Here is a 69,889-nt window from a genome sequence, read left to right on the forward strand (position 1 = left end):
AGGATGATCACTGTCCGACATCAACAGCAAGAAGCTCTTCCTTTTTATTTTGTATATTGACTAAAAAATACAAGCTTACTTAAATTTACTTTGGTACTTTCTGTGTCTTTATAGAACACACCAAGCGCCACAGACAAAGAAGCAGAAACCACACAAACACTTTGACAGACAGGATATCAACTCTAACTTTAGGACACCGGTGCTTTTAGAGGTCTGATGATACTGAAGATGTAAAATCATCTAAAACAGGGTAAAAATGTGCATGTTAAAACAGAGGAAACAACACAGGGTTACAGAAGAACAGACAGAAGCATGCAGCCACATCAAGCCCTTTTGAGTGTCACTGTTACTCACCGTCTGACGTCAGCAGCCGTCACTCACCAGTCACAGGGTCCTTGTCCGTCTCTTCCATGATGGTCAGTCTGCAATGAATCGGACACTACAGTGATCAATGGATTGTTATTGTGTCATAATGTGTGCATACAAACCTCGATGGCCATCTGAAGTTGATCGCTCTACTCACCTCCACAGGATGACCATGATCACCGTCTGACATCCACAGCAAGAAGCTCCTCCTCTCCGTTTTCTCTTCATTGTGATTATGTTCCTCATCCTGATGTTTTCATTTGGGTCTTGTTAACTGTGTGTTTAAAACCTACCTCCTATAAGCCTCCTCCTACCTCCTCAACTCTCAGAACTTTTTGCTACATTCAACTATAAACCACACCGTTAAGCTCCTTGTGCAGTTTTGTATGAATACATTGTTCTGTGCACCATTTCTCCAGACTTCCCACAGTGCATACAGTCAGTGCCTTCGTAGGTCTGTGACAAATATAATTGTCAGGGACACTGCGACCAACTGTAAATATTATGGTGCAACTTTATTATAATGTACTGACCAAAGTGCTACAACCCTTAATACTAATGCAGTTTTGTTTTTTAAAAGAAGGGATTTAAAATGGGTACAGGATGCCTGTTTAATGTGCAAAGGCAGGTCATGCCAGTTTGTGCTGCCCTCTGGTGGCCTGGGAAGAAATTCACTGCTTATTTGAAGCAACTGTTCAAAACAGCATTAAACACTCTGCAAGTCACTGCGCCCCTCTGCGCTAAAACAGTGACTGAAAAGAGTAAATTTAATTTGCCAATTTGTTGATGAAGATTCTCAGTCATCCAGGTCATCATACGTAGAGAAGATTGAAGCAAGGCGTCTGGACTTGTAGAGTTTTCTTGAAGACGTTTCACTGCTCATCCAAGCAGCTTCATCAGTTCTGTTTGGTGGGGAAACATGGTTTATGTGTGGTTACAGACCTCAGTGGGTGGGTCTGGGTAAAACTTAAATAAACGATAGCACTAAATGTTTCCAAAGCACTAAATGTTTGCCAATTTAATTAAAACACTGCAGTATAAAGGTATACACAGCAGGAACAGGCCACCACTCATGGCACACGGTTAAAATTAGCCCAACATGCTAATACACCTGACAACAATTAAGCAGTGCTGATGTAATTTTACGGTCTTTAAATGAGGAAATAATGGTTTTTGAAATCAGTTATAGACTGAAATAGTCCATTTTGACATCATGCTGATAGACGCTGCCTCCTAGTGGCAATAAGTTGGTGGTGCATCTCATAAAGCTATAAATCACATGAGCATTATGAACTTGTTACTCAGGTTTCTTAATAGGCATATTATCAAAGTAACAGCAACAATGAAAGAAAAGTCTGATTGCAAGAAAAAAATGTTTATTCCTCGTAAACCTCACAGAGCGAGAGCGCAGCCAAGGTCAGACCTGGGGAAAAACGGAACAGTGACTGTGGGCATAGAAAACAAAAAACACTTCTCTATACTTTCCACAATCAGTTGATCAAACAACTGACTAAACTGTAATTTTCACAACATTTTTCAAGAAGCCAATAACAGCAATCTGAGCGAGAAAAGCTCCATATACAGTAGGTGAAAACCACACGCACAATGACCATTTCAGATGATGGTGAAACCACGTCAGACTCAAGCAATTTTCTCCCTGCAGGAACAGAACAATAATACCAGAAACAGGAGAAAGGAAACTGCTTTAAAAACAGCCACTTGCTCAAAGTTGCAAATACTGTAACATTCACAAAAGAAATTACTTTCTAGTCCCTTACACTGACTACAGTCTACAACAAACAAGTGACCCACTTTCTCTACCTGCTTAACAGAAACTTCCATTAAGTGATAATCAACTGGATATTTGACAAATGTGTCAGCCAATGTATTTGCAGTACATTCTCAAACATATTACTTAGAGAAACAGCCATTCCAGTCTTGGCACACACACTCGAGTGGAAGATTAATTAAATTATTTTAACTACAACATTATAACGTTGGCATTTCCAAAGCTTTGTTTACATTGCACAGTCCATCTTAACAGTTTTCCCTTTCAAACACTGTGTGTTTTCTACAGTGCAACTTTAAAGTCAAAATCAGAGAGAAAAGAGGGGACAGCAGTTAAACCAAAGGATTTGGGGTTTAACAGCAGCAGAGATGAGCTTCTGTTAGGACACGTGACAAGCTGTACTCTCTGTGGTCGCTACCATCGTGTCAACACACTGACATATGTAAATTAAAAGTCTTGCTGTCCTGGTGAATGCGACTTGTGTAAAGAATGTGGCTTCCCTACCAAGGGGGAAATCAAAAACAAACCACTATTCCACCGTTCATTGGGCAGGATCATAGTTTTAGCCTTTGTCAGCTGTTTCACAACTAATGCAAAATGTTTGGTTGGTGTGTCATTATCAAACTCACTCTTATGTACTTAACTCAAGGCACTGTGATCATGAAAGTGATGAAAAATGATGCAGAGAAGCTTGTATGTACACACGTCTGTTTGTGCACTCTGTCAAGCAGTTCAAAACTAATTCAGAAAACACAAACAGGTTTAGGTTTGAGAAAATTTGCTTAGGTTGATTTCATTTGAAGGTTTTAGTTTCTGCTTCTTCCCCAACACATCCAGCTTGTTGAATTGAATGCATGTATGCAAAAACAAAAAACTGCACAATACAATTTAACCCCCCCCCCCCCCCAAAAAAAAGGTCAGCTGATAGCAGGGTCAATGTGTGTTGTCTGATTGAAGATAAAAATAAATAAAGGTGAGTCTGTGCCATTTTTGCACTACATTCCTCTGATTAGACAGATTTTGCCATACTATATTGGGTCATTTAGATTGGGATACAAGTCGGGCTGCCTGATAAAGTCTTTGTTTTCCAATTTTAAGGAGGGAATAATCAACTTAAAAAAATAAAGCATCTACTCCCAAAAACCCTAGAGCTGATAAGTGGTTGCAGTAGGAGAACACCCTTGAGATGAAAATACATACCCGAATCTGTGAGGTTTCACTAGACACTTAAGAGAAAAAAACTGGGGCTTCCTAGTTGACGTGAGATGTCCGTTTTTGTTTTTTTTGTCTTTTGTTTTAACTACAACAAATACAGTCACACAATACAACATCCTTCTGACCTGGCAAGGAGAAAAAAAAAACAAGAAACGAAAAGTTCTTAGCCGCAAGGTGGTGAGCCTGCAGGAAAAGTAAAAATGTCGGGAGGATGTGGGGAGGAGAGGCAGGGGCGGGATGAAGCGTTCACTTTTTGAGTGGCTGGTAAACAGAGGCGTTGGGGTCCAGGCCGGAGGGGTTGGTGTCCATAAACTTTGAAGAGTAGTGAGGTGCCACTGGGGTCATGCTGCTGGTGTCGGCTGTGTAGGAGATGCTAGGCATGACAGCCATCACCTCAGCTATCTTCTGCTTCAGGTCCTTGATCTCTTGGTCCTTCTGTAGGATTTGACCTGTAAACAGATAACATCATGTAAGACCAACCCTGAGGTCATGCCTTAAACATCAAGAACAGTTGTAGATGTGGTCACACTGCAAATATTTTAAAAAATACCTTGTGCAATCTCCAGCTGCCTCTTGGCATCTCCAAGTGCAGAGAAAAGGTCCAGTTTGATCCTGGTCTCTGCACTTAGGCTGTTCTCCAGGTGCTGGGTCTTGTCCTGCATGGCTGACAGCGCAGACATCAGCACCTCTGTGTCTTTTTCATTTTCCTTATACTTATGAAGCTCCTGAAAGATGGAGAAAGAAAACGGTTATAGTAACATCTGACACTGGGTGGTTTGTGTACTGATAATTGAATATTCTCAACAGTCATGTGACAAAAGTTCCTCTTAAAGACATCACGTTACATTTTCATTCTAACATGCAAGATGCTTTTCAGTCTCACTTCTGTCTTTTGTGAGAAGTCCAATTTCACAAATGCAGAACTGACAAAGCATACAGATACTAGAAAATATCTATAACATACCTGTACTTTTAATTCAAGCTCTCGGATCTGGTCCTCCTTTAGCTTGATGTCCATTGTTAATTTTTTACACTCTGTTTCTAAGTCGGTAATCCGCCGCCGCAGTGTGTCTGTACACTCCCCTCTAAGAAAAAAGAAAAAAAAGAAATCATGTAAAAAAAAAAAACCCACATGAGTCAGGAGTAGCAGACTCCATACTGGCCGCATGGTTATTAAAAACTAAGATGTCAAATGTGCACCTACCTGGATGCTGCTGCTAGTGCTACTGCTCTGGCGGCTGTGGCTTCCTCTAACTTCTTTCTCTTTTTTTCGTCTGCAAGCTGCTTCTCTACAGTAGCTCGAGCCTCCTGCTCTGCTTTGAGCCTCTTCTCCAGTTGGCCCACTGCCTGTTTATCCTTTTGCTTTGCCTGCACAGCATTATGGAGCCTAGTATGTACAGACACACACAACACAGAGCAGCATATTAGCAAACAGAAAATAACAGATGACGTGTGGTTAAAACACAGAACTGTTCTGGCAGAGCCTGAAACTCTCGACACCACTCACTTGGTCTGCAACAGCTCATTCTCCTGCCGCAGCTGGCCCAGCTCAGTGCGTATAGAGCGTTCAGCACTGCCCAGCGAGCCAATCTGGCTGCGCAAGTCCTGTTCCACCTGCCGGCTGGCCTGCAGGTCCGCCTTCAACTTCTTCACATCCTGCTCCAATCTATTTCAGAAATGTGAACATAGAGAAATTTTAAATGCTGCTTACATAACATTAAGCATGAAATATAATAAATGCATATTGATCAAAGAATGAGAATGAACATTGTTGTGGAACAGATAACACGTGATAAAAGAACATGCAATACAAAAACATTCACAATAATTCACAAAATTAAATGGAAAGCATGTGCAAAGAGACATGGCCATAATGAAAAGTGATGCGATACCAATATATCTGTGAACAGTCTATTGTCATATGCCCTTATCCGTTTGCTTTATGTACCGGTATTTGTTCAGTCAATGTTTTAAATGAGGCTTGAGAGACTGTAAAATGATGAACTGTGCTTTGATCACTCAGCCCACCTGCCAAAGACTACAAATATATTGTGGTGTATTGCATATCCCTTAGCTGTCCACTTGTGTTTAGGTCACTGAAATGCATTTTGTGCCAACAGGGTCAAACTAATCTAAAGAACAGTTCAGTGGGATTCTGTGGGCTATAAGAACACATAATCTGATCTACAGTTTGTTCCATCTACACTACTGTCGAACAGCAGCAGGCCTTAATTAACGATAAGTCATAGTATGGGATCAAGCAATGCAAGATAACCCCATCAACACGCACTTAAAAAAAAAAAAAACATACACAATGCTTTGAAAGTACTGCTATTCAACAAATATTTTTTGACTTTTGTTCACCCAACATAATAAGGGGCAAAAGCAAATTGGGAAAAACAAAATGAAATCGATGTTTTTCTGATGTAGAGGTATCAATCATCTGAATCAAAATATGATAGTGGAGAAAAATCCTCCTCAAAGTCAAAAAAGGTTGTCATTGCACAATTTGTTAGTGAAGCATTATCAAATTATAGTATATATTTTCTCAGTAATACTGAGAAGTCTTCTGCATGTCTGGACTGTGATCTTACCTAACAAGTGCCTCTGGCTTGCTCAGTTGGTTGTTGGGGATACAGTTATCTGTGGGGTCCCTGTGAGAGCCTCCCGATGTCCCCTTCCCCACTGTTAACTTGTGCTTCTTCTCATTCTTCCCTGTGGAAGAGGAGGATGCTGTAGAAGAGGGCACGCTGCCGTTGGTGGCACTGTGACCACGGGGTGAGGAATTGAGCATTGAGGCATTGCTGCTAACATTTTTGTAATTTTTGGAGGAGGAAGATGAGGAGGAGGAACAGGAAGAATTGTTGTCCTCTTTAAGCACCAGGTTCTCTGTGCTGCCCAGCTCTGTGGTCAGTCTCTTGTTGTTCATATGGTTCTCCATATACTCCATTTCTTGGAGTTTAGAGTCCACTGATGATGGCAGGATGCTGTTGCTGTTGTGTTGCTTTTTAGCGTCCCCGCCACCCTTTCCCTCTTTCCCTTTTTCTCTATATTCTAACTCCGGCAGTGGTGCCGAAGTCTTTTTATTAGCTGGGCCGCCATTCTGTGATACTGGAGGTGTGTCCACTTCGGATATTCCTTTAGCAGCAGCTGCTGCTGCAAAAGATGCATATAGCATAAGTTATTATTTTGTTATATTTAGGCAAGATATTTGAAACAATATTCACTTAAGATTGTTGAAAAAAAAAATATGGCTGAGGCTACCACTTCACCACAAAGCTGTGAGAGTTGATACTGTGTTAGTATCAAATATTTTGCTGCTTGCAACTGTGGCCATTTCCTGTTTACTTCTCATGCAAGACAAGACATTACACAAAACAAAGCTCATTTCACACCTTCTTGTAATTACATCCGGTTACTAGAGCTTCATGTTAACATTATATGGTGTGGATAAAAATGAACAAAATCTGAAAAATATTTCAAGTCCTGTTAAAAGCTTCTGTAAAAAGATGTCTAATGTGTCAATTAATGATATTTTTGATTGAGTTACCTGAATGAAGTGCTTTATGTATGCATATAGTATTCTGTGTATGGGTTTAACTTTTACCTTCTTCTGCTTCTCGCTCTTGCCTCTGAAGCATCTGTTGCTCTGGTGGCAGAGCCTGCTGTAAGAGCTGCATGTAAAACTCATTCTCCTTCTGCACCTCCTTCTGTTTTCGGAGGCGCATCTTATAGCTTACGTAGCTCTTGAAGCCAAAGCCCAGTGTGACCACAGGGTAGCCAATGCTACAGAGATGGACATAAATGTACACTCATAAGGTCACTGGTCACCAAAATCATAAAGCACTAATAAGAAGAAGGAAACAAAGAAATCAAACACACTTAAATTATCATGAAATAAATGTTTCATTATACTAGGTAAACTAAAATTACATGATATGGTCTGTAAGACTGCAAAGATCTTAGATTTATGTTGTACATCAGTATGCATTGTAGATGTGCTTCTTTAGCCATGGATACATACAAACTTTTTAAAATTAGTTTGCGTAATGTAGTATAATGTTGCCTATCTCTATTCTCTCACATCATTCTTCTGCAACAGATGGACACGTTCAGTTGGTAATAAACCTAGACACCCAGTCAGGCAGCTCACCAGTGTGCAGCAAAAGGACGACACAAGTCCACATGGAAGTTCTTCAGGTCTTTGAATCTGATGGCTGCCTCTATGTACACAAAGAGTATCCATAGAGAGACAGTGGGTAGACAGACCCCTCTTTCTGAAAAGACAAAGAAAGCAGAACAAAGATGACAGAATTGACACTTAATTTTTGTCCATCACGATAAACATCAGAAAATGAGGAAAAAACACTTCAGCATACTTGGATATTACAATCACTGGATTGGCATTGACTAAACTTGTAAAAATATGCCACCAGTGTAAACAGCTGGACTGATTAAAACAATGATTGAAAAACACACACACACATACTAGATATCACTGCATCTGAACTGAGAAAGCAAATACAGTTAGGAGCTTCTGAAGTTCATTTCCCCGTATAAGTGAGTCTTTTTTGTTCTTTGTATCTGGTATGTAATCAAACACAAAAACATTCCAGCTAGTGGATAAACGGTTACTTATCAGGTACTGCATGTTCTGTAATGGAGCAGCACCAGCAAATTAGATTAGAAGTAAGAAAACATAGTCAAGGCAGGTAGGCCGTGCATCTATACAAACACCTGCGCGTACAGACACTACCAATTGTCTTCTTGGCTGTGATACACTAACAAATTCAGCACCAGGAGATATTAATACTCCAATGACATGCAGTGGTTCTGAATGTCACTCATGAGTAAAGTTGGAAAGCTCAGAAAGCAACTGGGGACCCCTGTCTCCCTCCCCCAACGGGCACTAGGATTTGAATCTGACACCTGGCCTTTGGTCAACACATGGGGATGCCACTAAGTCAGACTGACAACTAATCCACAGAGTGCAGCACACTTGCACCCATGCTATGCAAAATTCTAAGAAATCAGCCAACTATGTGTAAATAAGCTAATACAACATGTATGTGCAATGCACAACGCTTTTCACATGTGTTTCTCCTGAGGCATCAAGTGGAAGTTGTTCTAACATTTAGTGCCAACAATGACTAAAAGGGCTTATTGATTTTAATGTTTAACAAAGTCAATTGACATACTGTAAATTAAATATGAAGAGGCTCAAACCCAGGAGGGTCTTACCTGTATGCCAAACATACTGCACCCACACATAGGTACTGGCAGCAAAGAATAGCCATTGCACTGGGATGAAGAGGAGGCAAATGATGTCCGAGGTAAACGCCACACACACAAAGAATACTGAGAAGGCCTGTTAAAGGAGAAGAGGATGTTATAATAATGTATAACCAAGATGTATGTTATTTAACCAAATGTTATTGGTCTATTGATTGGGGATAAACTACCTCAAAATTAATGTAACTATCTTGTGGCTACCTCTGTGATCTATAACAGATATTTTTGGACTTCTACTCTCTTCTAAGTGACTTAGAATATCTATAAATTACAGAGGTAGCCACAAGATAGTTTGCTCACAAAATTATGTGCTCACTGGATATCAGATTTGGATTTATGCATGTATTTTTGTCAAAGCATTTAATGCAGTGCCATCCAGTGTTCTGTATTTCTTTGAATGCAAAGATACAACACTGTGTACTACGCTTTCATTTCATTGCACCACATTAAATGTTTGACTGATAACCTGTTCCTTTGATTGTCTTTCTTTCTGATACAAAGCCTGGCAGAATTGCAATCTATTCTAGGGTACTTACCAGCCCCTGGTATCGAAAGGAGTCATACACACTCCGGATAAAGAGCCAGAATGGCCAGAGGTACTCAAATCTGAACTCAAGTACAAAGTCTGCCAGCAGCACCAGTGCCCACACCACCAGGAACTTCAGGTACAGGAAAGTACTAGAAATGAAGAAAAACATGTATTACACATTCATATCTGGCATCACACATACAACATTTTAATTTTGTAATCGTTATCCTATTTTTTGTGTCTGCACTTAGGGACAAATGTGTACCTTGGGCCCAATGGTAATGTTTGAAAGATTAGATATTTATGATAATGCACTTAAATCTGAACAGTTAATATTTCAAAATGCAGACATGCTTTTAAAAAGCCTTGGAAAAACGATGTAAACACTACGGTCCTTTTTGGATTTGGCTCTGAGCACCTGGATATGAACACAGCTTCAACAGTGTTATTTTTTAAGGGTTGTGGGAGAAGCACCCACATAATCTCTTGCTAGTTCTTTCCTGTGATGCAATCCATGTCAGTTTAGCATGACCGTTATGTTATAGCTATATATAGCTAACTCTCTGATCGTTAGAACCAGCCTAAAGTGACACAGTAGGGGTGCTCTCTGATGTCAAAGCATGGCTGTTTTGTGATGTGGGACAACTGTTCAATAATTCAAGTACTGCCCCACATCTCTGAGTTTTGATGCCACGTATGTTACAAGTGAACTTTAACGTTTATCTTATCAGATAGAAAGAGAGTTATAGAGGTGGAACCTGTCAGGTGTGGCTGGGAAGGACAACATAGCAGTTAATTAGTTTGCACAACTTAATACTGCAAGACGAGCTCGTCAAAAGTCAAACTGACTGTAGTCTAATCACCTTAAGTTTACGATCAATTATACTACAACTTACATCTCTGTTATACAAGGAAAGCTCGTGTGATGATGTCGGCAATAAACAGACAAAGCTCCTGTAGCGGACCCAAGTTACCTTCGCTAAAAGGGAAGCAGCTAATTTTGATACGACCTGCAGGTGACAACTAGCGTGGATAAATGGTAAAAAGTCGGGGCTAAATATATATAAAACCCCACTAGGAGGCATTTCAATCACTCACTTTGCTGTCAAAGACACCCTGTGACATGATTCAAAACAGGCTGTTTTGGGGCCTAGCGCTACAGTTAGCATGACAGCTAACGTCACCTGCTAATGTACATCGAAAACATACAGCTAGCATACACTAAGCTACCACTAGCAGCTAGCTATGTTAAGGGCTACATAGCAGTGGCATCATTGGCATCGGGGATAATGTTAGAACTGGTACATGCTGCACCTATCAAGCCCCAAGAATCCCGATACGGAGCCCCCCCCATTACTGTCGCGAGGAAGACCCCTTAGCGAAGCTCAATGTAAGTTACCTGCCGTATATACCCTCGGTGATTCGGTTCCGTTTTAACGGCCGTCGGAGTTTGCTGCAGTCCGCATTGCGCCGCTTCATCCTCCTCCCCTTGGCTTTGGCCTTAGAGTAACCACTGTAATCTTATCCAGTTTTCTAGAGTACACGTACAAAGATAATAAATGAAGTGCCTGTGGTATATGTCGCTGTTATTATTTTTCCCCAGTGGAAACAAAGAAATAAATAAAGCACTCCATTCGGGAACCTCCTCTTTTCTGTTAGCGCAGACTCAATAAGCCTGAACCGCGCTGTATTTCACGTACGTTCAGTTGTCAGACGGCTGGCGTATCCAATGAACGGTCCGTGAAGGCCTCTCTCTTTGATGGACAGAAAATGAAGCCAATCATGTTGCGCCGTGGCTTCTCGTTTAGTTTTGCTCAGCCAATCACGTCGGGGGAGAGCAGGGAGACGAGGGCCGCTGCGTGTGCAACGTCTAAACGTTCCACCAATCAGATCTTTGTGGACAAATCGGGCACCACTGATTGACCAATCAAGTGATCGCGAAGGCGCTGTTTTTTTTTTACCCCCAGAGGTTTTCCTTTGCTTTATTATAAGCAGAAAATATGCAGTCTTGGGGACAAAATTCCTTTGTGCCCGATACAAAAACAGCCGCCCCTACATACAAGGGTTATTTATATAAGTGCTTTTGTCTGCGATTCATTGACAGAGTTGCCTGAAGGCGCTGAGGCATCTATGTTTTGTTTTCAGGTTAAAAATGTGTGCACGGTGCATGCATGCGTGTGCACGTTTGTCTAAAAAGTGAGGGTTGCACTTGTACGTTATTATCTGAAAGATATTGCATGTTATTCAGCTCCTTTAAAAATAGAAAGAAAGAATTATATGGGGGGAACGCAATTAATGTATTTTAGGGCTTTATTGTCATTTAATTCAAGTGTTTATTTTAAACTCAGCCTTCACTCACTATGTGCCCAGAAATACATGTGTTTTCATGCCCAGCAGCTGATAAAAACGAAGAGCTGTGTTTGGGGTAGCGCCCAGTTCTCAAAGCACCTTGTGCGTCTGGTGGAAGAGAAGTGCGCAGCAAACCTCTCCAATGGCTCCTCGGTACGCACCAAGTCTGCGCTCCCGTTTAGCGCCTTTGTTGCTTTCCCTGCAGACAGGGTTCATCATCATATATGCCTTTTACACTGAAGTAAAAAACAATGGAACAACAGACAGGAATACTTTGAGCAACTTTTACCCAGGTGAGTTTTGAATTGTCTTACTGACAGGAGCCAAAAGTATGTAGGCTACTTTATGTTTTCACTTAAATAACTAATTTTATAGAAATATATTAACTTAACATGTCTGGAAAAGCCAAATATTGTCACTAGGCTCAAAAGAGTATAGGGAGGAGTTGCAGTTAACTGTTGCAGGCACATATTGATAAGCAGGTTTGCTGTTTGGAGCAGATGGGTTTGTCTCTTTAAAAGTGAGCTGATATGCAAGAGTAATTATACTGACCTGCAATGTATCTGATGGTCTTTGTTCTCTTGTAGAGTTCCAGGATGTGAATGTGATGGTAATTCTAGGTTTTGGCTTTCTGTGCACTTTTCTTGTGCGCTATGGCTTCAGTGGCTCTGGATTTAACCTCCTTGTGGCTGTGGTGGCCACCCAGTGGGCAATCATCTTGAATGGCATTGAGTCCTGGTATTATACTGGAAAGATCCGTGTAGATTTGAAAAGGTAGAACACAACTCTGCAAAAATAAGCCATGTTCAATCGCATCAACAATGCCTCAAAAAATAACGTAAAAAAACTGCCCTAAAATTTCTGTTTATAATATTTGATACAGTTTGGTGGTTGCTGAGATGTGCACAGCCTCTGTCCTCATTTCAATTGGGTCTGTGCTGGGGAAGATCAACCCAGTCCACCTCATCCTCATTGCCCTGCTGGAGGTGTCAGGCTTTGTTGTGAACGGATGGCTCCTCCAGACTCTGCTGAAAGTGAGAAACATGTTTCTCTATTAGTTTAATGTTACAACACATGCTTTATACTCTGGATTGTCCTGCTTCATGGTGCTTCCTGTCCCCAGGTCCAACCTCTAACCAGCATCATGATGCTTCACATCTTTGGGGCCTTCTTTGGTTTCATGGTAACATGGATCCTTTACCGTGAGGGCTCAGAACAGAAATTTGAAAAAGAGAAATTTGACAGGAAAACTGGATTATTCTCCATGTTGGGTGAATATACACAGTCAACATTTAGATAGTTCAACCCCTCATTAGCAAAAATATACACTGGTAAAGGAAAACCCTTCTACATCTAAGTAACTTCTCTTGTCTATGTCTTCCAGGGACGGTGTTCCTCTGGATGTTTTGGCCCAGTTTTAACTCGGTCCTTGTGGACGATCCTCAGAGGAAGCTGGGGGTGGTGTGCAGCACCTACCTGGCCCTGGCTGTCACTGCTGTCACAGCAGCTGCTGTGTCTGTGCTCTGCAGTCCCAAGGGAAGACTTAACTTGGTATGACCAGACATTGGAGATGTCAGTGTATCAAGATGGACTTCATGGTACCTAAATCAATGTGCTTGATCTTGTGCTAATTCAGGGCTTGTGTCTTCACCTTTGATCAGATCCATATGCTGTCATGCATCCACGCTGGTGGAGTTGCTGTTGGGGTTGCCATGTCAGTAGTTCATTATCCTTGGGAGGCAATGATAATAGGATTTGCTGCTGCCCTGATATCAACCTTTGGATTCCACTATCTTAAGGTTTCATCACTATTTATACATGTATTCCTCTGCTAAGAAATCACCTGTCACACCTCCTAATAATTTTCTTGTTTGTGCAGATCCACATGCTTTTAGCATTTCAGTGCCATGACACCTGTGCCACTCTCAGCACACACGGACTTCCTGGTCTACTGGGATGGCTAGCACACCTTCTCCTGCAGATAAAAGACTGTGATGATTATACCACGTAAGAATGCTGTCACATGAACAAAAAAGCACCAAAAGTTTTCATCTGTTACATTTTTTTTCACTTATTTTACAGGGCTGTCCGGTTTGCTGTATTTCACATTTGTGCTCTCCTCCTCACCATCAGTACATGTTTGTCCACAGGTCTTGTTACCGGTATGCCCATTTCATTTCATAACCCAAGGCAATAAAGAAATAAGAACAATTGAATGAACTATATAAGTAATTAGGGAAATCCAGAAGTTACTAACCCCAACTTAACCTGAATGATGACATGTTTTGTTATTGTTTTTGATTTTGAATACAGGGCTCATACTGAAATGGAGCTTCTGGAGACCACCACAAAACAAAAAATGCTTTGATGACCAAGCTTACTGGGAGGTATGTAATCAATACTTCTTGTTCCCATGCAAATAAAAGTGTGAGTTTTAAAAGCAAATTAATTAAACTGCGAAATACTTTTATGTTTTGCAGTTTCCCAATCTTGTAGTGCGGAAGTAAGAAGACCAAGTTTTATCCTAGAAGAATCAGAGTTTAAAGAGGAGCTAAGACTCGTTTACTGATCATGTTTAATGGTCGTCATGTTTGTCAGACATTGTCCTGATGGTTTGTGTGCTACACAAGCAAAACAGATAAACAACATTCTGCAGTTGTGCAGCCTTGCTGGCTTCTGGTCAGTGTGGGTTGATTCAATTCAACAAAAAAAGGGTTTACTGGCAAGTTTCAGAGCAGATATAGTGTTATTAAAATACAAATAAACCCATGTTTACATTCAAGACAGATCTATGTGTACATTATTATGAACCACAGCTGTCAGTTATTTTTCAAAGCCATAATAATTTATGTATTTCCCACTCAACAGTTAAAATTAAAGAATATCAGTGACAAATGTCTACCCAAAGAAAATGTGGATAGTTCAGTAAAGCTCCCAAAATACACACTTTGTTATACACGAGTTGTAAACCATTTTAACAACATGGCTACACAGTCTGAGTGCAAGTATGCATAAACATGTGCCATATTTGAAAATAACGTTCAAGAAACCATGGAAATTTGTGCTTAGTTATGATTAGGCCATTATACAGCAAACTATATAAATTAAACATGTTTTTCTGAAAGCTAAAAAAGTTTATGTATAAAGTGAATAATGACTGAAGCATAAGGTTTCATACAGTATAGAAAGCAGAGTGAATACCCGTGGACCTAAAGACACACAGGATCCATTACTGCCAGAGATCCTCTGTACGTCCAAACTTGAAGACCAAACCCCTAAATGAAGAAAAGGTAAGGTATAATATAAGCAAAGTAAGCATGGAATGGTAGAAAAATGTAGAAACTTTTAACTTACCCAAAGAAGATGAATGCATTTTGGAAGAAAATGGCAATACCAGGGTACACAACAGGCTTCTCTGTAAGAAACACACAAGAGTATATACGGTATTATATCACAGAATACCAGCACAGCATAGTGTGTATATATAGATATTTCATGACATTCATTTTACTCAGTAATCTCACAATGCTACACTATAGTATAAAACGGTTTCTTCAGCAGTGGGTCTAGTTGTAAAGTGGCAAACAGAAGATAAAAAGAACGTACGAGGCACAACAAATCCTCCAAACAGAATCCACATGGAGGCAATGAGGGAGCCAAAAGCCAGCATGAAGCCAATGAAGAGCCACACTCGAGCGCCTGCAAGCACAGATAAGAGAGGGCGGGTTACTGGGTGACGTGTTTACTGATTCGTGTTTTACTACATGTACAGAATGTTATGATGGCAATTCAAGAAATCAGTCTGAAAGTTGGGTGTAGAAAATAGTTGTTACTGAGAAAACCAAATGTTTGTGTGTCCTTTCATACATACCTGTCTGTCCCAAGCAGCCTTCGCTGTAGCTGTCTCCTCTTACTTGTCCATTTGAAACAGCATTGATCCTAGATGGGTTAAATAATCAGAAAGCTGAATTACAAACAGACACTATTAATTTAATAACATGCATCTGTACTAGCATTTAAAGGGGTGGCAAAACATTTTCAGAGAAAGCTATGATATTGCTTTGATTTAAACTCATGGGTCTTAGAGGTCATCTTTAATGAGGACACCTCACAACAAAACAACCACCAGTTATCACATGACTGAATCCTTCAGCCATATGATAACATCTCCATCACAATGAGCAGCTCCATGTGCTGAGCTTAAAAACAACAATTCATTGTATCTTGTGTGTATCTAATGTTTTTCAATGACGCAAAGAAAATTGTGTCTTACATGAGAAAGGCCACAGTAGCTATGACTCCACATGTGTGATAAGCATGATGGAACTGTCCCTGATCAGGATATTTCACAGCTGCATCGATGATGATCCACCAACCAGTGAAGAACTGCAACAACAAAACCACACGATTTAAATGATATAGATAGCTTTATGAAAACGCGGAAGGAAATGCATTAGTAGGAAGTGCATTATTCACAAGCAATATTAATTGTCCATTCCCTTATTATTATCAAAAACTAGAAGCAACCACAGAGTTATCAGTCGGTACTATTAAAGAGAGAAATTCAGTGGAATTACCAAAACTCCAGCGGCTATAGATGCGATGGTGTTTCTCCTTTCTCCCCAGTCCACATTGCACTCGCAGTCTCCGCAGCGGATTCCGTCCAGAAACCCTGACATTGCTCTGAGAGGAGATGAATTACGTTGCTTAGAGCACAAACAACATTAGAACTTCACAGACGCCGTCGCGTGGTAGCACCGTGTGTTTATAACACGGTTTTTATTTGCGAGTACACAACAGCTATGGATTCGATTCCCCGGAAAAGTGATCTGTATGTGCGCAGTCGCTGTACAGTAGGATGATGCTCAACACCCTCAAATACTAAACAGCAACGTTTACGTAGCTCCTGATTTGTACCCTAAATCATATCTGTAACATCTAGTCGACAATGAGGCAATGGACATAGTCAGTCGAAAGTTATTGAAACTGAAAGCGAATTCATAAAGCGGAATAAACGGTCTCGTCGTCGGCTTCTTTTGTTCAGCGCTTTGGTACTAGCAAAACATTTCCTTGAAGGTTTCTTTTTTGCTATGAAGACGCTGAAAATAATGTCATACGCCTAACGAGAACCACAGGAACGAACAAAAACGGGCATACAAACGATACTACTTCCCTTTGAAGTCATTTTTAAACGGAATTCTTACCTTTTGTTTTCGGTTTTTGATGTGAGCCCTTCAGATATAACCCGACTTTGCTTCCGAAAGGAGCTCAGTCACGCACATGCGCAGTTCTTGCACACCCTTTCTATATAGAACCTCTCTAAAAGACGTATTATGTAGCTTTCACGTGCAGTTGGAAAAGTGGGAATTTATACAGTGAATAATGAAAAAGCACAAGTCTGCGCATTTCTTCTATAAAATCTAAAGTTACAGAGTAAAGAACTGAATGTGATGCCGTTGCTAGGCAATCAACTCTTGTTATTCACCCTCTTTCTTCTTTTTTATTCTTTCGTAAGTTTTTTGGCGCAGCGTATCTTCAGCATACATTGACCGATTTCAGCCATTCAACTATCAAAATGTTAATCTCACGGAGGACATTCCGGGTCAACTTCAAGTTTTTTTTAAACAAATTATTCAAGCTACAGACTCCATTTCAGTCTTAAAACGCTCATTAGATGCTGCTCTATCAAACTTGTATTCAGAATTTTCTAATTTCCAATGTTTTTACACAGACTTATTTGGATTTGAGTCTACCTAACTTGTGTGCTGCAGCTAAATAAAATGTTGTCTTGATTTTGATTAAATATATTATATATGCAATTTTATGAGACTGTAAAGAAAATATTTTCTTTTATTGTTTATAAAGGTGTAGCACCGATCTATCAGAAGCCCTTTTGTGTATGCTCAGAGGAGAGACATTCCTGAAACATCATGTGTGAGTCACATGAGGCCTTTATGCTGGATCATCATGCCGCTTAATACAAATTGTAATTATCAAAGTGAACACAGACAGACATATATATTATAGCTTCAGTCACCAACAAGATTTTTTAGATTGTTATATATTATTAAGCAAACAATCATAAACACATTCTAATATCAAGAACGTAGCCCATAAAAAGAAGAGATGACAATTATTTTAAAGCAGAGAGAATGACTCAAAAAAACTCCAGTGTTGCCAGAGGCATAGGAAAGCCTGCTTGTCACCCAAATAGCCCCCAGCACAGATGCTGATAGCTAGTTATACACATAAAAGGGGGCCAGAAACAGTTAGGAAAGTCATTTATTATACTTGTAACATAAAAGGGTTAATTGTAGTGACACTGTCTTTTGAACTGATCTGGGGAATTAATGCCGAAGACCATGAGGTGTGTTGTCCCCCTCCACTCCCGTGTATTACCAGTTTCAGTGGATCATCAGATCCAATGCACAAAACCCCTAACTTGTGGTTATGAATGATTAAATGAGTTAAATGATAAGTACTGGATAAACTGGAGCAACAATAGTCTGGAAAAGAAGACACTGTGGATACACCTCTGGAGTGTTCTGATGTGCTCTCTGGATGCAGTGGCTCCTTTTCACTGTAGGCTACATGCCGGGATATTGTACACATGAAAAATAGATAAATGAGTCAGATAAGGAAAACATGCTAAAGATTTCATAGCAATGATTTGTTGACCTCCTTCCTAATTATTTTCAGAATTTTAAACACTAGATAGAATATCAGTAAGCCTACCTTATCATTGTACTTCTTCCTGGCAGTTTCAACCTTGATCCCTAAGTACATTACCATTATCCAGCTGTAGAGGTAAATAAAAACATACCCATAGTTTGAGGGCAGCACCGTGAGGACATCCATGATGAATGTGCCAAGTGAGAATCAGGAAGTAACAAAGCAGACCAAGGTTATATGAAACCAGTTGCCACTGTACGAAGATACAAATTTAAATACCTTTAAATTTATATTAAGTGTATGTTTTGGTTGCATGTACAAAAATAAACACTTTTGCTTCAGTATGTAAATAATTTAGTGATCAAAAGGTGAGGTGTATATTTTTTTACAGGTAGGCCTCAGGAAGGCATTTTACAAAGACACGATGTCTGTTAACCAACACTGTTCAATGGTGCACACAACAAAGGGTGTATATTAGATGTATATTAGAAAATGGTCATTAAAGCAGTAGACATGGTGTTGTCATGAGGATTGTGACTGAGATTCTTCATCACCTCCTCCTCTTAATGCAATACCTACAACTGTGAACATAAATAATAAAGAACAAAGACAATGCAATTGTCATTGTAGTATCAGCCATCATCTAATTTATTTTTGATTGTGATCTACTGAGTACACAGAGTGCACATTCATAAAAACATATCAAGAATATCAAGTTAGTGGTCCATAGAAACGTGTTATTAGCACAGTTAAAATTAGCATGTTAGGAGCAGTTCACAGACACAATTGCTGGTATGTTCGAAAATGCCATGCTAGTCGATATCAAGCTCTTGGGCAAACACAAGATGACAATCATCTTAATAGATTCCAAGCAACTGCAGAGCTACAGAGATGGACAGAATGATGACACCAAGGTATCCAATGTAGCCATAGGCACCGTGCATCCTCTTGGCTGGGTCTGAAATAAAACAGAACAATGCACTTTCACTAAGAAAGAAATATACAAACATGTCAGGCAATAACTGCCCTGTAACCCCTGTAACACATGGACTACAGTCATGTTCCTGTGTAGAAGAACTACTAATCCAAGGTGTTTGTTTTAAGCCAGAGCCTTAGGAGAGTTATCTGTGCCAACATAATAACAATTGAGAGTAAAAGCAAAATATTACACATTCATTTGGTCAGTACTAATTTATCAAACTAACGCTTGAAGAAGCTCCCATCAACATCAAGAATGTCCAGTTTTCATTTTCGCTGATCAAATTGTCAGAAACAACATGACAGTGCACAGATTTGTCACATAAGCACAGATTTATTGTCTTTACTGTAAGTAATTATTTTTGATGCTTATTGTTGTGTATAGTTGCTCCTCAAAGACTCATTCTGACTGTGTTCCATTAAAGAGAAGGATAACATCATAGCATTCACTAAATCTATAAATTCATATCTGCTCTGTTATCTGCACATCTTACCTCCTGTGTAGTAGCCCCAGGCATAGGAAAATCTGCTGGTCACCCAAATAGCCCCCAGGACCGATGCTGACAGCTAACATACATAAACACACATAAGGAACAAGAAACATTTATTAAAGTCATTTTTTATAGGCTACTTTTTTATGCTACTGAAAATGTGCCTAATCATGGTGACACTGGTTTTTGAACTTTGTTATCTGGGGAATTCATGCCAAAGATCATGAGGAGTGTTCTCCCCTCCCACATAACATGTTTCAACCACGGACTATCAGATCCAAGGCACAAAACCGCAAACTTGTGGTTATGACTATGATTAAATGTGTACAATGATGAGCAGGCCTACCGGATAAACAAGAGCAACGATGGTCTGGAAAACAAGCCACTGTGGATACACCTCCAGAGTGTTCTGATGAGCTCTCTGGATGCAGTTGAACACTGGCTCCTTGTCGCTGTACATGGTGGGATACTGCAAAGTAAACATATAATCAGACATGCAAACGCTCCCAAAACACGTATCTGTTGACTTTCTTCCTAATTATTTTCAGAATTTTAAACACTAGACGGACTTTCAACCTACCTTTACGTTAAACTTCTTCCTGGCAGCTCCAACCTTGATCCCTAAGTACGTGAGCATTATCCAGCTGTAGAGGTACACAAATATGACATATCCGAAGTTGGGCGGCAGCACGGTGAGGACATCCATCTTTGAACTTTCGTTGTAAATCAGTAGAACACAGCGGCAGCAAACGACACGAGAGGCAGTGTAATGTCCAAGGAGATCTGAGAAGCCACTATCAGACCAGGAAGCAGCAAAGTAAACAACCATGAGTTACATAAAACATCGCGAGAGTTTGTGTTCCGGGATTACAATTAAAGGGCAACACCACTAAATTTCTCATCTAAGTGTATGTTCCTAAACATTCCCCCCTCTGGTCTATATCTCAATAAAACTTTAAATTAAAGCCTACATTTCACCACAGCTGTAAAGATGTAATGTTATTGTTTGTAAGTCTGATTTACGTATAGATGTTTCCCATAAGACCATTAAGACTGTGATCTATACACAACATAGTAACAAAGAACACGATAAAACATCTGACAAAAAGGTATCCTTCACCTCCTCAGAGCACCATGTTTTTACTCTGATTCATTTAGGTTTATTAGCATACAATGCTCTTTGTATACTGTGTATAGGCTTTAGTTCTATATGTCACATCGACTGGGCCGAATCATTTAGCCAGTTTCTAGAGTGGGCTGGTCACGACCACTAGGGGTGAGATCCCAAAGTGGCATTTGGCGTGATTTATTTATATAATTTATTCAGGAACAGATAATCACTGCATTAATTGACGTAGATATTTAAGAATCCCAGCTACTTAGCTACAGCGTCATGTTACCATGGAGACAGAATGGAGACTCAGCTTTAGTTGGAGCCGCTGCCTTTAGTCACAGTGTAAACAGTTGATGTCTCACGCCTAACGCAGCATCGTGAGTATGTAACTTTTGTTTTTACTTTATCTTGTTGATCTTTAGATGGAATCTGATGGTATTGTTTTGTGCTTGTGTTGATATTTTTTACATTTGATCGAGTAGTTCTTTGACTGTGATTGCCGTGCAGCGTGTGTACAGATTAGATGTAAATGTGCGAATGTAGAGTTGTTTATAACATGATATATTATTCTGTTAATATTGTAGGTTTTGGTTTGTTAGACATACAACGTATTAATAACATTTTATTCAGTTCTAGTTCATAAATGCATATTGACTGTTAAAAAATTTAATTCATAGCGGTAATTAGGGCCCTATTGAAACCCTAGGGATTATTATTTTTCACCCCCTCCCCCCAAGATCGCTTTTTGGAGGCCTTAACATGCCCCAAAACTCACCAAACTTGGTAGAAAATTTTTGAAATTTGCTGACTTTTGAAACGCACATAGGAAAATGGCTCTATAGCGCCCCCTAACGTGTAGCCAATTTGTTTTAGCTTGGTACGTTGCCATGTCAAATGTTCACTGATGTCATCAAAGGGGAAAAGACAAAAAAACGCAAAACTCTTTCAAAAGCCACGGTGTGGCGGGGGCGTGGCTTAACTGGCCTGTCAAAGGATAGCAGACATATACCGAGGACGGCACAGTGAGTAGTTTGTCGTTTTGTTAGCCTGGTTGTCATGGTGATGGGGAATATTTGCGTCACGTGAGTGTAGGTGGCGACAACTGGAATCTATAAAAGGGGCACTCACTCACCGACACGGGTGTTAGTAGGGGAGAAGGAAGCTGGGTGGCCACAGTTTTTGTTGACCGCAGCGTATCGTAATATAACGCAGCATTTCATAGCATAACATAACCATAGCGCACACCTTTGCACGTTCATCACGTTTATTCTTTTGTGCCACTTTGGGATCTCGCCGTCACTCGGTCCCGAACAGCGCATGACTGGAACTTTCCAGGCAGTTTAAAGGCAGCCGCTGCTGCCCCTCCTTCATTTTGAGTGACGACGACAGACGGATGAACTGTTGGAAGAGACTACGGAAGTGTTTTCGATAACATTTTGGCTGCAGACCATCTAACCAGCGATTTTTTTTGTGTTCAATACTGGTGATACATCATTGTAGACTTCGACTTTTCACAGCATTCACTTTTTATAGACGTTTTTGTAACGACGTTCCCGAGCTTCAGTGACCCGGTAAATTAGACAATGTCTACCTCAACTTTGTTATGTTGTTTTCTAACATTGATTCTTAAATGTTATACTTTTAAACATGTACGTTTTATTTGTGCACTTAATGTGTAAAGCCTAAGCAATGGGATTTAAGTCTTTTGAAGCATATCGGACGTTAGTTCAGGCTAGTCGAAGCCATCTTTAGCTTACGTCATTCTGGAAATTTCCAGTATCGGTACTTGCTTTGTCGTTACGCAACAACGCTCTGCCCACTAGGGGCAGCAATGAGCAAACAAGGATTATGCAAAAACAAGCTGTCGCTCTCAGGTTCTGATCTGTACCATCAGGGCATATCTCTTGATATCTACTTAGTCGTTTAAGATTTGGGTTCTGTAAACATGCTTTATCTTTAATGCTGATGGAGATTTGTTTTTTTTTTCTATTTTAGGCCGTTGCACAAACCTACATAATGGCCAAGGGAGAAGTCTCACACATTGAAATGGCCCAGGCTCGCCAGAGCGATGGCATCAATGTGATCTTTGACCAGAACAGCCCTGCCTCCTCTCCCTCCCGATCTTCTAGCAGCTCCTCCTCTGGCTCTGACCATTACAGGGGACGTGGCAGCCACAGGAGACGGTACAGATCTCCATCTTCCTCATCCTCTTCATCAAGCAGCACATCCTCCTCTCACCCCAGATCCCGCTCTCGCCCTCGTTGCCACAGGCAATCCTCAAAATGCAGATGTTCTGATCGCAGATATGGTGGTGGCCGTCACCGCCGTTCCCGACCACGTTGCTACAGAGATCACTCTCGCTCCTACAGCCGCTCATCCTCCCGAGACACATACTCACACCGCAGACGCTACAAGTCCCGTTCTAGGTCTCGCTCCAGCCGGTCTTTCGGCCACTGGAGCAGAAACAGGAGACCCACAAGCCAGTTCAGATGCAAATTTTCTCAATCCCCAACCAGACCCTACAGGTACAGGTCAAGATCCAGGTCTTCTGGGCGTTCTGTCAGTTTGAGTTTGCATGGTAAGTACATTAGATTAAAGGGGAGCAATATTTCGTTCACCTGTATTTTTACTCAAAAGAGGATTGTTGAGTACAACAGATTAAATCAGCTCTCCACTTCTTTGTCTTGCCTAGATAAAAGAGAGCTTCTCAACACTGCAAAGGACAATGCTATGAAGATTCTTGGAGTGCAGAACCTGGAGCTTCCAGAGAGTGTGAAACCAATACTGTTGGCGTCATTAGAGTCCCAACAGTCATCACCAGAGCCAGAGGCAAGGGTGAGACATGATCCTGAAAAGACTGCATCAGAGGTGAGTGTCTGTGAGGAAATGTTAGCTTTATGTGGAGCACAGCACACACAAAAGGATGAGGGGGAAAAAAGGAAACTTAAGGTAGATGTAAAAAAAATTAAGGTAATTGGTGAATTTAAGAATAGCTTCTAGATTCTCATACTATTTGTTCTAGCTTGATACCATTTTTGTTCACAACAAACTCTACACTTGTCTACCAATTATCTTGAGGTCTGTGTTGTGTTGAATTTCCTGTCTTCATAGATAACATGACAGTGGTCTCCTTCAATCATCAGCACCTGGGATTGGGATTGGGTGACGACACTATATGTTTGCGTAAAAGGTTGCCTGATAACTGTTGTAATATTTACAATGTGTCATTTAACAATTTAACACGGATAAAGATTAACTTCACTTTTAGATCTGCTGTACACAGTTAATACAACTGCTAACTAAACACATAGATACATTGATGCACAACATTTTCAAATATTGTAAAACTGACTCCAATTTGATAGGAAGTGGAATTTTGACAATGTATTTATGCTTGCAGTTAAAATGGTGTTATTTAGCAGAATCCTCCACTCGCTGATGGAGCACAGGTGTGTGGACTGCGTTATATTGACAGTTCCTGTCAAGAAAACTAAAACAGATGACGAACTCCTCTCCGTATTCCAAAGATAAGTTGGTACACAAGATGTGTGCTAAGGGGCTGGGAAACGTGCGTCACCATCATTCTGCCACTCTAGACTTCAGAAGATTTTCTTTTACTTTCATACTTCGTTTACATTTTTTTTTCTTTTTTTAAAATCTGCCCTTCAAGTGCTCATTAGTTATTTGGGAGGGGCTGCATGAGAGCTACAGTTTGTTGAAGATAATTACTGTACACACAATAGAAAACACTATTAGTATTGGTAATGTAACATGTAATCTATCCATATGAACTTCACAAACTGTCAAAACTCACTCTTGTGTCTAACTGTATATTTCCCGTGTCTTTTTCTTTTTTTAACAGAGCCGAGAGAAGGCGGAGTCTACAAATGTGTCCAGCCCAAAGTTGTCCCCAAAGAGGAAAAAGATTGTATTCAGCAATAATGTAAGTACTTTGCTGTTACTTTTGAAGCTAAAACTCAACATTATACTAAACAAATTCAACAGTTTAAATAAAATGGTTCTTGTCTTTTCAGAATTCAGTGGTCAAGCCAACAGTCATAGCCTCGACTGGTGTTAAGGTAACTCCCAGAGTGGACAGCTATGAGAGCAGGAAGCCCTACGGCCAGTGGGTTCCAGTCAAATCAGCCCAACCCTCCAGAGCACGCAAACACACTCTCATGTCGCACTAAAAGTGTGGCAGATCTCATGGAGAGTGTAAATAACTGTACATAGTTTTGTACATATTTTGATGTGTCATTTCATGGTTGATATTTTCTTTCAGATGTTAAAGATTTAAATGGGAAGAAGTGAGGAATTCATTCAGGTGGGATTCATTTCATTTCCCTAACGTGTATCATAAATTCAATAAAACACGTCATTAAAAATTTACTGGTTGTATTTTTTGATCAGTCACATAAATAAGGTTGCATTCAGTGCTTCTATTTGCGCCTGTAAAAGTTAAAGGTTTTAAGTAGAATAGTGCATTAGAATCATTGGTTAAGATAAAGGAAACCTGCTAAGAACACTCAGTTGTTGGAGTGAGTACATTTAAAAACAAATTACTGTATTCAAATATAATTAAATGGAATATAATATACAAACAAACAATACTCTGCAGTAAATAGCCACTTTAGTGAAGATACTACTAACACAGGTCTGGGCTAAAGCTAAATAAACTAAAGGGGGAAAAAAATAAAATTAATGTCGGTTGCAGTTCCTATGATGACCACATGGTGTCAGTATTTACCTGTGCATCATGTGTTAAGTCCAGGGTTTAATCGGTTCATTCAAGTAAGTTGGGTTGTAGTCACAATAATATGAGTATGAATGAATTCAAGATCACCACAATGGGACAAAATAATACTGCTGTGATTATAAAGAAAAGAAAACAACCATCCATGAGATCTAAAAGTCAAACTTTCACAATTATAATTCTAGTCCATTCATTAGTTACCAGGGAAAATATTATAACTGTTCTGCAGCAGATATCATTAATAACATTACCTCTACATAATACATAAACAACATTAAAAACTGAAGTCGTCCTCACTAGATATGTAATATACAATATATATATATATATATTGCAATAGTCTACAAAATTACCGGTAAGATCTTACTGGTAGTGAATTACTACTAATGGCAGCTTATCCACTAAATAGTAATCCATTTAAATCAGGATGATATTCACTTACACATCACAAGATTTATGAATGTTTTACTGCCAGACAGTGCGTCTCCTCCTGCAAACTGATCTGATTTGAATTAATTACTTAAATGGAAGATATCGCATGCAAATAAAGTTGGAAGCAAAAGTGATGCAGGAAGCAGTTGCTGTTTACTTGATATAGATCCGCTGCATGGATAAGCACACAAAGCAACACCTGGTTTTACCAGGAAAATCAGAGAAGACAGGTTTATCTTGCCATTCTTGCATGACTCATGGATTCCCAAAGAACACACTAGGTGTTTGTTTCATGTACATTTAAGAATTAGCAACTTTGATCACTTGCAGGCACCCAATGAAACATATTTTATCATGTTTACCAGGCTTAAATCACACCCACTAACTGGCAGTTGGCAGTTAAAGAATCAAAGGTGTCAGACTATGTGAGACAACAGTCAATTTATGCTGTGTTGTTCCCTACAGAATTTCCAGCCAACATCCTCAGGCTAATCAGATAACACTACAAAAAATATTTCAATCATAAACCTGAAGATTTAATCCACTTCCAAACAGCTCCAAAGCAGTCAGATATCAAAGGTATCCGGGGATGACTTCTACTCTTCATGAGCAAAACATAAACATAGTGTTCCTTTCCGAACATCTCACAAATATATTTTGTGGGGTTCACCAAATCCAGATACAATCCAGCCAATGGAATGTAAACAGTCTCATTAACTGCTCTCTATTTGTACAGACACCAACAGCTGTCTGTCCTGCAGAGGGTGCAATGCCACTACATTCAGCCACCATGCCACAAGTCTTACATGGGAACCTGTTTGCATGTTCTCTCTTCAGTCACAAGGCTTTCCTGCTCATCTCCCAGCTTTGGGCAAGTTAGTACTGAGATGCAGATGATAAATGAATAAATTGAATTACCCAATTGTTTGTCCTTGTCTCTTTGCTCACCTACACTAAAACATTCTTTGGCTGACATCTCCTAATATGCCTGAGGTAAGATGGTAGCTAATGGTAGTTCATTCTCACGCTCAAAATATCATGAGACCACACGCAGGAAAACCAACAAGCGTGCAAGATAACTGAATAATTGGAAGTGGTTTATTTAAAAATAAGGATAAGAATAATAACCGGGTCGTTTTAACTTCTAAAACTGTACATAGAAACATACATGTCACAGGTTATTGTATTATCAGTGTGATATAAAGACGTTGGAGAGGAAAGCCTTATAACACTCAACACTAGCTCATAAATTCTCTTGGTATAGCAAAAAGAAAAAAATGCATCCAAAATGAAGACGGGGTTTGAGTTGACCAGACTCGCTAGACAGCTGTGCCTCTCTCCAAGTTTTGTTTGATCTCTGCTGTGTATTTGCCGTAGAAGCGCTCCGCCTTTTTGTTGAACTTGGCGTTCCTCTCGTTGATGTAGTCGATGTCTGCATCGTCGTTGTAGGCCCTGCGTCGGCTGTACTTGGAACGCTTTTCGATCCTGACAATCACAAATAAAAGCAGCTTAGGGAGGATTTCATAAACCAGTATGGCCACTATCCATGGCATATCCAATAACAATAATTGGCTACAGGCAATAATCTGGGGGTATGCATTTACATTTGGCAAAGAGAGTGGTGATGGAAAACCTAACACACACTCAGAGGAAAACACTGTCAATTTGTGAGCTCCTACTCTTGATTCACTGTGTCTTCAAAGCATTGTTGTGCGTCATACCCTGGCAACTAAATCCTTGTCTAATGCCCCACAGTTGCATCTCTTTACACAGGCCTCAAATATAGAACAGCTCAGGGAAAGACCAGGGTGATCAAAGGTGAAAGAGATGTCTGTGGCAGAGGCAAAACTTTTAAGACCGCTTCTGCTTGACATCAGCATCACACCAAAGTAACAGTGTAACCCCTACTAACAGGACAAGCGGTATTCTTTGAACCCTGATACACACTTGCAGATAAAATTCTGTTGAGGGGCATTTCACAAACAACAAAGACCTGTTCATTATTTTGTCAATGTTTTTTATTGTTAGGTTTTAGCTTACTAGCCCAGTTTTTTGCTTATAATTGTTTGCTATGGGCCACAGAGAGCAAGTCAGTAGAAGGGTTTATCTTTGTGGTCTGCGTGAGAGGCTGGTACTTAATTAGTGAACAAGGACAGAGATTGAATTAATTGAGGGTCAGGAGAGGATATGCCATCTTTTTTTTTGCCTGTTAAGCATGACTTACTGTTTCTCAACGTCATCCACCATGCGGTCAATGCCCTCCTTTGTAGGGACATGGGTGCCGTGGATCAGGCTATTGGATGTGGGGTAGAAGTCTTCACCGCTGTGGAGCACCAGCAAAAGAATTAGAAATGGATAACCACACATAATCAACATTTTGACATACTTTGGCCAGTTTTTCTATCCTATCTTTGTGATAATGGTTATCCTAATGAGGGAAGATGATGTGACCTGCAGGGAAACTGTGATGCTACGTTCTTCACGGTGCTGCACATGGCAGCTTTTATGGCTGAAAAACCTTCAGGCATTGAATTCTTACTGGCTTCAGCATGCAAAGCACTTTATTTACACTTTAGACCTTTAAATGATTTTCAGAATATGCAACTACGTCAACAGTTAACCGATGGCAGATTAGGGCACGTAACATATAGAAAATGCTTTGTGCATGGGATGGTTGAGTTGTTGCATGATACACCAAGCCAAACATTACAATTCATTTTACTTGACTTAAATTTTCACAACTATGGTCTTAATAGCAGATATGTCCCATAGACTACTTTTATGTCCCTTTATGGCCCTGTTCTGAAATCACAAAAGATGCTGTAATGCCAGGGGACATTTCTTAGCATCCAGCTGTGAATTTACATGTGAATACACATATTGCAAAGATACTTTACCTTTCCTCCCTTTGTTTCTGATAGCTTTCTAGGTCTGGTCTGATTTGCTTGGTTAGCCTTTGGTACTGTCGGAGTTGAGCCTCAGCATAACCTGTAGTCCATTGTGTGTGTGTGTGAGAGAGAGAGAGAGACAGAGAAAAAAAGTTATAATTAGCGGAACAAACAGCAAGCAGGCACGAGGCTCAGCAACGCAACCTGCGGCTAGTTAGGAAAGGATGAAGAGGCAACTCTTCTCCTCCTTTCCTCCCTTGAAGGCCCTCTGGTGATCATTTTCTCCCTAGAGGTTTTTAATTCAGGGCAGGTTTTGATGTAACAGATGGCAGCCATATTTAGGAAACACAGCTTGTCTTTTTCTTCCAGCAGATTAAACTGGGGGCAGTTTGAGATGATTAGTATCCAGGTCTTTACATCCAGCCAGTATTACTCTACACTGTGCTGCTATGCAGGACTAAGGCAGTGGCATCTTTATATCAAAGTTAAATAAAGGAGTTGCAAACAATCACATGCTATTAGGCACAAGAAAGGACACCATTTACTATTACGGTGCACCACTTTCCTTAGTGGTAAATTGTATTAAATGACTATTTGCTAAATGAACAGACTATGGTTTTGTGGCGTGACAGTGGTGTTGCCCAAAAGACTGTTTAATCTAATTGCTCTTCACTTTAATGTTACTTCCTACTGTGACTAAAAACAATTTCAGAAGGATGCCAGAGTCAATACCATTATTTAGTGATAACTATTTCAGTGCAGACTTTATCAATCACATTAGATGGGAAAGGGACAGAAACATTTTTTTCCTCTAATTGATAAATAAATCACATTGGATTTATTTATATTTATTGTGCTCTAAACTTAAGTGTTTCACTTATTTACCAGGAGTGGGGGGAGTGTGATGTGAATTCATGTCACCTCTGGAGAATTATGATCACTGATTTGAGTTACAGATGAGGAAAACAGATCCAGGTTAGGGTTAGCCATTAGAGAATATGGGGCAACCGTCCTTTCCAGGCAATAAGGCAGCTTAAAATTAATATGGAAAATAAAGATATTGCAAACAAAAAGCAATCTTAACCACCTACCTGCAAATCCTGTGTCTGGATTCTTCTTCTTTTTCTTCCTCTCCCATCGCTCTGCATCATCAGCAGTGATATCCAGCAGTTTCACTCTGTTGTAGTCCTCACCTCGGGCAGCACACTCCTACGAGTCAAATGTTGTTTATTTGCAAAAAGAAAAACAAAGCAAAGGAAGTATATCAGTAACTAACTAGAAAAAGCATTTCCGGAAGAAAATGCAAGTTTGATTGCTGCAGCTGAAGCATTGCTTTGAATGCTGATGTGAAGGATTGCTCTGAATTGTTCAAGAATCTGCAATCTGAATTTAATTTGCTGAAACACGTTTAAGAATTTGAAAAGATGAAGCTCTTATTTTGAAAAGTAGAACATCTTAATATCATGAAGATATGAAAGAGACACAGCTGAAGACAAGAACAGTATGAAGTCATGACCTTAAAGAATAGCCTGTGAATATACCATATGAAAGGTCTGAGGCTGGAATAATACCATAAGCTTATAAGAAGCACATGCTGTGTGATTTTAATGTGGAAAAGTAGTATACCGCTGAAGGATGATCAATATGACACTTACAGTGCTTAAAATCTGATAAAGACTACAAATATGAGCCCTGCCTGCCATGTTAAACTCAGAGGAGACCTCAAAAGCCACTCCAACGATTCGGAATTAGAAAATTCTGAATACAAGTTTGATAGAGCAGCATCTAATGAGCATTTTCAGCCTAAAATGGAGTCTGTAGCTTGAGATTTGTAGGAGGAGATACATTTGGCAGATGACCCTCATTAAACGGCTCTCTCATAGACTTCAATGTTAAATGGCTGAAATCGGTCGATGTATGCTGAAGATACGCTGCGCCAAAAAAAACGTACGGAAGAATAAGAATAAAGTGGGTGAAGCACAACACTAATAAATGTTACAATACATACAGGTTAATATCAGCAAATGAGCATGTTATACACTATGATGTAATTTTTGTTATAGTTTTATAATAGCAATGGCTACCAAAATATTGCAAACCTTTTTCTTTTGATCTTCAGCAAGCTCCCACTCCAGCCTGGCTTTCTTAGCATCCCAGTTAGAGGGTAGTTTCAGCCTCTTGTCTTCCTCTACAACCTCTTGGTGGTTAAGCTTACGTGCTTCATTCTGTAATGAATAATTACACATTATAACAGCCTTTACAGGCAATTATATACACGGGGCATCAACATGAGTGTAGTGTGTACCAAAACATACTTCATGAATAAGAGTTAGATATACAGTGAGAGTGCTTGTGGTTTTAAATGTGTTGTTCGCAGCTGTGTGCGTCAAAACGTTCACAAACTCTTACCAGACACCTTATAGGAACATACAGCATGCACTGAATTAAATGTATGTAGTAAACAGCTTACTCTTTTGAAATGCAACTCTCGAAATTTCCTCAGCCTCGATTCTCTCTTCTGCGACGCGACAGATTCAGTCTGTTCCTCCTCAGCGACCACAGAGGATTCCTGCAAGTAATGACAGCTCCATAATCTAGCTACACGGCACATTACATGAAACGAGGCAGTTTAGTGGACAACAGTAAAGACGAGCCAACGATAATTAGCAAACATGCTAACATCTGTTACGCTAGCTTGGCACAACAACAAGAGAACTTAAACAACCGAAAGACAAAACACATTTTCTGCTGGAAAACAGAAACGTAATTCTAAAAGGAGCCTTACGTGTCGACTGCAATCGACTAAACAAGATCGAACATGTAATATTTTGGTCTTCAAAACGAAAAACAGCTTACCTCGCTGCAAGACGCCATTGTTGTGTTACGCTGTAGTGATGTGTTGCTCGTGAACGATTCGTTCGATATGAACGAATCTTCTATATGAATCGGGGTAACGAGTCCCCTCAGTGAGTGATTCGTTCTTTCGCTACATGGCAGGCAGCCGCATAAAGCTCAGTTGGCAGGACAGGAAACAGATATGATTCGTTCCTGAGTCGCGGTAGCCCCCGGATCTTCGTTCTGTTGTCACGTGACGGCCAAGCCACTCAGGCTGTGTGCCAATTGGCCAGCAGCAAATGATCAGCAAAGGAACTTGTGACTCGTTCACAGATCGTTCATACGAATCGTTCATACGAATCGTTCATACGAATCGTTCCGGATTGCTCATTTGTCACGCGAGAGCTGAAGCTCAGCTGCGGGGCTGTGGACTCAGAAACAAACAAGGAAATGAATGTCTGATATCTGACGCTCCTCAATTTGTCGTGACACCAGGCAAACGCTATGTATTCATGAAATTATAATTAATGGTCTTTGCTTGTTGTTGATGTGTAGTGTTATTGTGTATATAATGTAAAGTGTGTTTGTAAATAAATGCTTTCTAAAATGACATCATGTTTTGTGTTATACTCTGCCATTAAATAATAAATATAATAGTACATTATCCAGTCATGAAATCATATGTAACCAAGGCTGCTCAGGCTGCACGGATCAGAGCTGTAGATTCGTTCTCCTCCTCGTTCTCGCTCATCGTTCATTTGTCACGTGATAGGCTGCTCAGGCTGCACGGATCAGAGCTGTAGATTCGTTCTCCTCCTCGTTCTCGTTCATTTGTCACGTGACAAGCTCCACAGGCTGCACAGATTCGTTCTCGTTCACAGCTCATGTGTGTGTGAAGCAGTACACTCTCGTTCATTTGTCACGTGACAGCTACCTAGTCACTGTGGCACTGTTAAACAACACTGGCAGGGAGGATGCAGGACAGAAGTCACTGTACCGTGGTGTGTATTTGCCCTCTTATGTTTTCACATGCTTTGAATTGCTTGTGGTAGTTATACTTATTATACTTTGTCCCATATCAATGCGCGGCACTATACTACAGAGGGACACGGCGCCACCGGCTGTAAAAATGAACGAAATGAACGAAATGACTCACAATAAGATTCGTTCACGTGAGGGTTCGAGAGTAACTGATTTGAGTCAGTAAGAAGAGTCGAACCTCCCAACACTATTACGCTGGGGAAAGCAACCGGAAATTCGACTTCATACCGGAAATTACGACAAAGATATACGTAAACACGATAAAAACTGTTACGCTTTATATCAAGTCATTAATTAAACGGCTTATTTAATTTAATATTTCCTTAAATAGAATTATAGCCTATAATACTTTATGAACCGTCTTTGTTAATCAATGTCAATGTCATCAATCAATGTCAACTTAAGTCCAGCTACCTCTATCTCACATATCATCAAGGAGGCAATTTTATGTTTTATTATAGGCTACAGTAAGTAGAACACTTTGAGAGCTAACAGGAAGTGATTTGAGACAGACAAGAAGGAAGACCACGTAAAAAGGGACTTCTGGTGTCATGGAAGGACAATAATCAACACTTGTTTTTGAACATCGGTAGGGTTTCGAAAGTCTTTTTCACCTTTTTCTCCTGAAGGAACATGTATGTACTGGTCATGTGTATTAGAATAACAACATAAATACATATCATGTGTCGGAATTATTCTATATTAGACATAAAAATAAGGACAAACATGGTCTATAACAAAGAAGAATCACATTATTACTTGCATCAGTTGTGTGCCTTTTTTTATTTATTACTATGGCACCATGGCAAAAGTAATTGCTAGGCATCTTGTATTTTACAGTAATGTCTTTGTATATAATTTTAGAGCAGACTATCTTATTTCCTTTTGAAGTTTAAACTCATTGAAATTTACTGCTAGGATAATGGAAACTGGCATGACACACACAGACAGCAATTATAAATATGACTCGAGGTTATAAAGCGAGAGGCATGAAAGGTCAAGCATAAAGTCATCAGTGTACCACACAGAGAGTCTGTTTAGACTCTCCTAAACTCAATTGTTATGGTCATTTTTCCTGCAGAGAAAGAGGTCTTTACTGCATTTTACCCACAAAAAACACCAGTACCAATCAAGGCCTTGGAACACAGGACCTCCAAATATCATTCTATGATCTGATCAGAAGACAAACGTAAACACTTTCAAGAGCCATTTGAGTATGTTTGACTTGCCAAAATGGATGTGCTCCCTGTTTGATTGCATTATACTAATAGAGCTCTTTTGGAGGATGTAATTAAGTGGAGTTTATAGTCTTAGATTAAAGCATCCTCTAGATCACAGGCAATGTTAATGGAGTGATGCATTTTCACTGGAAACCAGATGGGAGCACATCACAACAGAACAAAACATCTTTGGCTACAGTAATGGGCAGGGCTCTACTACTGCCATGCAAACAAGAGAACATTTTCATAATGAATGACTCTTAAATGAGCAAGAGAGAGGAACAGTAAATTAAAAAATATAGAAGAGGAATAGTGTTTCCTTTCAAATGTCCAACGGAGTGAAAAACAACAGACAAACAGTACTCGGCTCTGGTGCATATGACTTTTACATTTCCAGGACTAAATATAAAACAAGTGTGAGAGTTTACAGTATGTCTTATGTCTCTTCAATAGCTCTTTGTTGATGTCACTCAGACATTATTCACAGTTCTCACATGTTACCTAAATTCCCCTCAGGGTGCGTTCACTCACTTCCCTGAAAGTTCCGACATGTTGTGCTTTCTGTCTTTTGGGAATGGAAAGAAACCAGCAGACAGCATGTTAGCAAGAAGTTAATTCAATTCAATTTGATTTGCATAGTACCAACAATTTACTCAAGACACTTTACAGAATCCAGAGCCTAAAAGAACCCAAAGAGCAAACAGTAACTAAGGTGACGATAAAACAGGAAGTAACTGAGCAGAAGCGTGCTTATACAGGAACCCCTGCATGATCACGGACAGGCAAGGGGGAATAAAAACACTATAGAACAGAAATCATCTGGACGTTATAGTATTTTCCAAGTCAGCCACATTTACCGCAGATTCAAATTCAGAACAAGGAGAATATGATCATTTATCAGCAGCCATCAACTGCTCCAGAAGTTACTGGTTAGGCTCTTAATTTGAGCTCCAAACTGCTTGTGTGACAGACAATGTGAGGATCTCAGCAAGGCTGTCACTGCCATTTTAAAGGCTACTGAACTTTAGTGCAGTGTGACACGGATCTCACATGTGCTGCTGGGGCCACCCAAAATTGCTGAACAGCCACTCCTTAATATTAACTTTTCCAGTCAGGCAAATCAAGTCTGAAATAGAGTAACATTATATCTGCAAATAAATTGCACTTTAGGGGCACATTTATAAGTACAGGCAGACCTCAGGGTGCTCTTTAATGGGCTACCATTAATCAAAGGAGACATGATTTTACTTGCTACATGCATATTTTTTTTTGTACACAGACTATTTGAGTGGCACTCTTATCTTACTTAATAAGAGTTCCACTAGATAGCACATGGGGGGGCAGGGCCTCTTGCTGAGCATGCAGCTGCTTCACATCTGGAACTTAATATAAACATCATGGCCAATAAAATCATTCCATTTCCTTAATTACTATTCCTGTCATTTCCGCACTAAATGAAAAGTTATTAATTCAGGGCCAACACAAACATGCTTCTCCAATACGAGGAGCTACTCGTGAAGCGTCGCCACCCTGACTACAGGCCGCTGTCACTGGAGTGGAACCACAAGCTCCTGCCTCGCTCTGCCAGTGTGTGTTTGTGTGAGTGTGTGTGTCTGTGTGTGTGTGTACAGGGAACAGAGGCCAAGGCGCTGCAGACATGAATGGAACACAAGATGGCGTCTTGTTTTCCATCTCATCCAAATGTTCTCACTGGTGCCAGTATAATCATGACAGGCAAAATCCGTCCTGTTTTATCTCTCCTCCTCCTCCTCCACACTCCTGCTCTTGTTCTTTTGCTGCTGCTCTGTGTGTTCGACACCACACTTTTCTCCACCCCATTTAAACAAGCTTTCCTCTGCATCCATTCACTGCCTGCCTGTTGGTGCTGCTCTATAATGCCAAAACATAAAGCCTGATGATAAGACTGTCTGTACTGTTGCCAAAATAACTACAAATACTCAGTGCAGCTACACACGCTCTGAGAGAGACATTGCAATTTCTCACAGGGTCATATGTCATCAAGCAAATTTTCAGCTGAGACATTCCTCACAGCACCTCATTATCGGCAGTCAAAAGCTGCCCATTCATTTCAAAGCTGCTACCATTAGACATATATCCAAAGGGCATGCAGGAATGGAATGAATATGGAGCTATTTGGATGGAGTCTTTGTAAAATGCCCTGCACCAAATGCATCTTTGTGTCAGCACAAATGACAGCATATATGTGTCAAATTACCATCTTCCCCTTCAGGCAAAAATAATACAATTATCATGTACATGTACATGATTTGACACAGTACTAGCTGCTCTGATTCCATCTGAAGCCATTCACAGACCAGTAAAGGAAGAGGATCTGGTGGGCGACACATATACTTACACAAAAGATGCATGTATGCACTCAAATACCACCAGTTTTGTTTTTTTCAATGCCTTTTCTCTACCACACACAATTAAAGTCCCAATTAAAGGCCATTATGGGTTTTCCACTAGCAGCAACCACAGGGAGAACAGCTCCACGGCCTGTACATTGCGGGCTCACAGATGTCTCCTGTGTTGTCATCCAAAGGAACTCAGACTGATCCACAAACTTTATGATCATAATTACTGATCAAAATTAAAGTGCAACAACAATATAAAGTCAGAGGACAGCAATAAAAAAAGTTTGAGCGATTCCGGTAAGTGGGGCCAAGTGGGACTATCAGATGGAAGTGTTGGTGGATGTTTAGTCAGAGGAGAAGTTTCTTCCCTAGCAGTTTTACCACAAGAGGGAGCCATTTCCCTGATATTTTATAATAAATGTCAGTGATGAATAAAAAAAGGGCACATTTTCAGGCTATTCTTATTTAAGCAATTGCATCTCGTTTCCCACAGCCACCAGTAGACTTAGGTTCTCACCCCTGATGAAAGCACTGTGCTCTGTATCTGCTGTAAAGCATCCATTCACCACCATACCCACACGCAAGTTCAACAAAAGTGTCTTCCCTTGAGCAAGGCCAAAATGTGTCATGGGTTTCCGCTTCTGAGTTCCCATCCTCTTACCCAGTGACCTTAATGAGAGAGTGAAGTTCTCACTTGGCCAAACAATAAGCTGTTGTAGAGAGATGTGATAAGAGGTGGCCAGTCAACAGCCTCTGGACATGCAGCTGTGTATTCCCTATCTGTCCCCGGCATGACATGCAAAATCAGTTGCCAGATCAAATAACACCACACAGGCACACACACACACACGTGTCAAAATGCATGCGGCCGTGCAAACCCACGGACACAAAAAGTGAATCCCATTCCCACCCAATTTTGTTCTCCTGAGAACCAACAATTTGTTTAGTGCAAAAACTGCAGTGGCTCCTTTCATCTCAGCTTCAAGGCGCCGATGATCTAATTCCAAATCTGATGATGAACAAGCCAGTGCCAAATAAATAAAGCAAGTGTCAACAACAACACCACTGTGAACCGGTGAGTGATAAATGAGCTCTTTCATTGTGGAGCTCTTTCTTTGTCTTATTCGCAGAACTATTTAGGGCTTAAAGAGATCTTTTATATTCATGAACAAACTTTTTTTTGTGAGGCAGAAAATTACTCACTTTCAAGATGGAAAGTATTTTCCCCTGGGAATGATTTAAAAATGTAGGATTCACAAACAGAGAAAGGCAAAAGTTAAAAAGTTAAAGAAGAAAACTTCAGCATGTTTACTTAGTGTTAGGGCTTTCTATAAAGATAATAAGTGCTGAAAAACAAAAATATACAGGTGACAACAACTGTACAACATCAATAGATTATTATGATATAATCAAAAGTTGCAGAAAAGCTATAAAACAGAGTTATAATATATACAAAACATTATGATACATACCTGGATTTACACATCTAAATGTAAATACACATTCACATACACTGAAGTAACATCCTGCTAAGTATTGGTGGAGAACAATGTAAAAAGGAACCGTTTATGAAAAGTAGTGAGTGAGCTGTAGGGGAAACAATAGTGACCCCTGGTGGGCAGGTGAGGACTGGATGACATAGATCTGTGCAGTTGTGATGAATCAGGACTGTGGGTAGAAGAGGAGGAGAGGATGGAGCTGTGGCATACAACCAAAATCATGACAACCAAACAATTAATGACAGAAGCAACTGCCGCTGTTGAAAATGCTAAAAAAAATGCATTTTCAAAGTGTAGAAATTTCCACTGTGGTATTGGCACTATTTGGTTAATCCACTTATAAAGGGTCTGTGGGTGACTTGCCATCATTAAAACCAGACGCCCACGTGGGAGCACTGCACAGTGGAAGGGAAAACAATGACAGATATTCCAGAGTCAATGAACTGTCTCAGCCAGATAAAGTGCAACGAGGCATTGCTGTGTGTGACTGAATGAGGTGTTTCCCCTAATGTGGACTATTATGTGACCGTTGTAGGGGGTGCAGGCGGAGAGCTGTGGAGAATATTCAGAGCAACGTCTAGGCTGGAGGTCCATTTTTAAATTTGTACATGCAAAGGAGAAAGAGGGGAATGAGCTTAAACTGCATATAAACAGACTGTGTAGAAACCAGATAGGGCCTAATCCTAAAGGTAATGTACAGAGAGAATGTGTTTAGCAGAGTCCATTAAAGGCAAAAGCCTCAGAGGGAACGCTTCTAGCCAGACATGGAACTCTGATGGAGATAGACACACTAACTCCTGGTTAGCCTCTCACTCTGAGTAATGGACCAGGGTGTTTGCAGACTCCCATGGCCCCCAGTGAGCTCCGAGGAGCCCCTGTGATGAAGTTATAGAGGAAGCAGGAGAGCTACAGCACAGAGAGAATGAGCTGCACCCATCTCCTCTTGCTGTTGAATGTGATTTTGGATCATATTGCAGCGGAAGCATAACTGACAGAGGAGGAATCTATCGAATTCAGCTCAGACATCACAATAATATTGAGTCTTGTTTATAAACACACATTCAGGATGCTGCGGGAGTATCATTCCTTTGAGAAGTTCAGGGCCCCGAAAGCAAAGCCTAAAATAGGTGTGAAATTGTGCCATTTGATATGGCTGCTATGGGGGCTAAGAACAACATATTTGTTAGTATATAAATTAGCTTCTCAGGCCAAGTATACATACACATATAAAGAGCTGGACAGAAGTTGATTACTGTTGTGTAGGCAGGCAACAGCCTCCCCAACAGACATGCTTGTTAGTGTGATTGTAAATATTATCAATTAGCCTTTGCCTGATAAACAGAAAAAAACCTTCATTTCCTTTCTTTTCATTCATTGCACCCCCATGTCTTTTTTTTCTCAGCGGTTAACCAAGTCTTGGCTCGCCTCTCCTGTGCGACGCCATCGCTATTATAATGCCATCTTTCTTTCCTGCCAAGCCATAGAGAATGATGTCACTTCCACCCTCGGTCATGGTGGTTTGGATTTGGCCACTGGTGCATGTGACAATTTGTGCCCTACTAGAAAGGCCCAAAGCTCCCAACTTGGCACCCAGCCATGACATCCACACCCTCACCAAGACACCCATTGATGCAGCTGAATGTTTTGCTTCACCGTGCCCTTATTTCTCCTTGATCATTTTACTGCTGCTATGTTAAAGATCCAGCCCCCTCTTCTTTTTTTTCCATCATGCTGTGCATCGTCTCCACTGCTGTCTCCACACCCGTGGCTTTGTAGTCGTGTTGTGAGGCGGAAAGGAGCTGGGCAGGGTGACGTGCAGGCCCCAGCAGTGGCTGATGTATGGTTGTTGAAGAGGAAACACAGCACAGGCGATGAGAGAATGTGGAAATGTACGTATGGCAAGATGCCCGCCAGGCCTGGCCCACTCTGCACTGTGTTTAGTGGCAGCCTTTCTTCTTACGCCAGGTGGGTGGGGGATAAAAGAGGGCACTGGAGGGCTGGTGGGTGGACATAGGCTAAGGATCAAACAGCAGAGAGAGAAGGGAGGGTGGTAGTTTGAATTGGCAGTTGTGTGATGAGTGTAAGGAGTTGTGAATTGTCTGACTGTCTGAAAAACATATGCCAAGGGCAACGCTCACTGTTTGTTTACCAGGAGTATTGTTTGGACTACAAATTACACCTACACAGTTTTTGTATGTGCAGCACAGACTTCGCTGTGGATATGGCAACACTGTGCAGAGGAAGAGACATATTGTGGAGGAAGAGGAAGCCACAGCTGAGAGTCATGCACCATCAGTAGTGTATCCTCACCGGCTGGACCACACATGGATAGTGGAGTTGACATAATACTTCATGAGTGTGCAAAAAAAAAGTAAAAACAACCAAAGCCTGCATAAAGAAAGGACCCAGCCCTCTGTGCTTGCATGAGGAACTGCTATTTTTGACACTGACCAGCCTGTTGTAATAACCACGCAAGCAGGCCGAAAGCCCGTTGCATTCTGGGTGTTAAAGTTTTTTTTTAACCTTCTGGGAAAAAATCAATGATTGCCTTTCTTTGTGTTTTCCCTGGTCTAAAATTGTCTTACATCTTGCAATACCATCACATCAGAGAGACACTACCTCTGTAAATATTATTATTATTGCAGAAAGACAGTGAACTTCCTTCTGTAAATATTACCAAGACCATTCATTGTAATACTTTCTGATAGCTCAGAAAACATCATAACATCAACTGAAAATAGATTCTGAATGTTTTTCTTTGAGATGAAAGGCTGGACTAGAACAGTTGTTAATATGAGATATTTATAATTTCAGCTATGTCTTAAATTGCTACTTCGTGTGTAATAGCAAAGCTTATTCTCCATTTTTTACCACGACCAACATCTGTAATTTACCAGTCAACAGCGTCACTGTCTAAACTCTGATTCCGCATACTGTATTTGAGGTTGGGAGTTTCTCATACATACTTGCTATATGACTAAAGAGCAGGGGCAGATCCCTTTGTTGTCCCCATGGTGTCTCATTATCCCAGGCCTTCCAGCTCAGGCGTGTGGGTTCTCAGCGGAGAACCCCAGCCCAGAGTGTGGTAGTGAGGATGGGACAAACCAACCACCACTCGCAGGCTCTGGTCGGATGGGGAAGGAAGAAGACGACACACATCATTTGGAGGTTTGGGTCTGATTGCTTCCCCTCGCGAAGGACTTAACTGCCCCCGCTGGGAATGCGGTCCCTTTCACACTCACGCCAAAAGACACAGAGGAAGAATGAGGTGTAAAAATACAAAAATAAATAAGAAATTCAACCGTGACGAGTGAAGTTGACAGTGCAAAACAAGTGAAGACACAAAAACAGCCTGAATAAAATATGTATGAATCCAATCTATAAAAAGAAATCATGTAGTGGGAATGGGTTAGGGTGCTCATTATGGTCAGAAAGGAATTCAGAGAATTTCTTTTTTAACAGGCTCAACTAATACATGCATTCGGTCAAGTCAATAGCTGACGTCAAAGTTGTGGCAACTATAATCAATGTTATTATACAGAAAGGGGTGATTATGTTAAAGGGGTCTGCTGATTGATACGTTTGTAGCCTGAGGTGGGACAAAATGTTTGGTTAATACATACGCAAATCAACTTAAGCGATTATGAGGAACCTTAAAATAACAATTATGAAGCAACTTCTTACAGCGTTGTAAAGGGGTGGGTTACTCAATTCAAACATGGCAGAAAAAGCCTAGAAACGGACCCCAGTTTGCTCACCATCAACACACAGAAGATTGCTGAGAAAAAATCCACAACAACCTCCTGCTTATCCACAACCAACTCCAACTCACCAAGACTTCGGCTCAAGTCACAATATCAACAATTTAAAGCTGCTCAACAATCTTAACGTTTTGCTGCCCCAAGTGGCCAAAATGTGGGTATTGGAGCTATAAGATGTCCAAAAAGCACTAAATAGATGTTGATGTTTTTGGGTGGGAGGTAAGTTCTTGCTCGACAGACGTGTTGGTGTAAGTTAGTGATTGAAACCAGACTAGAGACCCTTCTATGTTTGAAAGCAGACCATGTTTCATAGAGAAATCCATGGGCTGGAATACATAATCAATTGTAATTTTTGTCTTACTCTGCTATGTTGGTCTTATACCCTCCCTGCCTGCTTGCCTGACCTGTCGTTTACAGCTGAATGCAATCGCTTTATTGGCTCGGTCGTTCCTGTTATACGACTAATCATTTCAATTTCCTTGTATCTTATTTCACTCATTTACTTTAATCACAGTCTATGGGAGGCGCCAATGATTCTCCATGAAAAGCGTCTGCTAAAGGAAGCAGAATTTTAGAGAGGGACGTTTTCTGTTGGCACTGGGGCAAAGACATCCATACTACTGTATTTAATGACCGCTCTGGAGTTCAAGCACTTAGAGCTCATCTTAGAAGAGCAGCACATCCTTTTGATCTTTGAATCCTGCAAATGAAGTCAAGAGGAGAGACACAGACAAATCACCTGCGGTTTGGGAAATCATTTAGAAGGGACTGGCTTTCCATACTGATAGGGGGTGAAAACGGCTTGATCTTTGCTCGATCTGTGCTGCTTCAGACTCCCTATCTCCGTGGTGGAGAAGAAAGAGAGAGAGACTGGCTCGGGTTTCCCTGAAGACTAATAGACACAAACGAATGCACTGCACACAGTTTAAGCTCCAGGCCAGCAGGATGTGGATGACTGTGATCGCTGAACTGCTTGGCAATGTGGCAGTCTCGGGCCAGTGAAGAATTATGGCCTTCGTCTGCTCCATTAATTAACAGCCGTTCAGACAGGAAACCAGAGCCAGCACTTCAGTCCGCTTTCATGTCTCATCTCATTTGCCTCCAGAAACCTCATTTTTCATTATTTACTGTATCACTTCCAGACTGAAAATCCCCGATATTGTGTAAATGAAAGGAGGGGGCACAAAACATAATAGTTTGCTGTTGAAATATTGGCCTGTGGTACATGTTGTTAGTGAAACCCTCAGTGGGCTGTCGCAGTGTGACATTAAAAAAGCATGCTTGTACAGCCACACATTCAGGCGCAAAGGTAATGAACCTCAGGGACTTTGGGAGCAAGTGGACGCAAGTGTTTTATGATCTGGCAGCGCCGCGGACAAAGCAAATAATCGCCAGACACAGAGGAGCAGGTAGTTTCACTTAACCTCTGCGCAGGGCTGAGCGCCAACTTAACTGGAAGCACATGGCTGCAGAGCACATTAGATAGAGAGGGAGAGGCTGATTATTCCTTGTGACTGACACACCAATTAAATATCCGTCACAGTATAGATGTGCAGCAGAGCAACCAACCTAATGACACTGTTGTCCCACAGTAGCTAGCTTTTTGCTGTTGCACACACAAGCCTACTACAGACAGTTACTCAAGTTACCGTGGCCACATAGCAAGTGGTAAAACACACAAAAGACTTTAGGAAGTCACAACTCTGGTTGGTGTACCTGCACGGTCAAATGGAGGAGAGAGCATACATCTTGTGGACTGTGGTCTGCTGTTTACTGGATGTCTGTGGCCTGTGGCTTTGTCTCTCTCCCATTAGTGTGTTTGGTGTTGTTCGCATGCCGACTGGCCCTCCGGTAAATGCTCCTTATCAGCTGGCCACTCTTGAGGGCACTGCAGCCACAGAAACCCCTGAGAGGGTGTATGATAGAGGAAGTGTGTACATGCGGGCAAGCGAGAGGAAAGCGTGTGTCTGTTCAGGTATGCACATGCATGTATAATGATGACATTAGATGACGATATTGTGCAAGAATGTTTGAATGAAGTCCAGCAACAGTGACCATCCATCTCACAGGCGTACCAGCCGCACTGCCCAGGTTAACTTCTCCTCTAAGCCAAGCGCCACTATCAGGTTCCCCCATGTGGTTCCATTTAGACCGCCAGGGGCTCCAGCTCCAGCCTGCAGACAGCCTCTCAGGCCACAGGGCGGGAGCAGGGCAAGGGAAGGCCCCAGTGACTGCAGGCTCAATAAGTACAGCACACCTCATTGATGGTAACCACTGCCTCATGCCCTATTTAGAGCCTCATTGACAGGGCTTCGCTGCTTATGTGCTGCTTCTATTAAAAGTAGGATAACAAGATAAGGAAAAGCTTTAGTTATGGGCAGCAGCAAAATATAAATTCAGAGGAGAAGTTTTGTTAGAGTTGTGATTCATGAGACCAATGCACAGTTTGGTTTTAAAATTACAGCTTTCTTAAGACACACCCTTCTGTGTATGTTCCCAGCTCGTTGACTCTGCACAGAGTCAAAGCCTGTCCTTCTGTCTCAGCAGCCCTCCATCCCTCCCTGTCCCCCCTCTCCACCACTTACAGTCTATCACTGTATATTTTTATTGATGAGGCCTGACAGCGCCCTGATTCCAATATAGCTTAGGACATTCGATATGTACACCCCACCCTTTAAAAAAAAGAAAAAAGAAAAAAAGAAAGGAAAAATGTACCTCGGCCTCACTCTCTCAGTGCAGAGACTCCACTCCATAACAGCAGGCCCTAATTTCTCTTTCCAGTCATGGAATATGATAATTTTCTTATTTGCAAGAAATATCAATTGCTCAAGGCGGACACATAATCATTGGGGAGGAAAGGAGAAGCTACCTGTGTAATGTGCTTAACAGGCTAACCCATTTAGCCGCAGGCGCTGTTTGAAAATGAGAAAGTGCTGATGGTCAAAATCAATTTTCCCTGTGTCCAAATTACTCCCTGCCCGGCTTAGAATTTCACCTAAATGGCCAAACCTTAAAACACTGATACTAATTCTATCATATTAGAGCCTGGTCATATAGTTGAAGTTATTGCTAATGCTATTTTGCTGTATTTATTGATGTAGTGAGATGGCTCGAAGGGCCAGGGAGCAGAGAGTTCTGTTACTGCCTTTGTGTTTGTGTGCAGATGTATATCAGCATAGCTCAATGCAGTCATCAGGCATTAACTGTGTTTTAGGATGGTTGCAACATAAATCTCATAAATCACAAACTACACAATGGTTGTATTCTCTGTATCATGCAACACTAAAAGATTTATATCTCCAGCTTTCCCTAAACTACAGATAACAATCTACACTTCTTAGTATCAGAAAGGAGTTTAATTGTAAAAGGAAGTGCTTTAAAAAGATTCCTGGCATTTAAATTAAACTGAACATGGATAAAAAGGACAGCAAGCACATTTGTGTTTCTATGAAGAAGCCATAAAATTGACCAAGGAAATGGAAGTTGGAGTCTTGGAATAGGAGAGGAAGATAACAAGGGTTAAATGTACAGAATTTAACTTACACATGCTTCAGTTCAAATGATTCAATCAGTGTGTGGTCAGAGAATACTACTACCACTTCCAGGAATATTTGTTGATTTTGAGAATTTGATTTCTTGTCAAGAGTTAGACGAGTTATCAGCTATGCCAGCAGTTATACCGTATCTAGTTTGTTTAATCTATACCGGCTCTATATAGATATGAAGGTGCTGATGTCCTCATGCTAGCATCAGCTTAAAGGCATACTTTACAAACAAAAAAGGAACCTCTCAGTGTTGGCAGCGGTGTGTAGTCATGACAGCATTGATGTCACTCATGTTCCTGTGTCATTTGTTTTTATTAATGACAAATGATGTTCACTGCAGAAAGGTGCTACTTTAATTAAATTAACTTCACTCCCCTGTGTGGGTGACTCAATGAATGGAGGTTTAGGCTGCTTTTCTCATTTTTTCCAAATATGAATCCAGCATCCTGACAGTTCTTTCCTGGAAAATATTTTTAGATATTAACAGCATCTTATGAACTCAATCAAACTGACAACTTCTATTTTCATGTAACTGCTGTCTAATTACTGAACTTTTCTTAGAAAGTTAAATAAACTGAGAGCTCTTTACTGCCAATGCTTACTGCCCTTTTATGCCATTTTGAAAATAATAATGCTTCCAGGAAATTCCTCTTACTAGTTATATATAAACTAATCTGTTGGAATTGTGGGAAACAGACAGGCTCCCTGCTGTTGTCATGCCTGGTGTGAAGGTAGGTGTGTGTGTGTGTGTAAAAGAGGGAGGGAGAGAGAGAGAGTGAGAGAGCTTGAATCCATAGACAACATGTTTATATACCCTCACTTAACTTTGTGGCAACAAATGAAACCATCACAGAAGTGCAAAATATGCAGTTCCTCAAATGGGCAAAACAAGTCAAATTAAACTCACACGTTTGAATTTCATTAATAATTTCAGTGTTGCCAATTTAAATTGGATGCTGCTGTAGGCTTGAAGGGAATAATCTCAGCAAGCAGATAGCAGACATTATAGCAGATAGGTGACATTAGGAAATGTTTATCTATCTTTACAATATATCTATCTATGTGAGCACACGAGTCAACATGAGGACATTTTTTTCGACCAAAAGCCAAAAACCATAAAATATGATGTTTTTAGGTGACTTTCAGAGACTTGACTTCGACTGAACGAGCTCTAAAAAGGAAAATCTGAAAGACCCGTGTTGGAACTTGCAGTGTGGTTATGATAAAGAATCAGGCACGCGCCTGAGACTTGCCGGGACAGACCTGACTTGACTTCCCCCAAAACAACTCTGGTCAGGACTATAGATCTGTGGATTCGAGGTTAGGTTGGCTTGTGGCCATTGCCCGTCCACCTGGGCTAGCCACATCATAAACTACAGCTGTGTGTCAGGTCTGCTTCTGTATCAACATCACCACACTAGCCACCGGCTAGAGCCACACATAGGTATTATATCCCTGAGGCTTCCTGCTGCAGGAGACCTCTAAACACTGGAGCCACTGTCCAGGAAGTCAGGTACCCCACTCTGAGGACTATGAAGACATAACTACTGAGAAATGGGTGCTTGTGAATATTGAGATTTTTTTAAGGATGGTTTCACTTGCAGTATCAAAAATAATTAATGGACTTCAACGTCCCCCATCACACTTTTACTCTTTGGGCAAATTCCCTAAGCTGAAGATTACATGTCTGTTGCAGCTGTGATTTATCTGTTTGGCCCCTTTGGCTACTCAGAATGCCGGCCAGCCTAATAACCTTTGTCAGCTCTTTAGGCGTGAAGAAGGTATATTGTAACCAGTTGGGCAGAAACGGGCAGGCTTTCCCGATATTGACTCAAACACACAAAGGGGAGAAGGAGGGGAGGCATGGAATAAAGTGACACTAATGGAACACTGATGACAAAACAAGGCGCGCACAGGGACCACTTTCTAGCGTTTTTAATTCTTAATGCCATCGCCTCAGGTTTCAACATGTCTTGGGCCGAAGCAGTAGCTTGCACCCGGATGGATCTGGCATGAGGATTAGGATTTCTTTCGCGAGGAAATGGTCACGTGATTTACTGTTGCTGGAGAGGCGCTACAGGTGCCAGTGCATGAGTAGGGAGGGATAAGATGACCGAAAACTCGTCTCTTTGGAACCGCACTACGCTCCTCACCCAGCTCCGGAATCAGCTCTATCGTGACTGGGCTGAGAGGCCGGAGCGTCACCCTATACTTTGAAAACACACTTTGATGGCAATTAAATATTAATATGGGGAATCATAGCCTGAGAGCTGTATCCACATTACATAGAGCATGCAAATCGCTCCAATCAGTGAGCCAACTGAAATAGCATCTGGAGAGTTGTATAAATAAGACTATGGTTATCTTTAATATCATTAATATGGACTAAACTAACTGTGCAGGGGAAAAAATAATACAAAACTGGGAAGCAATTACTGTAATTATCATAATTTTGCATGTGAACACACTATGGTGTATGGTTGTTTTGACCTTGTATGGGTGCGTTACCAGCCAATAATTAAAAATTTCACATAAAATTAAGCTGAGGACAAAGGGTGAGGCCATCAAAAAAGAAACGCATCTCAGACAATACACAGTCATCTGCCTTTTCTCTTCTCTCCCCTCCATAATCAGGCTTGGTTTCCTCCCAATAGGAAAACATCCCTCTTTCCTCCTTGCCTGTGTCTGTCAGCGATTCTGTGTGGGCCTGGACTCAACTCAGCCTGTGGCCAAAAATATCCCCCCATGGCTCCTCTGACTGGGACAGGCCACACAGACCACAGGCACACAGCCCTAAAAATACAGAGCAGCTCAGCCACAGCTCCCCTCATTCATTCATTAGCATTGAACAGACTCTGGAGCTAACAAGAGGCTGCTGATGCAATGTTGAAACATCTCTATCAGTAGGTGTGGGAATGGCGGTTTTTGATGATGACAAAAAACAGCATGTGCAAAAGAGCACAACTTCAGAAAGGTGCCAGGTAAGGCCCTCAGATTTTAGCCTGCAGACAAAAACTTCTTCTCACTATGATTGAACATCCAACACTGGTGGTGGCGTGGGAGAAATTCATTAGAAGTCGTAAAGCTGTCTCACCAACATGATTGATTTCCCTGTGGCTGGTTCTCACTGATAATCATCGTCTGCTCAGACGGTGCCACCCATTATCTTACTGATCTAATGATTGGGAGAGCAAGAAGGTGAGAAATAGTGTGTTTAATCCATGCAGAGTTATTCAATAAATGCAGGTTATGTGTCTGCATTCCTCTCCTGCCGTTCAGCTGGTAGCGTTCCCCATTGAGAGCAGTGCCAACCTGAGCGTTGGGCGGCTGCGCGATGTGTGGGCACCGTTTCTTACACATTCCGTTCCTCTAACGCACCAACAGACAGGACAGGCCCGGGCCAAATCACATGATGTGCACAACCTGAGTGCTCTATTTGTATGACTACATTTGCAAATATGAATATGTTTTCATGGAGACTGAGTTTATATAGATGTGTTCTGTATCAGTATGTGTAGCAGAGAAAGCCTGCTGCATAGTTGTGTTTTTTAGGTATGTCTGAGTGTGTGTGTGTGCATGTGTAAACAGCTGGCAAGCCTGCCTGTGGTGCTGTGTACACAGAAGTGAAGGTATTCTGGCTGAGGTTACAAGGTGGGTGGGGGGGTATGCTGGGGCTGAATAAGGCATTTAGTGCTGACAGTTAAAAATACCCAAAGCACGACTCGAACTACTGCTGCAGCTAATGCTGATCCACTGGGGCCGACCTATGCTGATCTCCCTGCCCCCCCACCACACACACACACACTCACACACACTCACACACACACTCACACATATATCGCCTATATCAGGCTTGATCTGGGTTGCGGCCTAGCATGCTAAACCTGATGTAAGATAATGGTTAACCAAAGGTATGAGGGCAAGCCTGGGAGTCCTCCCACACATGAAGGCATGTGGGTTCTTTATTGGCAAGAACCAAATCGTTTGATATTCAAAATTAAACAAGGCTTTATCATGCAGAGTAATGCTGCATTGAAGTCGTGTCTCTCCACACTAAGCAATATTACAGGCAGGGGACAGATTTATGAGTGTATATAACAAAACTGTTGATAAGACCTGAGCTCCACAAAATACACATCCTCAGACTGTTAATCTGAGCCCATATATATATATATATATATATATATATATATATATATATATATATATATATATATATATATATATATATATATATATATATATATATATACGTGAAATCATGAATAAATGGCACTGTTGATGTGTGAGAAGAAAACAATCATCATTTATTGATGGATACGTTTTGGGACTTTTTTGTGTATGACCTTTGATATGTCAACCAAACTATTCAAAAGGTCACACCCTTAAAAATGCAGAACAACATTTAGCATAGAAACAGAAGCAGGCTGTGAAGATGTTTGTTTCTGTTGTAAGGTCTGGCTTTTTAACATTTCTTTGTTGGCTTCATTTCTGATGATGTATTTTCATCTGCATATGTATGAATTATAAACAGTTGTTAATGGTTGCTACATGTTGCAATTTTCTTTATATTAATATACCAATAAGACTGATGCTATCAGTTTTGATCTCCATGCTAAAAATGTCTATAAGAAGCTCTTTTATTTAAGGCATTATGGCCCAGAGTTTGCAGAATATATTGTAAGTATTGTGAGCATTGGCTTACGCCAGGCTTATACAATAGGACTGAAACAGCAACTTAATTTCACCGATTCAATACGGCCATTAAATCATTTTAGTCAGAGGCAAATGGAGAGCTGTTTGCTGTTTATCAGGCTGAAAGGCTTCCTCTTGCTCATTTAATGATAGCATTACAGTAATATAGGTGTTTACGATAGGTGTGGGGCTTATTTAGAGTTAATAAAACATTCTCTTTCCTATGTAATGAAGGATGCTGTTTGACATAAGTGCTTTTTGTTTGTTCTGTTTGGTCTCAAGTGTGAGGAGAGGACCATTAACTTGAGACAAACATTTTTACCAGTGGTTTGTGAAAGCCTTCTCTGAAATGTACAAGAGGAGAGGCACTGATGCATGGTTTCTTTGCCAACCTTACTCAACTTCAAGCAGGGACACAGTGAAGGAAATAAAGATCTGATCTTTGAAAGTTGCATTGAGACAAAGGCTAAGTAGTAAGTAGTAAGTTAAGTATAAAAGTTGTGGTATTAAAGTAACAAATATGTAGAAAACATATTTTGATGCATGAAAAAGAATAAGTAGAAAGTAGTAGCCAGAGAGTAAAGCATTAAACCAGCATAAAGGCCCTATGGTCACATGATCCGTCAACATGAATCTAAGATGTATGAACACTCATGAGCACAAATACACTGGTTTACTGTAGGTGGAGCTCTTGCAGAAAAAAGGCATCCGTGTCTGTTTATAGGGGGTAGGCTGGTAGAAGGGATATGGTTGACAAAATATAAAACAGAATGTGTGTTTTTGTGTTAAATTTGATAATGTTCCCCCCGGGTTTCCAGGAGCCCACGGATTGGGCTAAGTGCAGAAAGCACGACAGAGCTTCAAAAAGCAGCTATTTAAAAGTCCCAGTTAACAGGACCCTCCAAACAGCCAAACCGCTTCAAACGTCAGCCAAACAAGATCCACATTGTTCAATGGCATGCCCAAAGTGGCCATAACCCAAGCACGAGCCCATAAACAACTTCTAATTGGTTTAATTATCATATAATTTTAAAAATATGTTTTAATATAAGGTCTATCCTTTTTTTTTTTTACCCAGACCGAAGTGGAAATAAGACTCGGGCCCAGTAACAAATTCAATATGTTCATTATGTAAACACCTTAAAGAGCTGGAAGAGAGAGAGGAGAGTCAACCAGTCATATGCAGTGAATGAATAAGAGGGTTTTCACTCAAAATTCTGCACAAATGCAACAAGACTCCAAACTAACCCAAACACACAGATGGATGGATAAAACACAGTCCAAATCCACTTCTGTCTCTGTTGCTGTATTTTCTTCTTTTGTTTTGTTTTCTGAGTAAGCTGAGGGATGATGTAGAGAGGAAACCAGACGAGTGTTTCCCAACATCTGCTTCCTTCCTGGATGGAGTGCTAGAAGAGGAGAACAGAAAGAGAGGAGTCTAAATCGACAAAGAGGCCGTTGAAGAAACTTTGTCAGCCCCATCCTTCAAACTGTAAACTGTGAAGAAGGGTAAATGAACTGCCTGCAGACTGTTGACCCCTGATAAATACTCTCTGTTTGGAGCCTAACTGTTAGGTGTTGATGCACAGAAGGCAATTCGTACCTCACACTATCTGAGAAACGTGTGAGAACACACTGCAGCACAATCACAACACACAGGAATGTTGTGCGTGTTTACTTTGAATGCCGGTTTATCGGCAGTCTGATGTGGACTACCACAAGTTTCACCTTGGCACAGCAACAATGGGAACATGCAAATGAGATGGCAAAGCCCAGCCCTGGTCATGTCTGCTCATGTCTAATGCATCGGGAGCTGTGGTTACCATCAGTAACACCTATTACAGAAATACAACATGGGATTAACTAGAGTGTGTGGCGTGTTTTGTAATAAAGAGCTGGAGGGAAGTAAATTTCATGTTTTCAAGTGAACTGTGAAGCTGTGTTGTTATTTTCGCTGCTAATGGTTTTTATCAAACTGACTCAATGTTCAACAATGGCTTTCAACTTTGTCTCACATGATATTCAAGGAAAGGACTCTACAATGCAATGATTCACAGACAAAGCCAAGTCAGTCAGCCTGTAGCTACTTTCACACAGCTCTAACTGCACCTCGCTCTTTTGTGTGAAAGGTACTGAGGTGGAATGGCAAGGCCAGCTTTGAGCCAACAGCGGAGATACTCCAATTTTCTTTAATACTTACAGCCCATTGTGGCAAACCATTAGAGAAAAGCTTTTTTTTAAGATATAATGATGTTAGTCTCTTTAGTTATGACTAAGCCATTTAAGTTCACAGCAAGGCCACATATGCCCTGTACTGTATAGATAGTACAGCCCGAAGACATGCTTCATGGTTAATGTTGCATCACTCTGTAACATATAAAAATCATTAAATGGATCATTCAGAGACTCCTCCTTTGAGACCAAATGTTATCATGCCAGATTTGTGGCCACACAACAATTTTAGGCAGCGCCAGAATGAAGGATAAATTGCCTTGAGTCATCAGATTCCTATTAGGGAAAATGTTTGCGGAATGATTGGCAACGACACCAGAACCACTTTTTAAATGGCCAGAGAAGATGAAGGGGGAAAAAAGAGATTGAGGCATCAGGTCTATTCCAAGACTTAATCTGACTGTCAACAAAGTTAGCCTGTGATCAGACCCTCCAGAACGCCATACACTGCACGCCATGTTTTTAGGAGGGGAGTAAAAGCAGGAACCTGATAGTGTTTAGATGGTCAAGTCTGCCATTCAGCAGACCCAGAACTTTTCTGCCTAACTGCTGAGAAAAGATGGCACCATTCTCACTCTTTTGTTTGGTGTGCATGTGACTTAAGGTCTGTTCTGTTCAACCAGTAATTACAGTATAGTGTTCTGTTTTTATGGGATAACTGGGAACTAATGGTCACAGCATGGAAGGAATGCAACACACACACACACACTCACACACACACAAACTACAGCAGCTTCAATCTGGAACCTCTGCACATCCTCTCATGCTTTGTCTTGGGTGAGCTCCGAAATGTGCCTTTCATTTGCAATTCTGACCTTGACATGACGTCATAATTTTCAAAACAAGTTCGCTCCTCATTAGAAGTGAGAAAAGTGATGGAGCGGCAGAGGACAAGGAGGGAGACAAACTGAGAAATAAAGATAAATGGGACAGGAGGAAAAGAAAGGAACGAGCGAGAATGAAAGAGCATTTTGGTTGACGTGGGCCAAATGACAGGCGTTGGGACACGAATGTGAAGACTTAATGGGCCTGGCCTCTGAAGTGGGCCTCCCCGGTAAAATGAAAAGCCTGTGGAGCTGGCTCCTGTGATGGATGAAGCGTTGCGCTCTCCCGGTCCTGACAGATTCTGGGAAAGTGCCTGAGCCATCTCCGGGGTTGATAAAGAAATAAAAAGAAGAGCCAGCGCTGCTCATCTTGCTCTTAAGGTGACAGAAAGATTTAAAACGTATTCCCAACTTGACTGTGATGTGATCTAGTTTGCACCTTTTTTGGAGGAGAGACTACTTTCTCTACCTGACATGATTGACTTTCCAATTTTAAGACATAATGACTGTGCAGCAGACTACTGATACAGCGGCCTGGGACTGAGCACACATCTCCCTGTTCAGGAGATGTCTCCAATCCGGTTTCTAATTGAAACCATCTCCTCTTGGAGTGACATCACTGCAGTCATGGTAGAGGTGATGGGGACCAGATGGTGAAGGGATGGTGACAAGCCACTCCTGAGTCTCTTGTCTGTTCACCTCTCATCCATGTGTTTTGTTTCAGTTCTTTGCTTATCTTATCTGTCGCTTCTTTGGGATTCGTCCTCCTTTGCTTGTTGCCATCAAAATGTTTTTTATTGCCTCTGGTTAGAATTGCCATAGACTAAATCAATGTGCCTTCACTTCACCTCACACATCTCTCATGGTGGTTCTGATTGATTCCACAGGATCAGTTGTCTTTTCATACAATAGATAGATTGATTTAGCCTCAAAAGATTGTTCTCTGATTGTAGTGAAGCGGCTTGTGGTGGTTGAATCCTTCTGCATATATTTGACCTCTAATTAACACCTCCCTCCCCCCCGTCATTTCCCAAAACTGATCCAATACAGCCCCAGCAGTGAGTGCTGCTGACCTGGCGAAGGTCGAACCTCTTCAGCCCTTCACACTTGCATTAAAAAAATGCACGCAGGCGAGGACAAGCATTGATCCTAAGAGCTGGTGTTCATTTCAGATTCCTGTTAGGATCCATCCACCTCATCGATTTCACCATCTCCTCTGATTAGGCAATTGAGGAGAACATACTAGCATTCCGATGGGTCTGATCAGGAAGACTTGTCCCAGAGGACAGCTGATACAAAGGGAAGAGGGAGAGGGAGACAGGGTCAACAACTGGACTGAGGCTAAAACGAGACCTTTAAATAAAGTTATATTTCTACCTTGAATATATAGCTGTTAAGGACAATGGTCCTTAACAGTCGTTAAAAGCTATGCGCTATCACAAAAAGAAAGCGCAGCAGCAATATTTCTAACTGCAGTAGGCTGTTGTTTTCTGCTCAAGACAGAGAGCAGACACTAAGCCTGTCTGGGCCCACGACACAGATCACATGCAACGACCTGAAACGGCTTCTAAACACACAGTCCAGACCACAAAAGTGGATCCAGTCACAGCAGCAAGGAAAACTGTCCAGGCATTCTTCCCTGTCTGTGTCAACAATGACACACCTCTGCTCCAAGCTGGTCTCCTCCCTCCTTCCCTCCTTCCTCCCGCAGTGACAGAAAGTGAAAGAGAAAAAACAGGCTTGCAACACACACTTACATTTCAGACACTTTTTGTTCATAATGCTTCACTGTTTTATGAAGTCAATAATCCCAGCTTTGCTTGGGGTCTTCCTGTCTCTCTCTCTCTCTCTCTCTCTCTCTCTCTCTTTCTTTCTGGTCCCTCTTGCTTTCTCTCTTCAGAGGGATAAAGCAGCAGTTGAAGAAGTAGCCCACCCTTGGGGTTGAAAGCTTGTATCCCATCCAACCCTGAAAGCTGTTTTCACTCAAAACATTGTCAGCGTGCCCGAGCATGTCAAAGGAAGTTATTTGTAACAAGGGGGATAGGGAACTATCCTTTAGATCTGTCATCAGGCTCTGGAGGGGAAGCTTGCTGCTCACTGGCGGCACACCTCTGCCGGCCAATCAGACAGCAGGAAAGGAAAATAAATAGGAGACTCTGTCCTTGAATGGACAGCTCACACCGGTGGTTTCATCATCCTCCTGGCGTGTCTGGTGCGACGGCGACAGTGTTTCTAAAAGGTTTTTTCCTTTATTTACTTCACAGAGTACATTAAACATAATTTCTGTCTGGTAAACAGGATTAAAAACTGTGGATTACAGAGACTGGTTAAAACGGCAGCAGTTCTTGTAAGCTATGAGTAAACTGAAATACAAGAGTAAAAACTAGAGCATTGTGCCTTTATCTGTTTACATATGAGTTTGTTACTGCATAAATCATATCATAGGGTGATAGAGTTGAAAGAAAAACATGAGATAAAATTACAAAAACACTACACTACACTTGGCTTCAGCCTGTTTGTGAGCAACATTCCTGTACTGCAGCGCATCCAACTAGCACTCTGGGTGTAAAAACAAACTTTATTAAAAGATCATAGGCATGAGGTCCGACAATAGGAGAAGTCATCAATCAAAGATGGAATGACTGCCATGGCGTGCGTGACGCGGTGGGAGGCTCAGTTGGAAAAGCATCACAGAAAATGACTCATGCTTTTACAGATTTGTCGGTGCAATTCCCTCATGTCTCCTCCTCCCACATCAGGAATGTCGCAGCAATCAAGAATTATGTCCGTGTCGGATAATTAAGATTCAATATGAACAACAATATGAATATGCAGCACAGGACAAACACTGCACTGGCTGGCAAGCTGAGACATGCAATAAATGACACTCCACGCTGCCATACATGCAAGCATTCAGAAATCCACACGCACACACACACACAGAAACTCCCCAAAGGCAAGCTGTGCCCAATCAATTGTTGTAACCATTATTCAACATATGTGGCTAATTTGTCCCTGGCAATTTCCATCATGGTCGGGTGATGGTCTACAGAGGGAGATAGAACAAAGCCGAGGCGGTCACATGACAAGTACCGACCAAACCGTGGCAGCCGCAAACACACTGGATAAATGTCAGCACTTTGACCAATCTAGCCTCCTATTCTTCTTCTATCAACACATATCAGCCCGATAAATATTAGCAAGGATAATGGTTGTGCTAGAGAGAGCTGTGGAGTAATGACTGAAGTTGTGCTTGATGCACTGAAGTCATTTAACTAAATTAACCCAGTTAAATGTGCTGGAGCCTGTGGTTGGCAGAATATAAAGAGAAGAGTCACTACTTCATCCACACACATTTTTTAATACAGGCAGATGGACTGACAAACCTAGAGGCATACGCCTGCACACACACATCTACACAATCTTTGTTGGTAATAGCGGCTGCATGGGTGTTAGAGGGGCGCCACTGTGGTTGGACTGGGCTGTCTGGGAGCATAAAGTGGCCTTCTCATGGTTCCCCTCTTTCTTGGGTGGTCTGACTGGGGTTGGTATGTGTGTGTGTGTGTGGACAGGGACGGACATACACTCATCCTGCAAAGGTGAGATGAGTGAATGTGTGTGGTGGTGAAGAAGTGTGGCAAGACAGCCAGGGCAGTGCCCACACATGGAGCGCCACAAATCCCACTGACCATCCTATTAAACACATACACACATGTACACACACACAGCTCCCATCCATGAGGAACAAATATTTTGACAGAGACGGGTAGACGATGGGGCGTCTCCTCTCGCTCTAACTGGGTTACTTCTGGTGTCAGAATGTGCTCAGCAAAGGATGGTCCTGCTATGTCCAAACAGGACCTGAGGAAACCTCAGCCACTTTTAGAGTCAATCAGCTCCTTACCAACCTCCAATCCCGCCCCGACGACTGCAGGCAAACACTAACACAGAACCATCAGATGGCGGAGCGAGGACGAAGGCAGATTCCTTGGGATTCTAAGTTGTGGCCAAGAGGAAAAAAAATAAACATTTACTCCTTCCAATGAGATTTCAAAAAGGCAGATATACTGCCTGTCGTCCTTCCAGTTACATTCAGAAAAAAAGTGTCATTCTCTCCCTCTCTCTCTCATAAGTGCCAGGCTATTTTGGTTTCCCAAAATATTTTCTAAGGCCTGAAGAGCTGCTTTTATATATCTGTCGCCCTTGCTGTTTGAAAGCGAGTGTGTTGGCTGAAAAGAACCATTCACTGACCAGAATCAAAGTGTTTGGACCATGTGAAATGGTCCTCTATTGAGAGGGAAGGCCACCAGAGTCCACAGAGAAAAATTATAGCTCCACAGTATCCAGTGGTTGTTACCTTAGATATTGCTGGTCATGTTTAAAAGATCCAAGTCATTTGATCAGCTCTGTAAAACAGAGACCTTTATGCTGACCCAACATCACACTTCTTCCTGTCCACTCGTTAACATCCATGACATAATATTTAAAATGTTTCAGTGCCGTTTCACACACATACTGCACATGACTGAAGCCACATGGTGTTCATATGGATGTTGCAATAGCTTATTTCCTGGGCACTTGGGCAGTTGTCGCATGTCATAATACAGTATGTAACTGCACAACAGCTGCTAGCATCTACAATAATCTGTAAAGACATCTGTAATTTGATGTTCATGTTGTGTTCTTGTTTTTTTCTGTACTTTGCCTGTGACTCAAATGAACAAAAAGAGAGCAATGCCATAAAAGTTTCAGGCTGTCCAACCAGTCCAACAAGTAACTCTCCATAGAACTCATGTTGACTGCAGAGTTGTAGGTTGTGCAGCATTAAAGAAAGCTGTGACAACCACACGCAGATCAGTCCTGATACCTCACTTCTGTATAAGTCTCTACACAGAAAGCTCGCTTGTTGTTATTTCTCTGCCTGCAGGGAGCACCATTCATTATTGATAAGGCTATTTCCTTATTGAGTAATAAACAGTCGCTTGCAGACAGCCAGTGCATTAGTGTCAACAGGAGCAGCAGGCGGACAGCCGAGGTCTATCAGTCACCATCACTCTCAAAGTGACGAGACTGATTATAGGTTATTATTAAGCTGTATTGATTACTGCCAGGAGGAACTACTGTAAGAGTGAAGACTGAAGAGAGACTGAGGAGCTGTATAGGGAGAGACTTTTACAGCTCCCTGCACTAAAATGCAATGTAGTAATGTGCTGTATTGGACAGTTTAAACCTGTTTACAATGCTTGACAATAAACACTGTATAGTTTGTTTAGCCTTGCATCATTATTCACAGTTTCTCTGAGTGCTCTGTGGAGCTGCGTCAAGGAAGCCGTGTTTACCATCAAATTCCATCAGTGGTTTTGAGCTTTTATCGTCACAATAATTATGGCCATCCATTTATTGAATAAGCTTTTGTAGTGGTAGCATTGTGAGATGCCAGAGCTACCCCAAACACACCACTTTTGGGGGCACAGGGAGCAGCTTACAGGCTTTGGAAGCCATGTGGGTAACCTACTCTCCACCACTTTGTACACGCACACACACTATTCTGTCAAACCAATCATTATACCCATCGTGCCCACAGCTTGAGAGTCTTCAGGTCCACAGAACATACTTAGTTGTGGTTGAAGAAGCACTTACATCCACTCAGCACACAGTCATTCCCTGCCCAAGACGCTGCCATTCTGGTGGGGGAAATCTTCTTTTACGAACTTCCTGCAATCATCCATCAGCCTGCTAAAAAGAAATGGGTGGGTATGGTGGCCACAGTCTCTAACCTCAAGAAGAGCCTAATGCAAGGGGCCTTTTCTGGACCAGCTCCTCAGCAACCGTTGCATAAGAAGTGATGCCATCAATTATTAATACTCCATTGGGTTTAATATTTAATGGTGGCGACATGTAATTTACACTTACACTCGAGAAATCACGGGGTACAGACCAAAATAAACAAGTGTATTTGTTCCAAAGAGTGCAGGGGGTGTTATATGAATCCTATCCGGTGGGCTCTGATTTCACTAATAATCTGTGCTGTAAAGCTGCAGCTGTGCGCTTGATTTGATTCATATTGGAAAAGTTTGGAAGCAGCAGATTTTAAAGTGCCATTTATCAGCTGGGCCTTTTAGCAATGTTGAAACCCTGAGTGGGAGGAATATCCATCTTTTCATACAATGAAGGCTTTGATGAAACGCTTATATATGGATTTCTATTTTAATACCACACTGCTCAAAGCAAAATGTGCCTTTCCTCTGAGCTAAAAATACTGCAATATATATATAAAATATCAACTGGTAGCATATGGCGTAACACCAAAATAAAGAACACGTGTCTCTCCAGTAAAATTTCATATTTTTCTCTGCATCCATCCCATTCATTTATAGCTTGGTTGCATAATACCAAATGTCCTTTATTCTATGTCCAACCATACAGAGATCCTATTTAACAGAACCAAAGAAAAACAGACTCACAGCAGCACTGTCATCAGCCAAAGCTTTGGCTCATAGCTGAAACTCCATGTGTTTGATTATAGTGCCCCATTTTGACTCAGATACACGGGGCTGCGGCTGTAACCCGGGATTTTAATGAGGTGGTGAACTTTGAGTTAACACCTTTTAGGGGTTTGGATGATGTGAGCATGTGTTGTGAATTTAGGAGAAGTGCATACCACCGTAAGAGAGTGACCTCTGACATGTGTAACACCTCCTAATTTGTTCTGAGGAGAAGTTAACGAGGCCTACTGGGGAGAAGGTCATTAAAGTATAGGGCATGGGAAGTCTTGTTGACAGAGACAAGGAGGCTGTGTGTATACATATATGATGAGTTTGTAGAGTCTTTAAAAGATATGCATGGATAATTTATGTTTTTTTTAATGCTGGCTAATTACATTAGCAAAATATGATGTACCATAGTGGTAGGTAGACTCTAAATGAAAAAAAGGACGCTGCAGAGCTCAGTGTTGTCAGGTGGTTGTGTATGCAGACAGCTGTTTGTGCCACATTGCTAATATGATAACATCAGCATGAAGTTGGACAGTTTGAGGTCTGTGGGGGATTCCTGCAGGCAAATACAATGGCATCCACAAAGTAAATAAACACCTATCTAACAAGTTCAGAAAAAAGTTTTCCATGTATCTTGTTGAAGCAATCATTGGTTTTTGGGCTGTTTAATCTATACAAATATACATTTATAGATACAAATTGAGTAAATGTGATCATTGTCAGACTGATAAAAATCAACAGAACTGAGGCCAAATGCCCCAGCCTTACAGATTTAAACACCACACATAGGTTAGCATACTGTATATCTTGTCATGGGTTCACTTGAGTAATAAGTCATGTGTGTGTTTTTAGGACATTTCAGAGCAAAGGTGTCAAAAGTAAAAGATAAGACATAATGCTGCACTCTGTCTATGATTTTATCAAGTGAATAGTTAAGACAACACAGAGCAGGATTTACTACTAGAAACTCACATGTTCAGCCATCCGTTAGGTCTTCAATGATCATACGACTTTTGCTGAAGTTCACCTCTCGTGCACCCAAAGCAGTAAAACCACACCATATGCTTCCAGGGCAGTGTGCTTACCACTGATAAACATTCCTCAGCCTGTGGTGGAAACAGTTTTTTTTAAAAGCTGCTGTGTGTGCCTTTGTCAGCCAGGAGCTCTTGACTACTACTGAGGAGGAGGTATGCACGTAAGGCTGTGAACAGCTCTGAAGGGCCCCTTTTTTTTAGCAGCTGCACCACTGGAGGGCACTGCTAAGTCTGCCTTCACACAGAGTGCTCTTTGTTGGGAGACAGAGAGGAAAATTAACAGGGACAAAGTCAGGCCATATTAAATATGTGCTGTAATTTGCATCATGCGTGATGTAAGCTATAAACTCTTTGGGACATTGAGTATGATTTACAGTATGATCACTTCTTAAAGCACGGTGTTTACTGTTGTCTAGTCAATCTTCAACAGGTTTTATCAGTTGAAATGAATACACATGAATCTGGCCCACCAATATGTATCATTTATCAGTGTGAAAGGTTAAAGGTGTCCCTGCAGTGTGTAGCACTTTGCTGCCCAAAATGAAAAACAACAACACACAAATGCCACACAGCGTGAAGCTCTCTCTACCGCAAAGCTCGCAGTCATGTTTTTCTATTTCCTTTTTTTTTCCTTCTTGGGCAAAATGCAGGAGGGCTGCCTACACTGGAATGCTACCGGGTTTGAGTTTTTTCAAATGAAATATTTTGGCCTCAACACCTCCGCTCCCCCTCATCAGCCACAATGTCACAAACACTTACATCTTTGATGGGGGGAGGGGTGCAGTGTGCAGCGACGGTTGGCAGCAATAAAGTGCAAAAGAAAAAAAATGTAAAGCAGCTGCAGTCAGCAGATCTGCTGACTCAGGGGTTTGGACCGCTATAACACTAATGCTACAAGTGCTACTGCAAGTTAAGGCAAAATTTGTGGTGGTTAATAATAACAGAAAATGACACAATGCACTTGGACATTAACTCTTTAAAGTGTGTGTAATACATATTGAAAAGCAATGCTGACAACTGCAGAAGAGCTGACATCCAGGGTTATGAAAGAAATAATTAAGAAAAAAAAATCCATCTGAGGCACAGTAGTAGTACTCTGCATGACTGATAGGCCTTAACCAGAGGATATGATACAATGATGAAGCTTCAAACCACTGTCAGCCTCGTGCGCATCACTGGAACCGACGCCTGCAGAAGCTCTGGCTTTATTGGAGGTGGGCAGATGTTCAAGTTTTTCTTTAACGCCCCACCCCTCGAGCTGCTTTTATGGTCCTGTTTACTAGCATGGGCTTCCAGAGATCTTTATCCACTGTGCCTTTGATTTGCCAGAGCTCTCATCCCACATCCCATATGCAGCGGCAGAGACACGGGCCTTTCAAGACACACAAATAGGAATCTGGCAGTCATTTCACAGTCAGAACATTTTTTGTATCCCCCCTCTCTCTGTTCACCCCCTTCATTTTATTCCTTTATACCCCCCCCCCTTTCTCCACATCTTCAGATATAATTACGAAGGCTCATTGCAGATGTTCCTACTCCTCTCTCCTTCCCGACTTCCAGATTTGCAGAGATGAGTAGAAATGTGATGTTGCACCAACAGAGAAGACAGATGCATCCATTCTGTACTGTATATGCTGATTAATGCCCTTACCCTTGTCATGAAAAAGCAGGAAAGCAGCATGATGTTAAATTGCATTTATTTTATATGCTGAACTCCTGTAACACAAAGGCCTTAGGAAAGACCAAGCAGCTGGAATGACTTCTGGGGCTTCTACTGTACAATGTAGGTGGTCGAGTCATTACTGTAAACTGCAGAATACATAGACGGTTCTTGATCATTCTGCATAAATTAGAACAGTGTGCTTTTAAACTTTTCAAAGCAAAAGAAGAATCAACAGACAAAGCAGTTCAAAACCACTTCCGTCAACTCAGAACCCACTCATCAAAAACAACAAAAACACCCATCACTAGCCAGTGGAAAAATGTCAATACACAGACTGCATATAGCTCTGGTCCAAGGATGACCATGGGACAGGGTGCAATTATCCTGCGTTTACACAAAAACACTATCCGTAACATCCACCCATTGTTAACACCAACCTCTGTGGGTAGGCGAGCAGAGCAGAGCCAAGCACAGCTCCTCCCACGTGAGGAGAGAACCCAGACCTGACCAGACAGGCCGGAACACCCAATCATGACCGGCCGCAGCCATCCCTGTCACATGACCAAGATCAACAGGAAGTTTCAGAATGGGAGAAATAACACTGCGTTGGGCAGGTATAGGACAGCAGTGAGTGAGCCTTCCTCTCCTATTCCCACCCTGATTTTATTTGCCATTCATCAAAGTCCCAGAAGCAGCTGTTACATCCCAGGTTGTCAGACAGGCAAACCTCAGGTGTGCCTACTCAGCGACTTGGTGACAGCCAACCTAAAAGCTGCCAGTTTTGAGCTATTGAGTATAGAAAACTGTGATCCCCACCTGTGAGCAGGAATCGGGTTTGGGCAAGAACACCTCTCTGTGGAGTAATTCATGAACTGCCATGGTCCAGGAGAGAGGTGTGATTTGGCTCAAAGTGGGCGACGGGTTCTGCATGGTAGACAGAGGCAGGAAGCGCTCACTGAGGGGGAGAGGGTCAGCAAGTCTATATAACGGTTTCTCAGAGAGAGAGAGAAGTTTAACTGAAACACAGAGACCCTCGCTTGTAATCCTCATGTGGTTTCCTTCCTCAGCTCCATGGCCCCAAACCCCCATCTAAACCGTCCCCCACTCTCTTTCAATCTATTTTTCTTTCTTTTTCTTTTGTGGTATAAAAAAGATGATGCTTATTCGGGTCTAGCTGTGGCCTGGGCTTCGCTCCATGGGAGGAGATGTGGTTTCTCCAGCTGCTGTGAATCCTTAAATGAAGGTCTGCGCATGAAGCCATGCTTAATTTGCGTGGTTGAGGCCATGATACCCCCCACCCCCCTTCTGTCACTTTAAAGTCACCAGCTTGTGGTTTATCTTCATCCCTCTCTTCCTTTTCTGATCCAAAACACCTTTTCTTTCAGAATGGAGTTCATGTGGTCTGTTTGCAGCTTTAAATTAGGATTATGCGCTTTCTGGTGCAAAATTAGTCAACATGCAGAAATGAGGCCTCCACACTGGAGGCAAGCTTTCCCAGGATTATTCGTGCACTGGTTATGGCTTCATACGAACAGAACTTTAGAACCTTACCTTAGAACCTTAAGGCCCAAATGAATTGAGACACAGCTAAACACTGATGTCACTGCTCAAGACAAACTACTGTCTAACCACATAGAACAGCTTGTCTGAAGAGTTTGTGTGTATTTGACTGACAAACTAGCAGCAAATTAGCAACAAATTGTGGGATGTTGATCAGGCTTAATAGTAAATTAATCTCAAGGGTCTCAAGGGAGCCCTAAACAGCAGACTTAATCTGATTTTATTATGTTTTAATTTCTTTCCTTGTCAGCTAAGACTCAAAATAAAAGTAAAATTATAATTAATGATACTTTGCAGTCCCAGGAGACCTAGCATAAGTCAGTCATTAGGGTGGAAAAACATCAAACATATGGAGCTCTTTATACAAGCTGAGACATGTCTAGATACACATCCTATTTACATCTTCCACACTAAACACTGCCTACTGTACTGATCAAAACATTACATAAGGCTGGTGTGGTGGTAGGTTAGGAAGTCTGGCTGGGATCCAGTGGCTTTCTAGAGGCCCTGGCTTCTCTCTGTACATTAGCCAGGATATTAAAGGAAATGCAGGCTGCCACAGGCTCCACTGCTGTGGTTTGCCATCAGCCGGAGCAAATCTGTGTGTTCCAGTGGCACACTCTCTGCCCAGTCCTGACATGAGGACTGTGTGTGTGCTGTGTAGAGAGTGGGGGAGTCGGTAGGACAACTGCATGACCACTGTGTTCCGTTCTGTGTGGCCTGTCAGCAGCCGGTCGCTATAGTAATACTCATTACACATAATAGTCTCAGAGACAAAGAGGCAAGCAGATGTAAAATAGCCACACACACTCACTGTCATGAGCAGACATTCCACGTGGGCCTCTGTGCGTTCACGGACCATTAGCATAGCAGCAGTGTGAGCTAATCGGCTGTGGCAGTGTTTTGCAGGGGACTGGCTGGGTGGGACAGGTAACATTCAATTACAGCTCTGCCTGGTCAGCATGGAGAAGACAAAAAGGAGGCAGAGTGGCGTTACTAAGCAAACATACAACACTGTCCGCAGGAGGATGGAAAGTCGCAGCCTTTCCTTTGGAGTCCGAACAGAAAGAAGTTTGTCATCATCACTATGCTGTTAAATTTCAGTGAATACCACCCTGCCTCTGTGCTCATGGATATTTACCCATGACTCACTGTATGTGTGTGTATTCATATTAACAGTTGAATATGTATGTGTGTGTGTCTGTGTGTCTGTGGGGGATTGTCTCTTAATATAGTTAAGCTGTGAAAAACCCCAAAGTCTTTGGCGAGGTCTCATACACACACACTTTCTTCTTCCTTCCTCTCACCAAAACCATTTATCAGAGCAGAACAGGGGCAGCTTGCGTGTCGTAAGCCTCTTTGGAGCCACAAACAAATCAAGCAGGGCTCTCCATCAAATGAACTCCCCACTCGACTGGCGGTTACATAAAGGTTTACTCACTTGCTGTTTAAGAGCATGTTTCAGTGGGAATGGCTTCTGATTGAATACTCCATACTTACTAGAGCAGGGGAAGAAAAATGAGAAAAAAAACTTGTAGAGAAAAGGGGAAGTAATTGTCAAACTTTTTTTACTAGTCCATATGTCAGCAAAGTTAGAGGTTTTAGCAGTATGGCTCATTTCTTTATTTCACTGCAGGTGTAGGTGTAGGTGTAGGAATCCTGCCAGGTTGGAGGTCACAAGTTAATGGAGGTTACATTTTTTATTTGCCTAAAATTTGGCATAAACATAAACAGACATGAATATTGACCATTTGTACGGATTGTGATACATATAGAGAGGAAAGGCTCAACTACATGACAAATACAAAATAGATAGTAATAAGGAGAATTGGAATATTGAGAAGACGATATTTCAACCAATCAGCAAAAAGTCGGTAGCTATTAATGTGCATGACTAAAAACCTGCTTATATCTAGTATCTAAGTTTTCACAGTATTACAAACTTTAATACTAGCTTGCAGAAGCTCACAAATTGAGTATTTCCACATCAACATGCTATACATGTGTTCACAGGAATCCAGTGGTGTAAGAAGGAAGTTTTTACCGTGAGTCATCATTCCTGTGTTTGCAGGAATGTGTCTGAGCACAGACAGACAAACACAGACACCACCATGGCGACACAACAACAATACAGACAGCATGCACAACAGTCCTGGGACAAAAGTCTGATGAGGATGGAACAGTGAAATCCTTTTATTGAACTAAAATTATCTTTGTATTATAAGAAAGAACAAATGTCCATTCAATCTGAAAAGGCCCTGCTGATATTCAGCTGATTAATCATTACCCACATACAGTAAGACCAAGGGGTTCACCGCAGGAGTGGGTTGTGCTTTCCTTCAGGACAAGAAAACATCTAATCAATATTGTCACCATTCACCCTGCCCTCCTGCCAGCCCTCACCACCCCATTCTCTGCAGCTAACAGGAGTGGTCTTTGTTGTGCTGTGACCCCTCTCTCTTTCCAACAACACAGTCTTTGCTGACCGTGACCACAGGGGCCACAAGGAGGGGCCATTCGCAATCTGGGGGTCCGCAGCCTCGACAAAAGCAGGTCAGGGCAAACTGCGCAAACAGACGGAGCGCAAGGTTGAGCCTTCTGCTCTGTGGTTGAGCTGCAGCTGGGACAGATACTCTGAAAACTTGACCTTCACCTCTGCACCTGACTGTGGCTTTGGAGGATAGAGAAGGGGCCATGCCCTGTACTGACTCCTCTTACTCTATTGGTAATGGCATTGATTACTGCTCCTGGACTTGAGGATGTGTGTGTGTGTGTGTGAGTACCGTTATGATTGTGTATAAGTGTTGCTAATAGATGAAACAAACTTGAAATATGGGGACAAAATGGACGCTGTATGGCTCTGTTGAGTATTTTGAATGATTCATGGTGATGAGAAACACTCACTATGTGTAGGCGTAAAATACACAGTATACAGTCCCTGTGGTGCCTACACCCTCTCAGCTCCATCTCACACCTCTCCCCTGTGGAGGACAAAAGGGGCTTTTAGGACCATGATGAGGTTGCAGCCAGAGTCACAGAGAGATGAGTTCTGTCTCTCTCATCTCAATTACTGCTGTCATTAAGGCACAAAGGACTTGGCTATGGAGGTCGCTCAGAGTGACACTTAACCTTTGGGAGTGGAGGATGTTCTCCACTGATTGCAGTGCTGGATAAAAGTCAACATTTACGAGTGTTCCTTTTAAAATCTGAAACACATTAATCCATAACTCTCTAAATAGCTTATATCCTGGACTCCGACACTAAAGGCCCTGTATGAGCACTATAAAACAATGATCTGTAAGTGTGTGTGTAAATGATAAGCTGTAATTTGAAATGAATTGAACACTCATCTGTAGAGGCCCTGGTCTCTTAGGGCCACTAGTGAACATTAGAGGGGCCGGCAAATACATCAATATTTAAGGACACACTGGGACTCTTCCATTTGGCATCCCAGAGGCGCACAAGCAGGCCCATATATCCATGCACTTTCCCCTTACACTAAGCTCACCCTGTTACACCTCCCCTACTTCTTCTCTCTTTTCTACACTTCTGTCTTTTCTTTTTCTGTGGTTCATCAGAGCTCAGGAGCCACTGAGGCAGATGAAGGGATGAGCACTTGTCTATTACCTTCTTTTTCCCCGTACCCTGCCCTGCCAACAGACTGCCAGCGTGTTGAGGAGATTGAGATGAGGCTGACGATGCGGCAGCTGGTTCTTCTTTGGCTCTAATCACTCCCAGAGAGCCGACCATGGTTTGATTTGGTTTTTTACAGCCCGGCCTTATTTTTCACATCAGCTACGTGAGTGCCCCGTCAAACCCTCCCCCTTACACTTTTGATGAAATTTGCACCATATGCCTTTGAAGGGAGATGAACAGACAGGCGGGCATGCTTCTCTTTAACTCCTCTCCCCAGTGCAAGTGGTTTGATCAGGCCCCAGCCCTGATGGGGGCAAGCTCTCCAATCCTGAGACAGTATTATGTTCCCAAAATTGCCTGACTGGAGATAATGAAGGGCTATGACTTTTTGGAGCAGCGATCACATCCAGAAAGAGGAGGAGGAGACAGCGACTTGACTAAGGATGTGCTCACTAGACCGTTACTACCAAATCAACGTCCAGAGGTAGAAAAAGACAGCTATGAGCATCAAATGAAGACCAAATGCATCTAATCACCTCTAGCTTGATGTCTGTCCCTCTGCACTGTCTGATCCTGTCTAACTGCTGCAGCCGATAGGATTAAAAGAGTTTTATTTCACCTTGAATTACCACTGCGCGTACGGTGCAGTGTAATCCATATTGAAAGACTTCTGGGAAGAGTTTGGCCAAATGGAGAAAGGAGATGAAGGAGGGAGGATGGTGGGCTGATTGCTGAATGCCGCGTTGCCCCTATATCTTTGTCCCAATGAAATCCTTCCCTCCTTCAGAAGGAGAGCCAATCAATGCCCTTATCAACTGTCTCATCAGGCCAACCGGCCAAATTAGCCTCTGGAAATTCAGAGAGTGAAGCATAGTTTGTGTAATCAAGGAGAAATCAACAGAAGAAGAAGGAAGGAGAGTATCCACTGGAAAAACAGTGAACAGAGAAGTCAACTATGCCAGCGACAGAAACAGATGAAGATGATAAAATTTAAGTCAACAAATCACAACCTTTAAATGTACAAAGGTACTGAAAGATGCCCCTGATACAGGCTGGTGGAGCTGAGGAATTACAGAGATGAGTGATTTGATATTCAGAGACATTTTACAAACTCCAGACTGTCTGGATATGTTCACACACATCATTCTGGCACAGATGCAGGGACCCTGACTCTATGCTAAGTGTGAGATATGCTGGTATGTGTTTGCATGAGAGTGTCAAAGATCATGTAATGAATCAATGCATGCGCAGATATTTTGTTAAGGCTGAAATGTGCAATACTAGCAAAGCTTTCTTCCCCCTTCACCTCCTCCTCACTATCAGTGGCACCCAGGATCTGGTTCCGCTTCTCCACTAGCTGTCACCAAGGGGTTCAAACAGCTGTGGAGGCTTAACTTTTGGAATACAATAACTTGTGTGTTTTTTCTCAGCTCACAAGCTCAAAGTGTCTTTTGGCTTTAGCAGTAAATGACGGGTCATTGGATCTTTGGGGGAAACAATCACAATTTCCTGGCTGAACAGCAGCAGTGAGCAGATAGATGCTTCTGCAAGCTTATGCTGATGAAATGTTTTTAACCTTTATCTGTTCCACCTTGTTAAGTTGAAGCAGTGCAGAGACATAGTTATGCTGTGCAAAAAACATCCTCAACATACTGCATGCCTATCTGCAGGCCATCACTATTGATTTATTAATGCTACAGAATGCTGCTGCGCTAATTGAATTGAGATCCAGGAAGTCAGTTAATGTAGCTGACAGCGATACAGGAATTTAATCTCCCCAGTGCACAGAATTATGACTCTTCCCTATCTGCGCTGTCAGAGGGATAAATAGTAAATCAATCTTTTCTACAATGGGCCCCACTCAGAGTTTGTGCAGGATGGATTGTAACAACCTCTCTCTGTCTAAAACCATCAACAATCACTACTCAAGCTGTTCAATTGGTTCACTTCTCATCCTTCAGAAATAAATCAACGGTCTGGAATAGGCTGCAGTCCCGGGCAGATGTAGCATTCAAACCCCATAATCAGAAAACCTGCCATTATAAAAAGACAATGCACTCGCTGCAGCCAAATCACTTGTAACCCAATAGTTTAGAGCCACTTACATTGTCCACGTCAGGGCAAGCACGCTCAAGCAACACACTTCAAAATCCACTTCCTTAAGTCCAGTCCAGTCCAGCTGGGTCAGAGCCATTGCTCCCCACCAGCGTGTGCCCTTGAAAAAGTCAGCTGACATCAGCATTTCTATGCATAAGACCACCACTACTACAACGACCGCTACAACTTCTTAGAATATCAGAAACCGCCGCAGAGAGGCTCCAACATAAAGTCATTAATACAGCTCTGCTTTAATGTATATATGTTTGCACAGCTGTCATTTTGCTGCTGTCTGAAGGTAAAGGAAAGCTGTATAGCAGGGTCTCCAAAAGTACTACGAGACCGACTGTCCAGAGGAGCTACAGCACAGATGCAGGCAGGCGAGCCAGGCAGGGGCCCAGGGCCAAACCACGACAGTGTACTCAAAGGCACCACCACCCAGGCCGGCCAAGGTGTGTGGGCCTGCTGGCTGGGACAGGATGACCATGTACAATCGGTGTGTAAAGG

General features: G+C 41.6%; 6 protein-coding genes across 10 annotated transcripts; 2 read left to right on the plus strand and 4 right to left on the minus strand.

Annotated features, from left to right (window-relative positions):
• Positions 1-1,725: 1,725 nt before the first annotated feature.
• Positions 1,726-10,851, minus strand: maco1b (macoilin 1b). 3 transcript variants are annotated; one of them, XM_028395239.1, is made up of 11 exons: positions 10,591-10,851; positions 9,199-9,340; positions 8,612-8,738; positions 7,524-7,647; positions 6,978-7,156; positions 5,965-6,523; positions 4,878-5,036; positions 4,575-4,757; positions 4,335-4,455; positions 3,921-4,095; positions 1,726-3,819 (listed from the first exon to the last, which is right to left on the minus strand). In XM_028395239.1, the coding sequence occupies exons 1-11, from the start codon at positions 10,668-10,670 to the stop codon at positions 3,617-3,619; spliced, it is 2,052 nt and encodes a 683-aa protein (XP_028251040.1). In that variant the 5' UTR covers positions 10,671-10,851; the 3' UTR covers positions 1,726-3,616. The 3 variants fall into 3 exon arrangements, with proteins under 3 accessions (XP_028251040.1, XP_028251039.1, XP_028251038.1); XM_028395238.1 differs by having other exon boundaries at positions 5,965-6,526; XM_028395237.1 differs by having other exon boundaries at positions 5,965-6,529.
• Positions 10,852-11,661: 810 nt separating this feature from the next.
• rhd (Rh blood group, D antigen) lies at positions 11,662-14,090 on the plus strand. The gene is made up of 10 exons (XM_028395258.1): positions 11,662-11,833; positions 12,128-12,314; positions 12,424-12,574; positions 12,664-12,811; positions 12,925-13,091; positions 13,202-13,339; positions 13,420-13,547; positions 13,623-13,702; positions 13,854-13,927; positions 14,021-14,090. Exons 1-10 carry the CDS (start codon positions 11,683-11,685, stop codon positions 14,045-14,047), a joined length of 1,251 nt encoding a protein of 416 aa, XP_028251059.1. The 5' UTR covers positions 11,662-11,682; the 3' UTR covers positions 14,048-14,090.
• A 7-nt stretch (positions 14,091-14,097) lies between these two features.
• On the minus strand, positions 14,098-16,850 carry tmem50a (transmembrane protein 50A). The gene is made up of 7 exons (XM_028395294.1): positions 16,745-16,850; positions 16,118-16,223; positions 15,814-15,926; positions 15,412-15,479; positions 15,147-15,239; positions 14,895-14,955; positions 14,098-14,815 (listed from the first exon to the last, which is right to left on the minus strand). The coding sequence occupies exons 2-7, from the start codon at positions 16,217-16,219 to the stop codon at positions 14,770-14,772; spliced, it is 483 nt and encodes a 160-aa protein (XP_028251095.1). The 5' UTR covers positions 16,220-16,223; positions 16,745-16,850; the 3' UTR covers positions 14,098-14,769.
• Positions 16,851-18,830: 1,980 nt separating this feature from the next.
• mgst3b (microsomal glutathione S-transferase 3b) lies at positions 18,831-20,506 on the minus strand. Its single transcript, XM_028395292.1, has 4 exons — positions 20,262-20,506; positions 20,028-20,150; positions 19,685-19,757; positions 18,831-19,170 (listed from the first exon to the last, which is right to left on the minus strand). The coding sequence occupies exons 1-4, from the start codon at positions 20,385-20,387 to the stop codon at positions 19,070-19,072; spliced, it is 423 nt and encodes a 140-aa protein (XP_028251093.1). The 5' UTR covers positions 20,388-20,506; the 3' UTR covers positions 18,831-19,069.
• A 1,420-nt stretch (positions 20,507-21,926) lies between these two features.
• rsrp1 (arginine/serine-rich protein 1) lies at positions 21,927-25,184 on the plus strand. Of its 3 annotated transcripts, XM_028395275.1 has the most exons (6): positions 21,927-22,366; positions 22,791-22,978; positions 23,066-23,373; positions 23,488-23,663; positions 24,658-24,738; positions 24,830-25,184. In XM_028395275.1, the coding sequence occupies exons 2-6, from the start codon at positions 22,812-22,814 to the stop codon at positions 24,983-24,985; spliced, it is 888 nt and encodes a 295-aa protein (XP_028251076.1). In that variant the 5' UTR covers positions 21,927-22,366; positions 22,791-22,811; the 3' UTR covers positions 24,986-25,184. The 3 variants fall into 3 exon arrangements, 2 of the variants coding, with proteins under 2 accessions (XP_028251076.1, XP_028251075.1); XR_003669453.1 differs by having other exon boundaries at positions 22,791-23,373; positions 23,488-23,985; positions 24,196-24,738; positions 24,830-24,895; XM_028395274.1 differs by having other exon boundaries at positions 21,928-22,366; positions 22,791-23,373.
• A 1,872-nt stretch (positions 25,185-27,056) lies between these two features.
• On the minus strand, positions 27,057-31,874 carry syf2 (SYF2 pre-mRNA-splicing factor). Its single transcript, XM_028395289.1, has 7 exons — positions 31,725-31,874; positions 31,339-31,437; positions 30,968-31,093; positions 29,960-30,077; positions 28,878-28,968; positions 28,205-28,303; positions 27,057-27,465 (listed from the first exon to the last, which is right to left on the minus strand). The coding sequence occupies exons 1-7, from the start codon at positions 31,740-31,742 to the stop codon at positions 27,300-27,302; spliced, it is 717 nt and encodes a 238-aa protein (XP_028251090.1). The 5' UTR covers positions 31,743-31,874; the 3' UTR covers positions 27,057-27,299.
• Between the last annotated feature and the right edge of the window lie 38,015 nt (positions 31,875-69,889).

This window comes from Parambassis ranga, chromosome 22 (assembly GCF_900634625.1).
Source record: "Parambassis ranga chromosome 22, fParRan2.1, whole genome shotgun sequence".
In the NCBI taxonomy this organism is placed as follows: domain Eukaryota; kingdom Metazoa; phylum Chordata; class Actinopteri; family Ambassidae; genus Parambassis; species Parambassis ranga.

What these genes read in the sequence shown, in the direction of transcription:
- rhd (XM_028395258.1), top strand. Translation starts at nt 11,683, where the DNA reads ATGGCTCCTCGGTACGCACCAAGTCTGCGCTCCCGTTTAGCGCCTTTG. An exon ending in TGGATTATTCTCCATGTTGG is followed by an intron (nt 12,812 to 12,924) that starts GTGAATATACAC and finishes TATGTCTTCCAG; the next exon opens with GGACGGTGTTCCTCTGGATG. An exon ending in TTGGATTCCACTATCTTAAG is followed by an intron (nt 13,340 to 13,419) that starts GTTTCATCACTA and finishes TTGTTTGTGCAG; the next exon opens with ATCCACATGCTTTTAGCATT.
- syf2 (XM_028395289.1), bottom strand. An exon ending in TCCAGACACAGGATTTGCAG is followed by an intron (nt 28,969 to 29,959) that starts GTAGGTGGTTAA and finishes AATGGACTACAG; the next exon opens with GTTATGCTGAGGCTCAACTC. An exon ending in GTGGATGACGTTGAGAAACA is followed by an intron (nt 27,466 to 28,204) that starts GTAAGTCATGCT and finishes TGTGATTGTCAG; the next exon opens with GATCGAAAAGCGTTCCAAGT.
- mgst3b (XM_028395292.1), bottom strand. Translation starts at nt 20,387, where the DNA reads ATGGATGTCCTCACCGTGCTGCCGCCCAACTTCGGATATGTCATATTT. An exon ending in GGAAGAAGTTTAACGTAAAG is followed by an intron (nt 20,151 to 20,261) that starts GTAGGTTGAAAG and finishes TTTACTTTGCAG; the next exon opens with TATCCCACCATGTACAGCGA. An exon ending in CTGGGGCTACTACACAGGAG is followed by an intron (nt 19,171 to 19,684) that starts GTAAGATGTGCA and finishes GTTTTATTTCAG; the next exon opens with ACCCAGCCAAGAGGATGCAC.
- maco1b (XM_028395237.1), bottom strand. Translation starts at nt 10,670, where the DNA reads ATGAAGCGGCGCAATGCGGACTGCAGCAAACTCCGACGGCCGTTAAAA. An exon ending in CCTTTCGATACCAGGGGCTG is followed by an intron (nt 8,739 to 9,198) that starts GTAAGTACCCTA and finishes CTCCTTTAACAG; the next exon opens with GCCTTCTCAGTATTCTTTGT. An exon ending in AAGCCAGAGGCACTTGTTAG is followed by an intron (nt 5,037 to 5,964) that starts GTAAGATCACAG and finishes TTTCTGAAATAG; the next exon opens with ATTGGAGCAGGATGTGAAGA.
- rsrp1 (XM_028395274.1), top strand. Translation starts at nt 22,812, where the DNA reads ATGGCCAAGGGAGAAGTCTCACACATTGAAATGGCCCAGGCTCGCCAG. An exon ending in CTGAAAAGACTGCATCAGAG is followed by an intron (nt 23,664 to 24,657) that starts GTGAGTGTCTGT and finishes TTTTTTTAACAG; the next exon opens with AGCCGAGAGAAGGCGGAGTC. An exon ending in AGATTGTATTCAGCAATAAT is followed by an intron (nt 24,739 to 24,829) that starts GTAAGTACTTTG and finishes TTGTCTTTTCAG; the next exon opens with AATTCAGTGGTCAAGCCAAC.
- tmem50a (XM_028395294.1), bottom strand. Translation starts at nt 16,219, where the DNA reads ATGTCAGGGTTTCTGGACGGAATCCGCTGCGGAGACTGCGAGTGCAAT. An exon ending in CTATAGCCGCTGGAGTTTTG is followed by an intron (nt 15,927 to 16,117) that starts GTAATTCCACTG and finishes TTGTTGTTGCAG; the next exon opens with TTCTTCACTGGTTGGTGGAT. An exon ending in AATGCATTCATCTTCTTTGG is followed by an intron (nt 14,816 to 14,894) that starts GTAAGTTAAAAG and finishes TTCTTCATTTAG; the next exon opens with GGGTTTGGTCTTCAAGTTTG.